Genomic DNA, 72089 nt, shown 5'->3' on the forward strand with positions numbered 1-72089 from the left:
AGCCCTCCACCATCATGTGAAAGACCGCATTGTCCATGCACTCAAGCAGTCAGTGAGTGGAAAGGTGCACCTCACAACTGATGCATGGACCAGTCGGTATGGCCAGGGCCGTTACGTAACATAGTAACATAGTAACATAGTTATTAAGGTTGAAGGGAGACTTTGAGTCCATCTAGTTCAACCCATATCCTATCCTAACTTGCCCTAACATGTTGATCCAGAGGAAGGCAAAAAAAACCCCATGTGGCAACAGTAAGCTTCACATTGGGGAAAAAAATTCCTTCCCGACTCCACATACGGCAATCAGACTAGCTCCCTGGATCAACGCAATATTAAGGAGACTAGTGTATATACCCTGTAATATTATACTTTTCAAGAAAGGCATCCAGTCCCTTCTTAAATTTTTGTAGTGAATCACTCATTACAACATCATATGGCAGAGAGTTCCATAGTCTCACTGCTCTTACAGTAAAGAATCCGCGTCTGTGAGTATGCTTAAACCTTCTTTCCTCCAGACATAGAGGATGCCCCCTTGTCCCCGTCACAGGTCTAAGAGTAAAAAGATCATTAGAAAGGTCTTTGTATTGTCCCCACATATATTTATACATTGTAATAAGATCACCCCTAAGCCTTCGATTCTCCAAACTAAATAACCCCAAGTGTAATAACCTGTCTTGGTATTGCAGACCCCCTAGTTCCCTAATAACCTTGGTCGCTCTTCTCTGCACCCGCTCCAGTTCAGCTATGTCTTTCTTATACACCGGAGACCAGAACTGTACACAGTATTCTAAGTGTGGTCGCACTAGTGACTTATATAGAGGTAAAATTATGTTCTCCTCATGAGCATCTATGCCTCTTTTAATGCATCCCATTATTTTATTTGCCTTTGCAGCAGCTACTTGACTCTGGCCACTAAATGTGAGTTTAGTGTCCATCAATGCGCACTGGGTTTATGTGGTGGATGCAGGGTCCACAGGGGACAGCGGTGGTGGGACAGTGCTGCCTAGCCCATGGTATAGGAAACAGTTGGCTGTAGGCGTTCGACCCTCCTCCTCCTCCAGAAGCGAAAGCTCGTCCACAGAGCACAGTCGTACGAGCACTCCATCTGCAGCTGCCACTGTTGCACACGAGGTGTCCCCCTATCGAGCAGCTAGTGGAAAGCGTCAGCAGGCTGTGTTGCAGATGATGTGTTTGGGCGACAGACACACTGCCGAGGTGCTGGCCGAGTACTTTCAGCGACAAACTGAGTCATGGCTGGGCAGTGTACATCTTGAGGCAGGCAAGGTAGTTAGTGATAACGGCCGTAATTTTGTGGCAGCCATAGCCCTTTCAAAACTCAGCCACATACCTTGCTTGGCTCACACCTTGAACCTGGTGGTGCAGTGCTTCCTCAATAATTATCCGGAGTTAACAGCCCTGCTCCAGAAGGTGCGAAGACTGTGCACGCACATCCGCCGGTCGCCTGTACACTCCATTCGTATGCAGAAGCTGCAGCGATTTCTCCACCTTCCCAACCACCGCCTCATTATCGACATTGCAACAAGGTGGAACTCCACCCTGCACATGGTTGAGCGGCTGTGCGAGCAGAGGCAGGCCATAATGCATTTGTGGGAGGATACACGGCCAGGCACTTTGAGGGCAGACATGAAGTTGACAGGTGTGCAGTGGTCGAAGCTGAAAGACCTCTGTAAAGTCCTTCAGTGTTTTGAGGAATGCACACGGCTGGTAAGCGCAGACGACGCCATCCTAAGCATGAGCATCCCACTTATGCGTCTGCTCATGCAAACTTTGACGCACCTTAAGGAGCAGGCGTCTGCAGCCAATGTTGACGAGGAGGAAGAGGTGGAGGGAATCCTTGATGACATTCAGCCATTGTCTGCTCAGGGGCCTCTCCTGGACGAGGTGGAGGAAGAAGAGGAGGAGGAGGATGATGATGGGGATGATTACTTAGGGGAGGAGGATGCATCTCATGGGGCAAGTGAAAATGTTGGCGTGGCAAGGTCTGGTACAGGGTTTGTGCGTGACTGGAGGGATGTGGATTTGCCAGAAAGTGCTCCTCCACCCAGCACTCGCAGTGCATCATTGACACCGGGAACATTGGCCCACATGTCAGATTATGCCTTGCAGATCCTAAAAAGGGACCCACGCATTGCCAAAGTCGATGACGACTACTGGTTGGCCAGCATCCTTGATCCACGCTATAAAGGCAAATTACAAAACAACATGCCACAGGAGAACCTTGACCTAATATTGGCTAATAAAGAAAGCAACTCTGGTTAACCGGTTGTTGAGGCATTTCCAGCACACAGCAGCGGTGATGGTTCTCACACGAGCCGTGCTGGCCGGGGGCAGCTTGGCGGAGGGGTTCGTGGTGCACACAGCAGAAGTGGCGTTGGAGACAGGGGTTTCATGACAATGTTGTGGACTGATTTTTCACGGACCGCTCACACAACTGGTAATACTGCATCGATGGAAAGTGACAGGAGACAGCAGTTGTCAACTATGGTTAACAACTACTTTTCCTCCCATACCGATGTTCTCTCGCACAGGTCATTCCCCTTTGACTATTAGGCCGCTAAACTGGACACCTGGCCTGAATTGGCACAATATGCCTTACAGGAGCTTGCTTGCCCAGCTGCAAGTGTGCTATCGGAAAGAGTCTTCAGTGCAGCTGGATCAATCCTGACAGAAAAAAGGACCTGTCTGTCAACCCAAAATGTGGATGACCTAACCTTCATTAAAGTGAACCATGCATGGGTTTTCAAGGATTTTGTCCCACCTTCCCTTGATGACACATAGGTTGCCTGAAAAATGGCTTGCTTTGGTCCTCCTCCTATTCCGCGAACTTGACCTATTTCGCCTTTTGCAGCAGCTGAATGACCCACATCTACATATGCCACTTTGTAAACCTCCCTAAGTGGGCGCCCCCCCCATGGCCGGGGTCACCACCTAGCGCACAAAACCGTGCGAGTGCCGTTGCCCTGGACAGGTGGGTAGGCCGACTCTTGGGCGCGGGCACTGGCATAGGGTCCCTCATAGTGCATTCAAGTGTCTCTGACAGGGGTGGTGCAGACACACTGCCGTACTATGAGGGGCCCAGTGCCAGTACCGACGCCCACGAGTGTGCCCCCCTTGCTTGGGCAGGGCCCCAGCATTTGCAATGTTTACCTGCTCCTCCGCTGTGTAGTCTGGGCTGTCAAATCCTTCACTGGGACTGCCACTACAAATTGATTGAACTGAAAGATGATGGTTAAGATGTAGCTATGCCCTGTCCTGCTGGCCGGGCTCTAGCTCCAGATGATCAGTGGCTTCCATTTCTTATGGACGTCGACTCACAATTACATGCAGTGGTGGTTTATCATCAGCTTTCACAGTTTTCCTACTCACAAACGTGTGACATTCCGGTGCACATTTCAAAATGTGCCGTCTCATGCCAATCAAATAGAATCGCCTACGGCCTGTGGCTTCTGTCTTTTGCACTCCAAAGTTACGTGACAGATCATGATAGCCAGTGAGCACCATGTTTACATCGCTCCCTGTGATAAAAATTGGATTGAGATGAGTAACAGTGATGGAATGAACGGAAGTGCAATACAGCAAGACTTTATTCACAAAAAATGTTTTCACTGTCTCAACACACAAATTAATTGAGGGTCAGCATCGCCTATGAGAATTGTGACGGAAGTTTTTCCCGTGAATAATAATTCCTAGATTTCTGCAATCAATAGCCTTTATGTCACTAATTGTATGCATCTCATTTCCTATTGCGGAGAGGCTGGACTGTATTACTGAGACATAAATATATATGAAGATTTAAAAATAACACCAAAGTATATAGTTGTGTACGCCTCAAATGCATTTCCTTTTTTCCACTTTTGAGATTGCTGTGTAATCCATACTGAGAACACGGAGATTTTACATGTTTAAACTATGCTATATATACCTGCTATCCAGTGATAAAGTACCCTTTCTCAACTTTGTACAATCTGGTCAAATCCATACTGGGCCTGAGAACATCTGAGTCTGCCTCCTGATCTATAGACATATATTTTTAATGTGTAAACTAGGCTACATATATATGTGTTATCCGGTGAAGCTGTACCCTTTGTCAACTTTCTACAATGTTGTTGAATCCATACTGGGCCTGGGAACGGCTGCCAAGCTGTTAAGCAAGCTACAGCACCTGTGGTTTGGACACGTAATTTTTTCAGGAATGACGGTTAGGCCTAACTCTGGAATTGCGGTTGACCTGAACTTACTGGGAAATCATCGTTCGCGGGGAATAATCTGAATCCCAGATCCCCATCACTAACGGAGTTCAGCAGGTTATCTGCACCTGTAAGCGACAAAAGCTGGTCCTTTCAGTGTAGCGTGCGTGCAGCCCCGGACATGTACTGGAATGCTAGACCTGTTATTGCTCGGTCTCACGTGCCACAGCCTCGTGTATCCCTCTAGTAAGCTTGACGCGTACCGCGGGGCCATGCCGGACTCTCGGTCGTTAACGGAATAAAGCTGAGAAATCGCTAGCACAACTACAAACGGACATACCACACCACACACAGAACCGACAAAGCTTGCAATCTGTCCATCTTTTCTGTAGCTTGTATGGTAGTGGTTTCCCGGGTGCAGTCCAATTAAGCCACAGGCTCCACTCCTGGTGGTGCTCATTTGGACATTCCTTTAAGGTTCAGCTTTGAAATCATACTGCCCCCGGAAACCAAAAACTTTGCCTTCAGGGACGCTGTTTGGAGGTTCGTGGGAATAACGCCGCCCGATCAGCAGTCGGCATATGGGTCGCCCTCCCAGGGCTGTGGGGTACTCGGTACCGGGCCGGTGTCAGTGGGATGTGTCACAGCAGCGGTGACCCGGACGGTGGCCCTGGGCGCCCATGTAAATGGCGTGGTAAAATGGTAAAGAGTTTATATAGATAGTTTGACGCCACCTGTGGTGTTCGGCAACATAGATGTTAGGCCGACGCTGCATGCAGATCCTCTGGGACTGATGGTGCTGTGCAGCAAAGATGTTGAAGCTCCCCACAGGTGGAGCTGGAGTCCCAGGGAAGTGTAGATGTAGTGATGGGGGAAAGGCACAGGCGGTGTAGGTGCTGGTACCCAGATGTAACGGTGCTGGAATAACTGTAGGACACGAGAGCGTGCAGTTCCAAAGCTTTACTCACAGTCTGCAGGTTACACAGATGCCTGCCTCCGTGCTGTGTCCTCCGGGTCAGGACCTCTGCCAACCTCCGGGACCAGAATGGAAAGCTCCCTTCCAACACTCCGCCAACATGTACCATCCTGAACGTCTCCTTTCTAGCGCTTGTGGGGGAAGCACTCTCAGGACCGTGGTTTACTGAAACGCCTCCTGTCTAACAGATGTTCCTCAGACTTTACTTGTATGGCAGACAGCTGTAGCCTTTTCCTTCTGCCTCGCACACGTCGATGCTGGGGCCTCCGAGCCTTAGTTGGGTACAGAGCATTTATTGCTGCTACTTCCCCCCGGTTTCTGCTGCAGGAACGTCAGTGTCCCTACAAACTCGGAGACCGGAATCCGGACCATGCGCTCCAGCTAGGAGTGAGTCTTAACTCTGCTCATCCTCCAGCTCCCCTTCTCACGTCCACACACTTCCCCTTCCCTGCACAGAGTGCCCTAACTTACCTCCTCCCGACCACAGAGAGCAGCTCCTCAGCAGTCAGGTTCAGAGGTCTCCCTGCTGGCCTGGAGTGGGAAATGTGTTGTGTGTTGGTTTCACTGCTAGAGAGATCCTTCGTTGCTCCCAAGCTTGACAACACACTCCCTAGGAGGAAGGCAATGCCACAGTGGCGACCGTACTCTTGGGGACGCCACAAGTGCACTGAGGCCCAGCCATTGCTGGATGATGCTGCTGGTACATTGACCCAGACCACTACATTCCCCTCGCACTCTACACAGCCAGAATCTGACCCAGAGGAAACTCAGGTTCCCCTTCCCGCATACTATACCACCTTACACGGTGACAAAGAGGAAGGTGCAGATGAAAGTGCAGGTTCCTTGAGCAGGTGGGGGGGCATACTCATGGGCGATGGCACTGGCACAGGGCACCGCATAGTACGCAAAAGTGTCTCTGCCGGTGGGAGGGCCTAAACAGCCAAGTGCAGTGAGATGGAAGATGGGGACGACAAGGAGTTCTGAGTAGTGCAGGGATTCCCTAGCAAGGAGACTTATGTAATTGTTTTCAATGTTGTGACAGCAATTTTTGAGGAGCACTATACTCTGGTGAATGATATATGGGGCCCACCATACACTGGAGCATTCCTAAGGTGGACATCAGACGCTGGAGCAGCATTTACAGGGCCCATTATGCACTGGAGCATTAGAAATGGGGCCCATTATATATGGAGCATTATTTGGGCCCATAAGACAGTGGAGCTTCATCCATTGGGACCAACATATACTGTAGCATTATGTGGAGCTCATCATATACGGTTTGAAACATTATATGGGAATAATGATTCCGTATGGAGAAATATATGGGCCTCATTACTCTGTATAGGGCACTAAGTGCTGGCCATAATACTGTATGGAGTTATATACTGTCCGTTTTGGAGGTATTGGAGAATTTAAAATGGATATCAGTCATGAGTAGAGTTGAGCGACTTTTGTTTTTTTAGGGTCGAGTTTCGTTTTGTGAAACCCGACTTTTCCAAAAGTCGGGTCGAGCAAGATCGGCCGATTATAGGGAAAAGTCGGGGTCGTCCCGAAACCCAATGTAAGTCAATGGGGAATAAAAGTCGGCAGTGAGAGGAGGACAGGAAACACACCTACAGTGCCCATTTGAATGCCAAAAGCATCAATTCTTCTTACTTAAGCTTGTCAACCTTAATTAACTTCATAATACAAGTTACGCACTGAAAAATGGGGGTTATTTGGCTAAAGTTGTGGGGGGGTAGGGCTGGCTCCAGGTTTTCATGTGCCCTGGGCGAAAGAGCGCACCTTTAACACATACCACAACTCATCATGCTCCGACACGGCAGAGAAATAGCGGTATAGTACAATGAAAAATACTTCACTTTTTACATCTCATGACGAGGCCCATCTATTTCTCCATACAGAATCATTGGTCCCATATAATGTTTGAAACAGTATATGATGAGCTCCACGTAATGCTACAGTATATGTTGGTCCCCATGGATGAAGCTCCACTGTCTTATGGGCCCAAATAATGCTCCAAACATAATGGGCCCCATTTCTAATGCTCTAGTGTATAATGGGCCCTGTAAATGCTGCTCCAGTGTCTGATGTCCACCTTTGGAATGTTCCAGTGTATGGTGGGCCCCATCTATCATTCTCCAGAGAATAGTGCTCCCCAAAAATTGCTGTCCCAACATTGAAAACAATCAAATAAGTCTCCTCGCTAGGGAATCCCTGTACTAGTCTGGACTCCTCGTCGTCCCCATCTTCCATCTCACTGCACAGTATTTCAACCTTGCAAGTGCTGTGATCCTGAGCAAGCAGGGGGGGCCCACTCGTTGGCGATGGCACTGGCACAGGGCCCCTGATAGTACGGTGGTGTGTCTGATGGCGGGTGGGCCGAACCTGCACTTTCATCTGCAGCTTCCTCTTTGTCACCGTGTAAGATGGAACTGTATATGGGAAGGGTAACCTGAGTTTCATCAGGGTCAGATTCAGGCCGTGTAGCGTGCGAGGGGAATGTAGTGGTCTGGGTCAATGTACCAGCAGATTCATCGAGCAGTGGCTGGGCATCAGTGCACTTGTGTCGCCCCCAGGAGTACGGTCGCCACAGTGGCATTACCTTCCTCCTAGGGAGTGTGATGTCATGCTTGGGAGCAACAAAGGATCTCTCTAGCAGGTTAACTGATTGGGCGGCGTTATTCCCACGAGTTATGACCCTCCAAACAGCGTTCATGAAGGCAAAGTGTTTGTTTTACGTGGGCAGTATGGTTGCAAAGCTGAACCTTAAAGGAATGTCCAGAAGGGCACCACCAGGAGTGGAGCCTACGGTTAAATTCGACTCCACCTGGGAAACCTCAACCATGCCAGCTACAGAAAAGATGCACACATTGCAAGCTTAATTCCGTTAACGAACGAGACTCCGTCATGCCCCGCGGTCCGAGTCCGGCTTACTAGAGGGACACGTGAGGCTCTGGCACATGAGATTGGCCAATAACTGGTGTGTCATGCCCTAACATGTCCGTGGCTGCATGTGCGCTACACTGAAAAGGCCAGCGTTTGTCGCTTACAGGTGCAGATAACCCGCTGAACAACGTTAGTGATGGGGATCACTGATTACAATTATTACCCGCGAACGATGATTTCCCAGTAAGTGCAGGTCAACCGCAGTTCCGGAATTAGGCCTAACCGTCATTCCTGAAAAAATGAAAAACTTACGTGTGCAAACCACAGGTGCTGTAGCTTGCTTAACAGCTCGCCAGCCGTTCTCACGCCCAGTATGGATTACACGTGATTGCACAAAGGTGAGAAAGGGTACCGCATCCCTGGATTACATGTATGGATAGCGTACACATTCAAAATATGTCTATACATCAGGAGGCAGGCTCAGACGGTGTTAGGCCCAGTATGGATTGCACGTGATTGCACAAAGGTGAGAAAGGGTACCGTATCCCCGGATAACATGTATGGATAGCGTACACATTCAAAATATATGTCTATACATCAGGAGGCAGGCTCAGACGGTGTTAGGCCCAGTATGGCTTGCACGTGATTGCACAAAGGTGAGAATGGGTACCGTATCCCCGGATAACATGTATGGATAGCGTACACATTCAAAATATATGTCTATACATCAGGAGGCAGGCTCAGACGGTGTTAGGCCCAGTATGGCTTGCACGTGATTGCACAAAGGTGAGAAAGGGTACCGTATCCCCGGATAACATGTATGGATAGCGTACACATTCAAAATATATGTCTATACATCAGGAGGCAGGCTCAGACGGTGTTAGGCCCAGTATGGATTGCACGTGATTGCACAAAGGTGAGAAAGGGTACCGTATCCCCGGATAACATGTATGGATAGCGTACACATTCAAAATATATGTCTATACATCAGGAGGCAGGCTCAGACGGTGTTAGGCCCAGTGTGGCTTGCACGTGATTGTACAAAGGTGAGAAAGGGTACCGTATCCCCGGATAACATGTATGGATAGCGTACACATTCAAAATATATGTCTATACATCAGGAGGCAGGCTCAGACGGTGTTAGGCCCAGTATGGCTTGCACGTGATTGCACAAAGGTGAGAAAGGGTACCGTATCCCCGGATAACATGTATGGATAGCGTACACATTCAAAATATATGTCTATACATCAGGAGGCAGGCTCAGACGGTGTTAGGCCCAGTATGGATTGCACGTGATTGTACAAAGGTGAGAAAGGGTACCGTATCCCCGGATAACATGTATGGATAGCGTACACATTCAAAATATATGTCTATACATCAGGAGGCAGGCTCAGACGGTGTTAGGCCCAGTATGGATTGCACGTGATTGCACAAAGGTGAGAAAGGGTACCGTATCCCCGGATAACATGTATGGATAGCGTACACATTCAAAATATATGTCTATACATCAGGAGGCAGGCTCAGACGGTGTTAGGCCCAGTATGGATTGCACGTGATTGCCCAAAGGTGAGAAAGGGTACCGTATCCCCGGATAACATGTATGGATAGCGTACACATTCAAAATATATGTCTATACATCAGGAGGCAGGCTCAGACGGTGTTAGGCCCAGTATGGATTGCACGTGATTGCACAAAGGTGAGAAAGGGTACCGTATCCCCGGATAACATGTATGGATAGCGTACACATTCAAAATATATGTCTATACATCAGGAGGCAGGCTCCGAAGGTGTTAGGCCCAGTATGGCTTGCACGTGATTGCACAAAGGTGAGAAAGGGTACTGTATCCCCGGATAACATGTATGGATAGCGTACACATTCAAAATATATGTCTATACATCAGGAGGCAGGCTCAGACGGTGTAAGGCACAGTATGGATTTGACGGCCCAGACTACACAGCGGAGGAGCAGGGAGAGGTAAAGATTGCAAATGCTGGGGCCCTGCTCAAGCAAGGGGGGCCCACTCATGGGCGTCGGTACTGGCACTGGGCCCCTCATAGTACGGCGGTGTGTCTGACGGCGGGTGTGCACCACCACCGTCAGAGACACTTGATTGCACTATGAGGGACCCTGTGCCAGTGCCCGCGCCCAAGAGTCGGCCTACCTACCTGTCCAGGGCAACGGCACTCTCACGGTGTCGTGCGCTAGGTGGTGACCCCGGCCATGGGAGTTTTAGAAAGTGGCTTATGTTGATGTTGGACATTCAGATGATGCAAAAGGCGAAATAGGTCAAGTCCCAGGAAGAGGTGGACCAAAGCAAGCCATTTTTCTGTCACCATATGTGTCATCAGGGGAAGGTGGGTCAAAATCCTTGGAAACCCATGCATGGTTCATTTTAATGAAGGTTAGATCATCCACATTTTGGGTTGACAGACGGGTCCTTTTTTCTGTCAGGATTGATCCAGCTGCACTGAAGACTCTTTCCGATAGCACACTTGCAGCTGGGCAAGCGAGCTCCTGTAAGGCATATTGTGCCAATTCAGGCCAAGTGTTCAGTTTAGCGGCCCAATAGTCAAAGGGGAATGACCTGTGTGGGAGAACATCGATATGGGAGGAAAAGTAGTTTGTAACCATAGTTGACAACTGCTGTCTCCTGTCACTTTCCATCGATGCAGTATTACCAGTTGTGTGAGCGGTACTTGAAAAATCAGTCCACAACATTGTCATGAAACCCCTGTCTCCAACGCCACTTCTGCTGTGTGCACCATGAACACCTCTGCCAAGCTGCCCCCGGCCCGTACGGCTCGTGTGAGAACCATCACCGCTGCTGTGTGATGGGAATGCCTCAAGCAACCGATTTACCAGAGTTGCTTGTTTATTAGCCAATATTAGGTCAAGGTTCTCCTGTGGCATGATGTTTTGTAATTTGCCTTTATAGCGTGGATCCAGGATGCTGACCAAGCAGTAGTCGTCATCGTTCATCATTTTGGCAATGCGGGGGTCCCTTTTTAGGATCTGCAAGGCATAATCTGACATGTGGGCCAATGTTCCCGGTGTCAATGATGCACTGCGAGTGCTGGTTGGAGGAGCACTTTCTGGCAAATCCACATCCCTCCAGTCACGCACAAACCCTGTACCAGACCTTGCCACGCCAACATTTTCACTTGCCCCACGAGATGCATCCTCCTCCTCTAAGTAATCATCCCCATCATCATCCTCCTCCTCCTCTTCTTCCTCCACCTCGTCCAGGAGAGGTCCCTGAGCAGACAATGGCTGAATGTCATCAAGGATTCCCTCCTCCTCTTCCTCCTCATCAACATTGGCTGCAGACGCCTGCTCCTTAAGGTGCGTCAAAGTTTGCATGAGCAGACGCATAAGTGGGATGCTCATGCTTAGGATGGCGTCGTCTGCGCTTACCAGCCGTGTGCATTCCTCAAAACACTAAAGGACTTTACAGAGGTCTTTCAGCTTCGACCACTGCACACCTGTCAACTCCATGTCTGCTCTCAAAGTGACTGGCCGTGTATCCTCCCACAAATGCATTATGGCCTGCCTCTGCTCGCACAGCCGCTCCATCATGTGCAGGGTGGAGTTCCACCTTGTTGCAATGTCGATAATGAGGCGGTGGTTGGGAAGGTGGAGCAATCGCTGCAGCTTCTGCATACAAACGGAGTATACAGGCGACCGGCGGATGTGCGCGCACAGTCTTCGCACCTTCTGGAGCAGGGCTGTTAACTCTGGATAATTTTTGAGGAAGCACTGCACCACCAGGTTCAAGGTGTGAGCCAAGCAAGGTATGTGGCTGAGTTTTGAAAGGGCTATGGCTGCCACAAAATTATGGCCGTTATCACTAACTACCTTGCCTGCCTCAAGATGTAAACTGCCAAGCCATGACTCAGTTTGTCGCTTCAAGTACTCGGCCAGCACCTCGGCGGTGTGTCTGTCGCCCAAACACATCATCTGCAACACAGCCCGCTGACGCTTTCCACTAGCTGCTCGATAGGGGGACACCTCGTGTGCAACAGTGGCAGCTGCAGATGGAGTGCTCGTACGACTGCGCTCTGTGGACGAGCTTTCGCTTCTGGAGGAGGAGGAGGAGGAGGGTCGAATGCCTACAGCCAACTGTTTCCTATACAGTGGGCTAGGCAGCACTGTCCCACCACCGCTATCCCCTGTGGACCCTGCATCCACCACATTAACCCAGTGCGCAGTGATGGACACGTAACGGCCCTGGCCATGCCGACTGGACCATGCATCAGTTGTGAGGTGCACCTTTCCACTCACTGACTGCTTGAGTGCATGGACAATGCGGTCTTTTACATGATGGTGGAGGGCTGGGATGGCTTTGCGAGAGAAGTGGCGACTGGGTAGGTCATAGCGTGGTACTGCATAGGTCATGAGTTCACGGAAAGCTGCGCTTTCCACCAACCGATAGGGCATCATCTCAAACGAGATTAGTTTGGCAATGTGGGCGTTCAAACCCAGTGTACGCGGATGAGAGGATGAGTACTTTCTTGACCTACTCATAGTGTCTGGGAGGGTGAGCTGGACTTGAGAGCTGCATATGGTGGAAGTAGCGGTGTACAGGGACTGAGAGGGGGTTGATGATGGTGATGGAGTTGGTGTTCTTTCTGATGGCCTAGAATCAGTCTTTCGTTGATATAACAGTGGGATTCCCTGACTGCTGTGGCCTTGCAACGACACCTCAACATTTGCTGCTGTGCTAACCGGTGGGCTTACAGTGGGGGAAACAATGTAGCGTTGCTGACTACCTTCTTTGTGATCAGTTGCACATGTGGCACTTGAGGTTTGGTGTTGTGTCCACGCTTGCAAGTGCATGGTGGTTAAATGTCTAAGCATGCAACTGGTATTCAAATTTTTCAGATTTTTCCCTCGGCTAAAGGTCTTTGCGCACTTCTTACAGATAACCTTGGCCTGATCATGAGGATTTTGTTCAAAAAAGTGCCACACTGCACTCCTCCTACTTTGGCAGACATTTTGCGGCCTAGCACGCTGTGATCTTTTGACCCTCTGGACAAGCTGTCCAGCAACTCTTTTGATTTTTGGAACCTGTCTTTGGAGTGCTCCGGGCCTGCCAGATAACAGCTGTTGCGATGTCGATGTCTGCTGTGGATGCTCCTCATCTGAGCTATTGGAAGCAGCACCCTCTTCCCCCAATGGATGCCAATCTGGGTCAACAACTGGGTCATCCATCACCTCCTCTTCAATGTCATGTGCACCTTCCTCTGTGTCACCGTGTATGGTGGTATAGTGTGCGGGAAGGGGCACCTGAGTCTCATCAGGGTCAGAATCTGGCTCTGTACACTGCGAGGACAATATAGTGCTCTGAGTGAATGTCCCAGCAGAATCATCTATCAGCGGCTGTGCATCAGTGCACTCCATGTCAGATTCATCTTGGCCTGGGTAATTCACCATTTCACTTGATAATCCAGGCATGGTATGTGAAAACAGCTCCATGAAGTAATCAGTAGTATGGCCTGCATCATCCTTCAATCTTGGTTGGGGTGAAAGACTCAAGGAAAGGTGTGGTTCATGAACATGAGCCTCCAATGACGACTCAGTGCTTTTATTTTTTACAACTTCAGAAGAGGAGACGATAGAGCTAGAGGCTGGGTCAGCAATGTAAGACAAAACTTTTTCCTGAAGCTCTGGCTTTAAAAGCGGTTTGCCAACTCCTAGAAAACTAAGCCTTCGAGGCCTTGTGGAACCAGACGATGACGCAGGCTCAACACCTCCTGCATTCGGTCCTATTTTGCTTTTGCCACTACCATCAGATCCACCACCAACACCATCATTACCAGCTGCCAACCCCCGCCCAATTCCACGGCCTCTTCCACCAGCCTTCCTCATTTTTGGTAGAAATGTAGACAAAATCCAACAAACTATATAGTAATGTAAAACAAGGTACAAGGTGTCTATAGGACAGGGGAGATTTTGAATTTCTGCACACACTAGTGGACACTGGACACTTTTGGATTGTGTGAGGCCCACTGAATATCAGAGCGCTATGTCACAGGCTCGATGGCACAGGTGTGAAAAAAGTGACTACAGGATCACAGAGATTTTGAATTTCTGCACACACTTGTGGACACTGGACACTTATGGATTGTGTGAGGCCCACTGAATATCAGAGCGCTATGTCACAGGCTCGATGGCACAGGTGTGAAAAAAGTGACTACAGGATAAGGGAGATTTTGAATTTCTGCACACACTAGTGGACACTGGACACTTTTGGATTGTGTGAGGCCCACTGAATATCAGAGCGCTATGTCACAGGCTCGATGGCACAGGTGTGAAAAAAGTGACTACAGGATCACAGAGATTTTGAATTTCTGCACACACTTGTGGACACTGGACACTTATGGATTGTGTGAGGCCCACTGAATATCAGAGCGCTATGTCACAGGCTCGATGGCACAGGTGTGAAAAAAGTGACTACAGGATAAGGGAGATTTTGAATTTCTGCACACACTAGTGGACACTGGACACTTTTGGATTGTGTGAGGCCCACTGAATATCAGAGCGCTATGTCACAGGCTCGATGGCACAAGTGTGAAAAAATTGACTACAGGATAAGGGAGATTTTGAATTTCTGCACACACTAGTGGACACTGGACACTTTTGGATTGTGTGAGGCCCACTGAATATCAGAGCGCTATGTCACAGGCTCGATGGCACAGGTGTGAAAAAAGTGACTACAGGATCACAGAGATTTTGAATTTCTGCACACACTTGTGGACACTGGACACTTATGGATTGTGTGAGGCCCACTGAATATCAGAGCGCTATGTCACAGGCTCGATGGCACAGGTGTGAAAAAAGTGACTACAGGATAAGGGAGATTTTGAATTTCTGCACACACTAGTGGACACTGGACACTTTTGGATTGTGTGAGGCCCACTGAATATCAGAGCGCTATGTCACAGGCTCGATGGCACAGGTGTGAAAAAATTGACTACAGGATAAGGGAGATTTTGAATTTCTGCACACACTAGTGGACACTGGACACTTTTGGATTGTGTGAGGCCCACTGAATATCAGAGCGCTATGTCACAGGCTCGATGGCACAGGTGTGAAAAAAGTGACTACAGGATCACAGAGATTTTGAATTTCTGCACACACTTGTGGACACTCGACACTTTTGGATTGTGTGAGGCCCACTGAATATCAGAGCGCTATGTCACAGGCTCGATGGCACAGGTATGAAAAAATTGACTACAGAATAAGGGAGATTTTGAATTTCTGCACACACTTGTGGACACTGGACACTTATGGATTGTGTGAGGCCCACTGAATATCAGAGCGCTATGTCACAGGCTCGATGGCACAGGTGTGAAAAAAGTGACTACAGGATAAGGGAGATTTTGAATTTCTGCACACACTAGTGGACACTGGACACTTTTGGATTGTGTGAGGCCCACTGAATATCAGAGCGCTATGTCACAGGCTCGATGGCACAGGTGTGAAAAACGTGACTACAGGATCACAGAGATTTTGAATTTCTGCACACACTAGTGGACACTGGACACTTTTGGATTGTGTGAGGCCCACTGAATATCAGAGCGCTATGTCACAGGCTCGATGGCACAGGTGTGAAAAAAGTGACTACAGGATCACAGAGATTTTGAATTTCTGCACACACTTGTGGACACTGGACACTTTTGGATTGTGTGAGGCCCACTGAATATCAGAGCGCTATGTCACAGGCTCGATGGCACAGGTGTGAAAAAAGTGACTACAGGATCACAGAGATTTTGAATTTCTGCACACACTTGTGGACACTGGACACTTATGGATTGTGTGAGGCCCACTGAATATCAGAGCGCTATGTCACAGGCTCGATGGCACAGGTGTGAAAAAAGTGACTACAGGATAAGGGAGATTTTGAATTTCTGCACACACTAGTGGACACTGGACACTTTTGGATTGTGTGAGGCCCACTGAATATCAGAGCGCTATGTCACAGGCTCGATGGCACAGGTGTGAAAAAAGTGACTTCAGGATCACAGAGATTTTGAATTTCTGCACACACTAGTGGACACTGGACACTTTTGGATTGTGTGAGGCCCACTGAATATCACAGCGCTATGTCACAGGCTCGATGGCACAGGTGTGAAAAAAGTGACTACAGGATAAGGGAGATTTTGAATTTCAGCACACACTTGTGGACACTGGACACTTTTGGATTGTGTGAGGCCCACTGAATATCAGAGCACTATGTCACAGGCAGAAATTGGCTAGTGTATCACAAACTACAAGGTGTATGTAGAATTGGGCAGAATAGGAATCTCCCTAGAGTGTAGGTCTGTAAGAACGGAACAAGTCCTCCACTTATCCTTCCACAGTGACACACAGATAGCTTCATTGTGGCCGTGATAACAGCCGTTACACGGTACTGAGAGGAGCGTGCACGTACACGGCTGTCCGGTGTACGTAAAATTGTCAAGCTCCGTGTTTTTTAAGTATACGGACTGACACACGCTGTCTCTCTATAGTTTTGAATGTGATCAAACAGCAAATATATTTAACTGTTTGAAAGCTAGACAAAACTAGTAGGTGCAGGTCTGTAAGAACGGAACATGTCCTCGACTTATTCTCAGAGAGTGACACACAGATAGCTTCACTGTAGCCGTGATAACAGCCGTTACACGGTACTGAGAGGAGCGTGCACGTACACGGCTGTCCGGTGTACGCAAAATTGTCAAGCTCCGTGTTTTTTAAGTATACGGACTGACACACGCTGTCTCTCTATAGTTTTGAATGTGATCAAACAGCAAATATATTTAACTGTTTGAAAGCTAGACAAAACTAGTAGGTGCAGGTCTGTAAGAACGGAACATGTCCTCGACTTATACTCACAGAGTGACACAGATAGCTTTACTGTGGCTGTGATAACAGCCGTTACACGGTACTTTGTGAGGAGCGTACACCGCTGTATGGTGTGAAAAGATGCACGCTCAGTACCTCAGCAGGACAAAAAAAAAATTGGGATTGCTTTTAAAAAAGCAGTTTGCAGAGCAGTGGGTAAACAGCAATGCAGATGTCAGGAAGCCTTAGAAGGCAGCCTAACAACCAACACCGCTGATCCACCACAATATAGCCTCCCCTTGCACTGCACACACAGTGACTGGTGTGTTGTACAGGCAAAATCGCTAGCAGCAGAAGCAGTTTTTTTTTCTTCTTCCCTGCCTAACGCTCTCCCTACAGAATCAGCAGCAGCAACCTCTTCCTATGCTAAGATCGGCAGAAGTAAGATGGCGGTCGGCGTGCACGCCCTTTTATAACCCCTGTGACGCCCACCAAAGCAAGCCAATCACTTGCATGCCCTTCTGAAAGATGGTGGTGACCCCTGCCTATGTCATCACGTTGCCCACAGTGTCCGTGGATCCTGATTGGCTGAAAAAGAGCGCAAAACAAACTTTTGAAACGCGACTTTGGCGCGTAAGTCGCCGACCTCGTGGCCGACCTCATCCTAGGGTCGGGTTTCGATTCATGAAACCCGACTTTGCCAAAAGTCGGCGACTTTTGAAATTTTTCAACCCGTTTTTCTCAACTCTAGTCATGAGATGTAAGAAGTGAAGTATTTTTCATTGTACTATACTGCTATTTCTCTGCCGTATCGGAGCATCATGAGTTGTGGTATGTGTTAAAGGGGCGCTCTTTGGCCCTGGGCCCACGAAAACGTGGAGCCAGCCCTCCCTCCCCACAACTGTAGCCAAATAACCCCCAGTTTTCAGTGCGTAACTAGTATTATGAAGTTAATTAAGGTTGACAAGCTTCAGTAACAAGAATGTATGCTTTTGGCATTCAAATGGGCACTGTTGGTGTGTTTCCTGTCCTCCTCTCACTGCCGACTTTAATTCTCCATTGACTTACATTGGGTTTCGTGTTTCGTGACGACCGCGACTTTTCCCTATAGTCGGCCGATTTTGCTCGACCCGGCTTTTGGAAAAGTTGGGTTTCATGAAACGAAACTCGACCCTAAAAAACCAAAAGTCGCTCAACACTACTGATGACAAAAAACCAATGTGTGTGCATGACATTTCTGAATTCTGTTGCTGGTACTGTAAAAAGCAGCTGAAAATTAGCATAAAAAAGCGAATCAAAAATGCAGATATCATTATTTGCAGCATTTTGCTGAAGAAAAGTCATGGACAGCAACTCAACTTTATTAGCATGCACAAAGAGACACAAGTTAGCACAAAAAAGCACCAAAAAACAACGCAATGAAAAATGCACCAAAAATGCACCTAAACCTTTGTTTGTGTGCCCAGTGTGAACATATCCTTAACACTAGAACTACTGATGGAGTCATTTTGACTCCTTTCATTTTTTATTTCTCTTCTGTGACTACATTTTTCAGAATTCCGGCTTGAAACTCGGTGACTTTTCCTCAAATATGATGTGAAAAAAGATTTTGTGAGAATAAATAATTTTGGTGAAAAATTTGCGCGTTTTTTTCAAAATTTACCAAGAACTAATGAAGGGAGTCATTTTGACTCCCTACTATATTTTGAGGTCCTTTTGTCACTAAATGTTGCTATAAAGTTTTGTGCATAATTTTTTCACTCTGTCTTATTTACCCTGATGTTCATATAGATGTAGTTCAATTTACATGTCAACTTTTCACATTTTCCTTGTGTTTTACCTGCTTGTATTACTGTGTAATACTGAACAAAATAGCTTGTTTACTCTAGGCTCTTATCTTATCAGATTTGATGAGAAATCTACTCGATCGGAGAGACTGCAAACGGACAAGTTTGCTCTATTTTCTACTGTGTGGGACAGGTTTATTGAAAATTGTATTGCGTGTTACAAACCTGGCCCATACATAACGGTGGATGAGCAACTTTTCCCAAGCAAAACTAGGTGTCCATTCACGCAGTACATGCCTTCCAAACCAGATAAATATGGCCACAAATATTGGCTAGCTGTTGATAAGGAGAGCAAATATCTGGCAAATGGCTTCCCTTATCTAGGCAAAAGATGACACACGCCGTGCTGAGGACCGTTTAGCTGACCATGTGGTAATGAAGTTATTGGACCCGTTTTTGAAAAAAGGTCGCAATGTTACAACCGATAATTATTTTACTTCAGTAAAATTAGCTAAACAGCTAAAAAGCAAAGGAACAACCATCGTGGGAACACTGAACAAGATAAGGCGATAAGTGCCTAAAGAAATAAAATCCATGAAAGAGGAATTGTACAACACTAAAGTGTTTAGAAATTAAGACAATTTTACACTTACAGTATATCAAGGAAAGCCCAACAAAAATGTTGTCATTTTGAGTTCCGTCCATCCAGATGTTGTTGTTGCATCTGATTCCGCTAAAAAAACTCCAGAAACGGTAAAGTTTTACAATGAAACAAAATATGGAGTAGATGTAGTGGATCAGATGGCACGAAAATATACCACACGAACATGCACAAGGAGATGGCCTGTTCATGCATTTGAAAATGCCTTAGACTTTGCGGGTATAAATGCATGGATAATATTCAAGGAGATTACCCACCAAAAAATGTCACGCAAGGCATTTTTGCAAACGCTTGTGAGAGAGTTGAGTGGTCCTTATGTCACAGATAGGGAAAAGGGTTCCACGTCCCAAGTTTCTACATGCTCAGAAGTGATGGTTCAAACAAAATTTTGCCAGATCAAAGAAAAGTGCAAGAAAAATAGATCTGTCGGCAATTGTAAGACTTGTGGTAAGTCTTTGTGTGGGCAATGTACTGCCATAAATCAAAGGCAATGCCTAAAATGCGAAACACCAAATGTTTAGAAGGTGAATTCTGCGCCATATTTTCATTTTTATGCTCCTCCACCTACATTTTCTCTGCTTTTTGTTCTTCAGTTGTTGTTTATATGTGTGCACTTGAATAAAAAAAAATGTTTGAAAAACGTCTATTATAATTATTGTTATTTTCTGTAGAAAAATAAGAAAAGCAGAAAAAAAACAATCAAAAGCATTACTGTTGGATCTCACAATAATAATACATTACAAAAAATATAATTATTAATAAATAACTACAAATGAAACTCTAAAAATAAACGAAAACAAGGAAGGAGTCAAAATGACTCCTTTCAGTAGTTCTAGGTGGGGTCACGAGTCCAGTAGTCCTAGTGTTAACAGCAAACTGGTGTCAATAACTTCAATAAGGCGCACGGTGCAGATTTGCTTGTAGAAATTTCTGCACAGTTTCAGCCTCTTCATTTTTGATGAGGATTTGATGCGGATTTGTATGCGGATTTGTAAGCTAAATAAAGATATATTATTTTTAAAAAATCATTTCCTTGTTCAACCTCTTCTTTTTCATTCTCCATTGAAGACCATAATATCATTACATACCATGTTCAAATATGTTTACACACACAAAACAAATAAAAGTGACTATTATATATATGTAATACTAAGGTTTAGTAATGAACAGGTGTCAGCCAGATACCCTCATTAATAAAACGGTACATAAAGAGTTAATCAAAGACACACACAAAATCTGCGTGAAATGCAATATCTGTTTATTTTTCGACAATTTTAAGAAAAAATTGCCTGGTCTCCTGTATAATTTTCATAACCAGCAGAGGGAGAGCTGATGTTAATATTCTGGGAAAGAGTCAACAGCCATAAAGGTTTCCAGGCTATTAATATCAACTCACAGATATTTGCTTAGCCTTTACTGGTTATTTTACAGGGGAACCCCAGAAAAAAATTGACATGGGGTCTCCCTATAAAATCAAACCAGCAAAGGCTAGGCAGACAGCTGCTGGCTGATATTAACCCCTTTACCCCAAGGGTGGTTTGCACGTTCATGACCAGGCCAATGTTTACAATTCTGACCACTGTCCCTTTATGAGGTAATAACTCTGAAATTCTTCCATGGATCCCGGTGATTCTGACATTGTTTTCTCGTTACATATTGTACTTCATGATAGTGGTAAAATTTCATTGATATAACTTGCGTTTATTTGTGAAAAAAACAGAAATTTGGTGAAAATTTTGAAAATGTAGCAATTTTCCAACTTTGAATTTTTATGCTCTTAAATCACAGAGATATGGCACACAAAAAACTTAATAAGTAACATTTCACATATGTTTACTTTACATCAGCACAATTTTGGAAGCAAAATTTTTTCGTTAGGAAGTTATAAGGGTTAAAAGTTGACCAGCGATTTCTCATTTTTGCAACACCATTTTATTTTTACAGCCCACATCACATTTGAAGTCACTTTGAGGAGTCTATATGATAGAAAATACCCAAAAGTGACATCATTCTAAAAACTGCACCCCTCAAGGTGCTCAAAACCACATTCAAGAAGTTTATTAACCCTTCAGGTGCTTCACAGGAATTTTTTGAATGTTTTAAAAAAAATGAACATTTATCTTTTTTCACAAAAAAATTAATACAGGTCCAATTTTTTTTATTTTACCAAGGGTAACAGGAGAAATTGGACTGCAAAACTTATTGTGCAATTTGTCCTGAGTACGCTGATACCTGATATGTGGGGGGACCACTGTTTCGTCGCATGGCAGAGCTCAGACGGGAAGGAGCGCTGTTTGACTTTTTCAATGCAAAATTGGCTGGAATTCAGATCGGACGCCATGTCACATTTGGAGAGCCCCTGATGTGCCTAAACAGTGGAAACCCCCCACAAGTGACTCCATTTTGGAAACTAGACCCCCCAAGGAACTTATCTAGATGTGTGGTGAGAACTTTGAACCCCCAAGGGCTTCACAGAAGTTTTTTCCACAATTTTTATTTTTGCAAGGGTAACAGGACCCCAAAAGTTATTGTGCAATTTGTCCTGAGTATGCTGATACCCCACATGTGGGGTAAACCACTATTTGGGCGCATGCAAGAGCTCGGAAGGGAAGCAGCGCCATTTGACTTTTTTGGCTGGAATTGGGATCGGATATCATGCCGCGTTTGGAAAGCCCCTGATGTGCCTAAACAGTGGAAACCCCCCACAAATGACACTATTTTGGAAACTAGACCCCCCAGGGAACTTATCTGGGTGTGTGGTGAGCACTTTGAACCCCCAAGGGCTTCACAGAAGTTTATAACGCCCGGGCGTAAAAATAAAAAAATCATATTTTTTTCACAAACATGATCTTTCAGCCCCCAATTGTTTTATTTTCCCAAGGCTAACAGGAGAAATTTGAACCCAAAAGTTGTTTTGCAATTTGTGCTGAGTAGGCTGATACCCCATATGTGGGGGTAAAACATTGCTTGGGCGCATGGCAACGCTTGGAAGGGAAGGAGCACCATTTGACTTTTTCAACACAGATGTGGCTGGAATTGAGATCAGACGCCATGCTGCGTTTGGAGAGCACCTGATGTGCCCAAACAGTAGAAACCCCCCAATTCTAACTCCAACCCTAACCCCAACACATCCCTAACCCTAATCTCAGCCCTAACCCTAGCCCTAACCCTAAGTCTAACCCTAGCCCTAACCCTAATGGGAAAATGGAAATAAATACTTTGTTTTTTATTTTAATATTTTTCCCTAACTAAGGGGGTGATAATGGGGGGGTTTGATTTTCTATTTATGGTGGGTTTTTATGTTTGGCAGCTGTCATATGCTAAAAGACGCTTTTTATTGTAAAAATAGTTTTTGCATCACCACATTTTGAAAGCTTTAATTTTTCCATATTTTGACCCACCTAGTCATGTGAGGTCTTATTTTTTGCGGGAGGAGTTGACGTTTTTATTGGTACCATTTATGGGTACATGACATTTTTTCATCGCTTTTTATTCCAATTTTTGGGACGCAGAATTAACAAAAACCGGCATTTCAAGAATTTCTTTTGGGGGGGTGCGATTACACTGCTCTGCATGCGGTAAAATTGATAAAGCAGTTTTATTCTTCAGGTCAGTATAGTTACAGGGATACCTCATTTATGTCTTTTTTTATGTTTTGGTGCTTTTATGCAATGAAAACAATTTTATATAAAAAATAATTATTTTTGAATTGTTTTATTCTGCGAGCTATAACTTTTTTATTTTTTTGCTGATGAAGCTGAGTCATGGCTCGTTTTCTGCTGGATAAGATGACGTTTTCAGCGGTACCATGGTTATTTATATCCGTTTTTTTGATCGCGCGTTATTGCACTTTTTGTTCAGCGGTATGATAATAAATAATTATTTTTTGCTTTGTTTTTCATTTTTACTTTTTAAGGGGTTCGTTAAAGGGGTTAACAAATGGGACAGTTTTATAGGGCGGGTCGCTACGGACGTGGCGATACTAAATATGTGTACGTTTATTGTTTTGTTTTTTTTTATTTCCAAAAAATGAATTTATTAGGGAATATATTTTTTTTAATTTATTTAGCGAGTTTTTATAAATTATTTATACACTTTTTTTAACTTTATTATATTGTCCCAGGGGGGACATCACTGTCATGTGTCAGATCACTGATCTGACACATCACACAGTGCTGTGACAGATCAGCGATCTGACACAGGAGCTGCACAAGGCTTCCTCATGCCTGCGCTCTGCAGTCAATGAGGAAGCCGCCTCCCTGCAGGCCCCCGCCGCCATATGGGATCTGTGGACCTGCAGGGAAGGAGGCCCCCACAGCAGTGCCACACATCGCGCTGCTGTGGGGGTCTCAGGGAAGCACGGATGGAGCTCCTCCCTGCCGATGCTTCCGTAAACCCCTGGTACACTGCGATCGTGTTTGATCGCAGTGTGCCAGGGGTTAATGTGCCAGGGGCGGTCCGTGACCGCCCCTGACACATAGTGCCGGGTGTAAGCTGTGATAATCAACTGACACCCGGCCACGATCAGCAGCGCTCCCCCCGTGAGCGACGCTGATCGCTATGACGTACTATCCTGTCCATGGGCATAGGGGCCCGGGTCCAATGGACGGGATAGTACCTCAGATGTCAGGAAGTGATTAATAGCCTGGGAAGCGGCCATGTATATTGGCATCGCCCCAGGCTAGAAACATCAGCTCTCAGCTGTCCCAGAAATGGCGCATCTTATAGATGCCTCAATTCTGAAACTTAGCCTCGCTCTTCCCACTTGCCCAGTGGCAAGTAGGGTAATATTTGAGGGGTTAATGTCGTCTTTTTATTGTCCGGTGACATCAAGCCCAGGGATTAGTAATGGAGAAGCGTCTATAAGACACCTATCCATTACTAAACCTATAGTTATATGGTAAATAAAGACACAGCCAGAATAAAGTCCTTTATTTGAAATAATCACACAGACTCCTTTAATAATCTTAATTAAACCATACTTGCTGCATCGCCTAATCGCCGACTCCTTCTTCTTGTGCAAGAAAAATAAAATAATAAATCAACATATAATACTCCCTGTCCGCCGAGTGTCCCACGATGATCTCACATGTAGAAGTCACATCGGGAGAGGTGTCCACTCTACCTGGCCTCAGGTGATACACTGACAGGAGGTAATATCTCCCATGGTGTATCACTGCACTGCCGTGAGAGTTCACTGGAGTTCATGCGCTCTCACGGCAGTACCACTGTTTGAGAACTTTCCCACACAGCGGTGCTGTATATGACAGCACAAGAGCTGATCAGCTGATACCCTGCTGGAGGGATAATCTCCTGTCAGTGTATCGCCGGCGACCGGGTAGAGCGGTCACATCTCCCGATGTGACTGTTCTACACGTGAGATCACCGTGGGACAATCTGGAATACCTTGGACTACAGCGGACAGGGCGTGTATGTTGGTTTATTATTTTACGTTATTTCTCGGAGACGAGAGAGTAGGGGATTTGGTGCGCGGTGAGTGCAAGTTTTTTTATTTTTATGTGAATATGTATGTATTATGTATGAATATTGTCATGGTCACGTGTGTCTGGACGCAGCGAGTACCGCAAGGCGAACCCATATGACACACGTGACCCTGGATACACCGCCTCCAGTTGGGCGAATTTAAATAATATGACGTGCAGCTGGATACACCGCCTCCAACTGAGGAATTTAGGTATTACACGTATTTATACAATAGTCTGGAAACCCCGCCTCCAGTAAGGCGAATTTAAATAATAAAGGGGAACATTAACAATGGTGGGCCCTGCGATAGGGAATAGGGACGTGGAGGCCTCCTGCACTCCCCTGAGCCAGAGTCCCTACACTCCTAACGTTCCCTATGCCGGTTCCGCACTGGGCGACGCACAGGAACCTTAAAACCCTGACTCGGCCTGACCCTAAACCCTCACTAGGGAATTGGTCGGTGCGGAAACTAATCCCACCACTGCACTAAACACACACAAGGGAAAATGACAATACAGGGGGAACACCACTTAGCTTTGCTCTGTTGCGTTTGCTCCTAGCAACAGAGCCCACCACCTGTGTGCATCTTCTCCTCCACCCGGATCCATCACCATAACCGGATCCATCACCATAGTGCAGCCTTGGAGCAGAGTACACCACCAGTTGCAGCTGCCCAGTAACCAGAGTCCCAAAGATGAGTCAAGCTTCTGCCAAAAAGTCCAGCATGCTTGAGTCCAGTTTTCAGCAACCAAGTCCAGCATGCTGAGTGCAACTCTCACCATCGTCGCCACTCCACCAAGCCATGCAAGCACCTCCTGCTGACACCATAAACTGCGACTCCACCACGCCATGCCAGCCCTCCATGCAGACTCCATAGCTGACTCAACCCCTCTAGCTGGGCTGCCCAGGACTCTCATTCAGCTCCTTCTTTCACCCAGGCTTCCTTGAGAATGACTAACTCACAATATCACCAACAGTGCTCAAACACACCTGACACTCTTTTATAGAGCCTCACACCTGATTTGTAATTAAGTGCACATTAAACCAAAGAAACTAAAGTGCACTACCGCTCACTAGAGATGAGCGACTTTGCCTTTTTTTCGGGTCGAGTTGGGTTTCGCGAAACCCGACATTCGCAAAAGTCGGGTCTAACGAAATCGGCCGACTATAGGGAAAAGTCGGGGGTCCGACTGAAACACGAAACCCAATGTAAGTCAATGGGGAAGAAAAGTCGGCAGTGAGAGGAGGACAGGAAACACACTTACAGTGCCCATTTGAACGCCAAAAGCATAAATTCTTATTACTGAAGCTTGTCACCCTTTATTTACTTCATAATACTAGTTACGCACTGAAAAATGGGGGTTATTTGGCTAAAGTTGTGTGGGGGTAGGGCTGGCTCCAGGCTTTCATGTGCCCTGGGCGAAAGAGCGCCCCTTTAACACATACCACAACTCATGCTGCTCCGATACGGCAGAGAAATAGTGGTATAATACAAAGAAAAATACTTCACTTTTTACATCTCATGGCGAGGCCCATCTATTTCTCCATACAGAATCATTGGTCCCATATAATGTTTGAAACAGTATATGATGAGCTCCACGTAATGCTACAGTATATGTTGGTCCCCATGGATGAAGCTCCACTGTGTTACGGGCCCAAATAATGCTACATACATAATGGGCCCCATTTCTAATGCTCTAGTGTATAATGGGCCCTGTAAATGCTGCTCCAGTGTCTGATGTCCACCTTTGGAATGTTCCAGTGTATGGTGGGCCCCATCTATCATTCTCCAGAGTATAGTGCTCCCCAAAAATTGCTGTCCCAACATTGAAAACAATGAAATAAGTCTCCTCGCTAGGGAATCCCTGTACTAGTCTGGACTCCTCGTCGTCCCCATCTTCCATCTCACTGCACAGTATTTCAACCTTGCAAGTGCTGTGATCCTGAGCAAGCAGGGGGGCCCACTCGTTGGCGACGGCACTGGCACAGGGCCACCGATAGTACGGTGGTGTGTCTGACGGCGGGTGGGCCGAACCTGCACTTTCATCTGCAGCTTCCTCTTTGTCACCGTGTAAGATGGAACAGTATATGGGAAGGGTAACCTGAGTTTCATCAGGGTCAGATTCAGGCCCTGTAGAGTGCGAGGGGAATGTAGTGGTCTGGGTTAATGTACCAGCAGATTCATCGAGCAGTGGCTGGGCATCAGTGCACTTGTGTCGCCCCCAGGAGTACGGTCGCCACAGTGGCATTACCTTCCTCCTAGGGAGTGTGATGTCATGCTTGGGAGCAACGAAGGATCTCTCTAGCAGGTTAACTGATTGGGCGGCGTTATTCCCACGAGTCACGACCCTCCAAACAGCGTTCATGAAGGCAATGTGTTTGTTTTACGTGGGCAGTATGGTTGCAAAGCTGAACCTTAAAGGAATATCCAGAAGGGCACCACCAGGAGTGGAGCCTGCGGCGTAATTTGACTCAACACGGGCAACCTCAACCATCCAGCAACAAAAAAGATCCACACATTGAAGCTTAATTCCGTTAACGAACGAGACTCCGTCATGCGCCGCGGTCCGAGTCCGGCTTACTAGAGGGATACGCGAAGCTCTGGCACGTGAGATTGGCCAATAACTGGTGTGTCATGCCCGTGGCTGCATGTGCGCTACACTGAAAGGACCAGCGTTTGTCTTACAGGTGCAGATAACCCACTGAACACCGTTAGTGATGGAGATCTGGGATTACAATTATTACCCGCGAACGATGATTTCCCAGTAAGTGCAGGTCAACCGCAGTTCCGGAATTAGGCCTAACCGTCATTCCTGAAAAAATGAAAAACTTACGTGTGCAAACCACAGGTGCTGTAGCTTGCTTAACAGCTCGCCAGCCGTTCTCAGGCCCAGTATGGATTACACGTGATTGCACAAAGGTGAGAAAGGGTACCGTATCACCGGATAACATGTATGGATAGCATAGTGTACACATTCAAAATATATGTCTATAGATCAGGAGGCAGGCTCAGACGGTGTCAGGCCCAGTATAGATTTGACGGCCCAGACTACACAGCGGAGGAGCAGGGAGAGGTAAAGATTGCAAATGCTGGGGCCCTGCCCAAGCAAGGGGGGCCCACTCGTGGGCATCAGTACTGGCACTGGGCCCCTCATAGTACGGCGGTGTGTCTGACGGCGGGTGTGCACCACCACCGTCAGAGACACTTGATTGCACTATGAGGGACCCTGTGCCAGTGCCCGCGCCCAAGAGTCGGTCTACCCACCTGTCCAGGGCAACGGCACTCGCACGGTTTCGTGCGCTAGGTGGTGACCCTGGCCATGGGGGGGGAGGCAGCACAGTTAGGGAGTTTTAGAAAGTGGCATATGTTGATGTTGGACATTCAGCTGATGCAAAAGGCGAAATTGTTCAAGTCCCAGGAAGAGGAGGACCAAAGCAAGCCATTTTTATGTCAACCTATGTGTCATCAGGGGAAGGTGGGACAAAATCCTTGGAAACCCATGCATGGTTCATTTTAATGAAGGTTAGATCATCCACATTTTGGGTCGACAGACGGGTCCTTTTTTCTGTCAGGATTGATCCAGCAGCACTGAAGACTCTTTCCGATAGCACACTTGCAGCTGGGCAAGCGAGCTCCTGTAGCGCATATTGTGCCAATTCAGGCCAGGTGTCCAGTTTAGCGGCCCAATAGTCAAAGGGGAATGACCTGTGAGGGAGAACATCGACATGGGAGGAAAAGTAGTTTGTAACCATAGTTGACAAGTGCTGTCTCCTGTCACTTTCCATCGATGCAGTGTTACCAGTCGTGTGAGCGGGACTTGAAAAATCAGTCCACAACATGGTCATGAAACCCCTGTCTCCAGCGCCACTTCTGATGTGTGCACCACGAACACCTCTTCCAAGCTGCCCCTGGCCCCTACGGCTCGTGTGAGAACCATCACCGCTGCTGTGTGCAGGGAATACCTCAACCAACCGGTTTACCAGAGTAGCTTGTTTGTTAGCCAATATTAGGTCAAGGTTCTCCTGTGGCATGATGTTTTGTAATTTGCCTTTATAGCGTGGATCCAGGATGCTGGCCAACCAGTAGTCGTCACCGTTCATCATTTTGGCAATGCGGGGGTCCCCTTTTAGGATCTGCAAGGCATAATCTGACATGTGGGCCAATGTTCCCGGTGTCAATGATGCAGTGCAACTGCTTGATGGAGGAGCACTTTCTGGCAAATCCACATCCCTCCAGTCACGCACAAACCCTGTACCAGACCTTGCCACGCCAACATTTTCTCTGGACACACGAGAAGCATCCTCCTCCCCTAAATAATCATCCCCATCATCACCCTCCTCCCCCTCTTCCTCTTCTTCCTCCACCTCGTCCAGGAGAGGTCCCGGAGCAGACAATGGCTGACTGTCATCAAGGATTTCCTCCTCCTCTTCCTCTTCGTCAACCTCGGCTGCAGATGCCTGCTCCTTAATGTGCGTCAAAGTTTGCATGAGCAGACGCATAAGTGGGATGCTCATGCTTATGATGGCGTCGTCTGCGCTTACCAGCCATGTGCATTCCTCAAAACACTGAAGGACTTTACAGAGGTCTTTCAGCTTTGACCACTGCACACCTGTCAACTCCATGAATGCCCTCAAAGTGCCTGTCCGGGTATCCTCCCACAAATGCATTACGGCCTGCCTCTGTTCGCACAGCTGCTCAACCATGTGCAGGGTGGAGTTCCACCTTGTTGCAACGTCGATAATTAGCCGGTGCTTGGGAAGGTGTAGCAATCGCTGCAGCTTCTGCATACGACTGGAGTGTACGGGCGACCGGCGGATGTGCGAGCACAGTTTTCGAACCTTCTGGAGCAGGCCTGTTAACTCTGGATAATTATTGAGGAAGCACTGCACCACCAGGTTCAAGGTGTGAGCCAAGCAAGATATGTGTCTGAGTTTTGAAAGGGCTATGGCAGCCACAAAATTACGGCCGTTATCGCTGACTACCTTGCCTGCCTCAAGATGTAGACTGCCCAGCCATGACTCAGTTTGTTGCTGAAAGTAGTCGGCCAGTACCTCCGCGGTTTGTCTGTCGCCCAAACACATCATCTTCAACACAGCCTGCTGACGCTTTCCACTAGCTGATCGATAGGGGGACACCTCGTGTGCAACACTGGCAGCTGCGGATGGAGTGCTGCTGCGACTGCGCTCTGGGGACGAGCTTTCTCTTCTAGAGGAGTAGGAGGAGGAGGGTCGAACGCCTACAGCCAACTGTTTCCTATACCGTGGGCTAGGCAGCACAGTCCCACCACCGCTGTCCCCTGTGGACCCTGTATCCACCACATTAACCCAGTGCGCAGTGATGGACACGTAACGGCCCTGGCCATGCTTACTGGACCATGCATCATTTGTGACGTGCACCTTTCCACTCACTGATTGCTTGAGTGCATGGACAATGCGGTCCTTCACATGAAGGTGGAGGGCTGGCATGGCTTTGCGAGAAAAGAAGTGGCGACTGGGTAGTTCATAGCGTGGTACTGCGTAGGCCATGAGTTCGAGGAAAGCTTCGCTTTCCACCAACCGATAGGGCATCATTTCTAACGAGATTAGTTTGGCAATGTGGGCGTTCAAACCCAGTGTACGCGGTTGAGAGGATGAGTACTTTCTTGTCCTACTCATAGTCTCTGGCAGGGTGAGCTGGACTTGAGAGATGCCTATGGTGGAACTAGCGGTGGACAGGGCAGACTGAGAGAGGGTTGATGATGGTGATGGAGTTGGTGTTCTTTCTGATGGCCTAGATTCAGTCTTTCGTTAATATAACATTCTGATTCCCTGACAGCTTTGGCCTTGCAGCGACACCTCAACATTTGCTGCTTTGCTAACCGGTGGGATTACAGTGGGAGAAACAATGCAGCGTTGCTGACTACCTTCTTCAGGAGCATTTGCACATGTGGTACTTGAGGTTTGGTATTCCGTCCACGCTTGCAAGTGCATGGTGGTTAAATGTCTAAGCATGCAACTGGTATTTAAATTTTTCTGATTTTTCCCTCGGCTAAAGGTCTTTGCGCACTTCTTACAGATAACCTTGGCCTGATCATTAGGATTTTGTTCAAAAAAGTGCCACACTGCACTCTTCCTACTATGGAAGACATTTTGCGGCCTTGCACGCTGTGCTATTTTGACCGTCTGGCCAAGCAGTCCAGCAACTTTTTGGCTTTTTGTAACCCATTTTTGGACTGCTCCGTGCCTGCCAGATAACAGCTGTTGCTATGTCGATGCCTGCTGAGGATGCTCCTCCTCCTCTTCGGAATAATTGGCAGCGGCACCCTCTTCCCCCAATGGATGCCAATCTGGGTCAACAACTGGGTCATCCATCACCTCCTCTTCAATGTCATGTGCACCTTCCTCTGTGTCACCGTTTACGGTGGTATAGTATGCGGGAAGGGGCACCTGAGTTTCATCAGGGTCAGAATCAGGCTCAGTACACTGCGAGAACAATGTCGTGCTCTGAGTGAATGTACCAGCAGAATCATCTATCAGTGGCTGTGCATCAGTGCACTGCATGTCAGATTCATCTTGGCCTGGGTAATTCACCATTTCACTTGATAACCCAGGCATGGTATGTGAAAACAGCTCCATGGAGTAATCTGTTGTGTGGCCTGCCGCATCCTTCAATTTTGGTTGGGGTGAAGGACACAAAGAAAGGTGTGGTTCATGACCATGAGCCTCCAAAGATGACTCAGTGCTTTTATTTTTTACAAGTTCAGAAGAGGAGGCGATAGAGCTGGAGGCCGAGTCAGCAATGTAGGCCAAAACTTGTTCCTGAAGCTCCGGCTTTAAAAGCGGTTTACCTACTCCCAGAAAAGGGAGCCTTCGAGGCCTTGTGGAGCCAGACGATGATGCGGACTTAACACCTCCTGCATTAGGTGTTATTTTGCTTTTGCCACTACCAGCAGATCCAACACCAACACCATCATTAACAGCTGGCAACCCCCGCCCACTAACAAGGCCTCTTACACCACACTTCCTCATTTTTTTGAAACATGTACCCACAATTCCACCAACGATATGGAACTGTAAAACAAGGTACAAGGTGTATATAGGACAGGGGAGAATTTAAATCTCCTACCACTTCTGGACACTGATGTATTGTGTCAGGCCAGTGTATATCACACCGCTGTATGACAGGCTGATTTTGGCTGGTGTGTAAAATGTGGTATATGACGGGAGAAATGGAATGTCCTTACACACTTCTGGACACTGATGTATTGTGTGAGGCCCAATGTATATCACACTGCTGTATGACAGACTGAATCAGGCTGGTGTGAAAAATGTGACATAGGACGGCAGAAAAGGATTGTCCTTACACACTTCTGGACACTGCTGTATTGTGTGAGGCCCAATGTATATCACACCGCTGTATGACAGACTGAATTAGGCTGGTGTGAAAAATGTGACATAGGACGGCAGAAATGGATTGTCCTTACACACTTCTGGACACTGATGTATTGTGTGAGGCCCAATGTATATCACACCGCTGTATGACAGGCTGAATTTGGCTGGTGTGAAAAATGTGACATAGGACGGCAGAAATGGATTGTCCTTACACAATTCTGGACACTGATGTATTGTGTGAGGCCCAAAGTATATCACACTGCTGTATGACAGGCTGAATTTGGCTGGTGTGAAAAATGTGACATACGACGGCAGAAATGGATTGTCCTTACACACTTCTGGACACTGATGTATTGTGTCAGGCCAGTGTATATCACACCACTGTATGACAGGCTGAATTTGGCTGGTGTGTAAAATGTGATATATGACGGGAGAAATGGAATGTCCTTACACACTTCTGGACACTGATGTATTGTGTGAGGCCCAATGTATATCACACGGCTGTATGACAGACTGAATTAGGCTGGTGTGAAAAATGTGACATAGGACGACAGAGATGGATTGTCCTTACACACTTCTGGACACTGATGTATTGTGTGAGGCCCAATGTATATCACACCGCTGTATGACAGGCTGAATTTGACTGGTGTGAAAAATGTGACATAGGACGGCAGAAATGGATTGTAATTACACAATTCTGGACACTGATGTATTGTGTGAGGCCCAAAGTATATCACACTGCTGTATGATAGGCTGAATTTGGCTGGTGTGAAAAATGTGAAATAGGACGGCAGAAATGGATTGTCCTTACACACTTCTGGACACTGATGTATTGTGTCAGGCCAGTGTATATCACACCGCTGTATGACAGGCTGAATTTGGCTGGTGTGTAAAATGTGATATATGACGGGAGAAATGAAATGTCCTTACACACTTCTGGACACTGATGTATTGTGTGAGGCCCAATGTATATCACACCGCTGTATGACAGTCTGAATTAGGCTGGTGTGTAAAATGTGATATATGACGGGAGAAATGGAATGTCCTTACACACTTCTGGACACTGATGTATTGTGTCAGGCCAGTGTATATCACACCGCTGTATGACAGGCTGAATTTGGCTGGTGTGTAAAATGTGATATATGACGGGAGAAATGGAATGTCCTTACACACTTCTGGACACTGATGTATTGTGTCAGGCCAGTGTATATCACACCGCTGTATGACAGGCTGAATTTGGCTGGTGTGTAAAATGTGATATATGACGGGAGAAATGGAATGTCCTTAAACACTTCTGGACACTGATGTATTGTGTCAGGCCAGTGTATATCACACCGCTGTATGACAGGCTGAATTTGGCTGGTGTGTAAAATGTGATATATGACGGGAGAAATGGAATGTCCTTACACACTTCTGGACACTGATGTATTGTGTCAGGCCAGTGTATATCACACCGCTGTATGACAGGCTGAATTTGGCTGGTGTATAAAATGTTATATATGACAGGAGAAATGGAATGTCATTACACACTTCTGGACACTGATGTATTGTGTCAGGCCAATGTATATCACACCGCTGTATGACAGGCTGAATTTGGCTGGTGTGTAAAATGTGATATATGAAGGGAGAAATGGAATGTCCTTACACACTTCTGGACACTGATGTATTGTGTGAGGCCCAATGTATATTACACCGCTGTATGACAGACTGAATTAGGCTGGTGTGAAAAATGTGACATAGGACGGCAGAAATGGATTGTCCTTACACACTTCTGGACACTGATGTATTGTGTGAGGCCCAATGTATATCACACCGCTGTATGACAGGCTGAATTTGGCTGGTGTGAAAAATGTGACATAGGACGGCAGAAATGGATTGTCCTTACACAATTCTGGACACTGATGTATTGTGTGAGGCCCAAAGTATATCACACTGCTGTATGACAGGCTGAATTTGGCTGGTGTGAAAAATGTGACATACGACGGCAGAAATGGATTGTCCTTACACACTTCTGGACACTGATGTATTGTGTCAGGCCAGTGTATATCACACCACTGTATGACAGGCTGAATTTGGCTGGTGTGTAAAATGTGATATATGACGGGAGAAATGGAATGTCCTTACACACTTCTGGACACTGATGTATTGTGTGAGGCCCAATGTATATCACACGGCTGTATGACAGACTGAATTAGGCTGGTGTGAAAAATGTGACATAGGATGGCAGAAATGGATTGTCCTTACACACTTCTGGACACTGATGTATTGTGTCAGGCCAGTGTATATCACACCGCTGTATGACAGGCTGAATTTGGCTGGTATGTAAAATGTGATATATGACGGGAGAAATGGAATGTCCTTAAACACTTCTGGACACTGATGTATTGTGTCAGGCCAGTGTATATCACACCGCTGTATGACAGGCTGAATTTGGCTGGTGTGTAAAATGTGATATATGACGGGAGAAATGGAATGACCTTACACACTTCTGGACCCTGATGTATTGTGTCAGGCCAGTGTATATCACACCGCTGTATGACAGGCTGAATTTGGCTGGTGTGTAAAATGTGATATATGACGGGAGAAATGGAATGTCCTTAAACACTTCTGGACACTGATGTATTGTGTCAGGCCAGTGTATATCACACCGCTGTATGACAGGCTGAGTTTGGCTGGTGTGTAAAATGTGATATATGACGGGAGAAATGGAATGTCCTTACACACTTCTGGACCCTGATGTATTGTGTCAGGCCAGTGTATATCACACCGCTGTATGACAGGCTGAATTTGGCTGGTGTATAAAATGTGACATATGACGGGAGAAATGGAATGTCATTACACACTTCTGGACACTGATGTATTGTGTCAGGCCAAAGTATATCACACCCATGTATGACAGGCTGAATTTGGCTGGTGTGTAAAATGTGATATATGAAGGGAGAAATGGAATGTCCTTACACACTTCTGGACACTGATGTATTGTGTGAGGCCCAATGTATATCACACCGCTGTATGACAGACTGAATTAGGCTGGTGTGAAAAATGTGACAAAGGACGGCAGAAATGGATTGTCCTTACACACTTCGGGACACTGATGTATTGTGTGAGGCCCAATGTATATCACACCGCTGTATGACAGGCTGAATTTGGCTGGTGTGAAAAATGTGACATAGGACGGCAGAAATGGATTGTCCTTACATAATTCTGGACACTGATGTATTGTGTGAGGCCCAAAGTATATCACACTGCTGTATGACAGGCTGAATTTGGCTGGTGTGAAAAATGTGACATACGACGGCAGAAATGGATTGTCCTTACACACTTCTGGACACTGATGTATTGTGTCAGGCCAGTGTATATCACACCACTGTATGACAGGCTGAATTTGGCTGGTGTGTAAAATGTGATATATGACGGGAGAAATGGAATGTCCTTACACACTTCTGGACACTAATGTATTGTGTGAGGCCCAATGTATATCACACGGCTGTATGACAGACTGAATTAGGCTGGTGTGAAAAATGTGACATAGGACGGCAGAAATGGATTGTCCTTACACACTTCTGGACACTGATGTATTGTGTGAGGCCCAATGTATATCACACCGCTGTGTGACAGGCTGAATTTGACTGGTGTGAAAAATGTGACAAAGGACAGCAGAAATGGATTGTCCTTACACAATTCTGGACACTGATGTATTGTGTGATCCCCAAAGTATATCACACTGCTGTATGGTAGGCTGAATTTGGCTGGTGTGAAAAATGTGACATAGGACGGCAGAAATGGATTGTCCTTACACACTTCTGAACACTGATGTACTGTGTCAGGCCAGTGTATATCACACTGCTGTATGACAGGCTGAATTTGGCTGGTGTGTAAAATGTGATATATGATGGGAGAAATGGAATGTCCTTAAACACTTCTGGACACTGATGTATTGTGTGAGGCCCAATGTATATCACACCGCTGTATGACAGACTGAATTAGGCTGGTGTGTAAAATGTGATATATGACGGGAGAAATGGAATGTCCTTAAACACTTCTGGACACTGATGTATTGTGTCAGGCCAGTGTATATCACACCGCTGTATGACAGGCTGAATTTGGCTGGTGTGTAAAATGTGATATATGACGGGAGAAATGGAATGTCCTTACACACTTCTGGACACTGATGTATTGTGTGAGGCCCAATGTATATCACACCGCTGTATGACAGACTGAATTAGGCTGGTGTGAAAAATGTGACATAGGACGGCAGAAATGGATTGTCCTTACACACTTCTGGACACTGATGTATTGTGTGAGGCCCAATGTATATCACACCGCTGTATGACAGGCTGAATTTGGCTGGTGTGAAAAATGTGACATAGGACGGCAGAAATGGATTGTCCTTACACAATTCTGGACACTGATGTATTGTGTGAGGCCCAAAGTATATCACACTGCTGTATGACAGGCTGAATTTGGCTGGTGTGAAAAATGTGACATACGACGGCAGAAATGGATTGTCCTTACACACTTCTGGACACTGATGTATTGTGTCAGGCCAGTGTATATCACACCACTGTATGACAGGCTGAATTTGGCTGGTGTGTAAAATGTGATATATGACGGGAGAAATGGAATGTCCTTACACACTTCTGGACACTGATGTATTGTGTGAGGCCCAATGTATATCACACGGCTGTATGACAGACTGAATTAGGCTGGTGTGAAAAATGTGACATAGGACGGCAGAAATGGATTGTCCTTACACACTTCTGGACACTGATGTATTGTGTCAGGCCAGTGTATATCACACCGCTGTATGACAGGCTGAATTTGTCTGGTGTGTAAAATGTGATATATGACGGGAGAAATGGAATGTCCTTAAACACTTCTGGACACTGATGTATTGTGTCAGGCCAGTGTATATCACACCGCTGTATGACAGGCTGAATTTGGCTGGTGTGTAAAATGTGATATATGACGGGAGAAATGGAATGTCCTTACACACTTCTGGACCCTGATGTATTGTGTCAGGCCAGTGTATATCACACCGCTGTATGACAGGCTGAATTTGGCTGGTGTGTAAAATGTGATATATGACGGGAGAAATGGAATGTCCTTAAACACTTCTGGACACTGATGTATTGTGTCAGGCCAGTGTATATCACACCGCTGTATGACAGGCTGAGTTTGGCTGGTGTGTAAAATGTGATATATGACGGGAGAAATGGAATGTCCTTACACACTTCTGGACCCTGATGTATTGTGTCAGGCCAGTGTATATCACACCGCTGTATGACAGGCTGAATTTGGCTGGTGTATAAAATGTGATATATGACGGGAGAAATGGAATGTCATTACACACTTCTGGACACTGATATATTGTGTCAGGCCAAAGTATATCACACCCATGTATGACAGGCTGAATTTGGCTGGTGTGTAAAATGTGATATATGAAGGGAGAAATGGAATGTCCTTACACACTTCTGGACACTGATGTATTGTGTGAGGCCCAATGTATATCACACCGCTGTATGACAGGCTGAATTTGGCTGGTGTGAAAAATGTGACATAGGACGGCAGAAATGGATTGTCCTTACATAATTCTGGACACTGATGTATTGTGTGAGGCCCAAAGTATATCACACTGCTGTATGACAGGCTGAATTTGGCTGGTGTGAAAAATGTGACATACGACGGCAGAAATGGATTGTCCTTACACACTTCTGGACACTGATGTATTGTGTCAGGCCAGTGTATATCACACCACTGTATGACAGGCTGAATTTGGTTGGTGTGTAAAATGTGATATATGACGGGAGAAATGGAATGTCCTTACACACTTCTGGACACTAATGTATTGTGTGAGGCCCAATGTATATCACACGGCTGTATGACAGACTGAATTAGGCTGGTGTGAAAAATGTGACATAGGACGGCAGAAATGGATTGTCCTTACACACTTCTGGACACTGATGTATTGTGTGAGGCCCAATGTATATCACACCGCTGTGTGACAGGCTGAATTTGACTGGTGTGAAAAATGTGACAAAGGACGGCAGAAATGGATTGTCCTTACACAATTCTGGACACTGATGTATTGTGTGATCCCCAAAGTATATCACACTGCTGTATGGTAGGCTGAATTTGGCTGGTGTGAAAAATGTGACATAGGACGGCAGAAATGGATTGTCCTTACACACTTCTGAACACTGATGTACTGTGTCAGGCCAGTGTATATCACACTGCTGTATGACAGGCTGAGTTTGGCTGGTGTGTAAAATGTGATATATGACGGGAGAAATGGAATGTCCTTAAACACTTCTGGACCCTGATGTATTGTGTGAGGCCCAATGTATATCACACCGCTGTATGACAGACTGAATTAGGCTGGTGTGTAAAATGTGATATATGACGGGAGAAATGGAATGTCCTTAAACACTTCTGGACACTGATGTATTGTGTCAGGCCAGTGTATATCACACCGCTGTATGACAGGCTGAATTTGGCTGGTGTGTAAAATGTGATATATGACGGGAGAAATGGAATGTCCTTACACACTTCTGGACACTGATGTATTGTGTGAGGCCCAATGTATATCACACCGCTGTATGACAGACTGAATTAGGCTGGTGTGAAAAATGTGACATAGGACGGCAGAAATGGATTGTCCTTACACACTTCTGGACACTGATGTATTGTGTGAGGCCCAATGTATATCACACCGCTGTATGACAGGCTGAATTTGGCTGGTGTGAAAAATGTGACATAGGACGGCAGAAATGGATTGTCCTTACACAATTCTGGACACTGATGTATTGTGTGAGGCCCAAAGTATATCACACTGCTGTATGACAGGCTGAATTTGGCTGGTGTGAAAAATGTGACATACGACGGCAGAAATGGATTGTCCTTACACACTTCTGGACACTGATGTATTGTGTCAGGCCAGTGTATATCACACCGCTGTATGACAGGCTGAATTTGGCTGGTGTGTAAAATGTGATATATGACGGAAGAAATGGAATGTCCTTAAACAATTCTGGACACTGATGTATTGTGTCAGGCCAGTGTATATCACACCGCTGTATGACAGGCTGAATTTGGCAGGTGTGTAAAATGTGATATATGACGGGAGAAATGGAATGTCCTTACACACTTCTGGACCCTGATGTATTGTGTCAGGCCAGTGTATATCACACCGCTGTATGACAGGCTGAATTTGGCTGGTGTGTAAAATGTGATATATGACGGGAGAAATGGAATGTCCTTAAACACTTCTGGACACTGATGTATTGTGTCAGGCCAGTGTATATCACACCGCTGTATGACAGGCTGAATTTGGCTGGTGTGTAAAATGTGATATATGACGGGAGAAATGGAATGTCCTTACACACTTCTGGACCCTGATGTATTGTGTCAGGCCAGTGTATATCACACCACTGTATGACAGGCTGAATTTGGCTGGTGTATAAAATGTGATATATGACGGGAGAAATGGAATGTCATTACACACTTCTGGACACTGATGTATTGTGTCAGGCCAATGTATATCACACCGATGTATGACAGGCTGAATTTGGCTGGTGTGTAAAATGTGATATATGAAGGGAGAAATGGAATGTCCTTACACACTTCTGGACACTGATGTATTGTGTGAGGCCCAATGTATACCACACCGCTGTATGACAGACTGAATTAGGCTGGTGTGAAAAATGTGACATAGGACGGCAGAAATGGATTGTCCTTACACACTTCTGGACACTGATGTATTGTGTGAGGCCCAATGTATATCACACCGCTGTATGACAGGCTGAATTTGGCTGGTGTGAAAAATGTTACATAGGACGGCAGAAATGGATTATCCTTACACAATTCTGGACACTGATGTATTGTTTGAGGCCCAAAGTATATCACACTGCTGTATGACAGGCTGAATTTGGCTGGTGTGAAAAATGGGACATACGACGGCAGAAATGGATTGTCCTTACACACTTCTGGACACTGATGTATTGTGTCAGGCCAGTGTATATCACACCACTGTATGACAGGCTGAATTTGGCTGGTGTGTAAAATGTGAAATATGATGGGAGAAATGGAATGTCCTTACACACTTCTGGACACTAATGTATTGTGTGAGGCCCAATGTATATCACACGGCTGTATGACAGACTGAATTAGGCTGGTGTGAAAAATGTGACATAGGACGGCAGAAATGGATTGTCCTTACACACTTCTGGACACTGATGTATTGTGTGAGGCCCAATGTATATCACACCGCTGTGTGACAGGCTGAATTTGACTGGTGTGAAAAATGTGACAAAGGACGGCAGAAATGGATTGTCCTTACACAATTCTGGACACTGATGTATTGTGTGATCCCCAAAGTATATCACACTGCTGTATGATAGGCTGAATTTGGCTGGTGTGAAAAATGTGACATAGGAAGGCAGAAATGGATTGTCCTTACACACTTCTGAACACTGATGTACTGTGTCAGGCCAGTGTATATCACACTGCTGTATGACAGGCTGAATTTGGCTGGTGTGTAAAATGTGATATATGACGGGACAAATGGAATGTCCTTACACACTTCTGGACACTGATGTATTGTGTGAGGCCCAATGTATATCACACCGCTGTATGACAGACTGAATTATGCTGGTGTGTAAAATGTGATATATGACGGGAGAAATGGAATGTCCTTAAACACTTCTGGACACTGATGTATTGTGTCAGGCCAGTGTATATCACACCGCTGTTTGACAGGCTGAATTTGGCTGGTGTGTAAAATGTGATATTAGACGGGAGAAATGGAATGTCCTTACACACTTCTGGACCCTGATGTATTGTGTCAGGCCAGTGTATATCACACTGTATACATCATACAGCGGTATGACAGGCTGAATTTGGCTGGTGTGTAAAATGTGATATATGACGGGAGAAATGGAATGTCCTTAAACACTTCTGGACACTGATGTATTGTGTCAGGCCAGTGTATATCACACCGCTGTATGACAGGCTGAATTTGGCTGGTGTGTAAAATGTGATATATGACGGGAGAAATGGAATGTCCTTACACACTTCTGGACACTGATGTATTGTGTCAGGCCAGAGTATATCACACCGCTGTATGACAGGCTGAATTTGTCTGGTGTATAAAATGTGATATATGACAGGAGAAATGGAATGTCATTACACACTTCTGGACACTGATGTATTGTGTCAGGCCAATGTATATCACACCGCTGTATGACAGGCTGAATTTGGCTGGTGTGTAAAATGTGATATATGAAGGGAGAAATGGAATGTCCTTACACACTTCTGGACACTGATGTATTGTGTGAGGCCCAATGTATATCACACGGCTGTATGACAGACTGAATTAGGCTGGTGTGAAAAATGTGACATAGGACGGCAGAAATGGATTGTCCTTACACACTTCTGGACACTGATGTATTGTGTCAGGCCAGTGTATATCACAATACTGTATGACAGGCTGAATTTGGCTGGTGTGTAAAATGTGATATATGATGGGAGAAATGGAATGTCCTTACACACTTCTGGACACTAATGTATTGTGTGAGGCCCAATGTATATCACACGGCTGTATGACAGACTGAATTAGGCTGGTGTGAAAAATGTGACATAGGACGGCAGAAATGGATTGTCCTTACACACTTCTGGACACTGATGTATTGTGTGAGGCCCAATGTATATCATACCGCTGTGTGACAGGCTGAATTTGACTGGTGTGAAAAATGTGACAAAGGACGGCAGAAATGGATTGTCCTTACACAATTCTGGACACTGATGTATTGTGTGATCCCCAAAGCATATCACACTGCTGTATGATAGGCTGAATTTGGCTGGTGTGAAAAATGTGACATAGGATGGCAGAAATGGATTGTCCTTACACACTTCTGAACACTGATGTACTGTGTCAGGCCAGTGTATATCACACTGCTGTATGACAGGCTGAATTTGGCTGGTGTGTAAAATGTGATATATGACGGGAGAAATGGAATGTCTTTACACACTTCTGGACACTGATGTATTGTGTGAGGCCCAATGTATATCACACCGCTGTATGACAGACTGAATTAGGCTGGTGTGTAAAATGTGATATATGACGGGAGAAATGGAATGTCCTTAAACACTTCTGGACACTGATGTATTGTGTCAGGCCAGTGTATATCACATCGCTGTATGACAGGCTGAATTTGGCTGGTGTGTAAAATGTGATATATGACGGGAGAAATGGAATGTCCTTACATACTTCTGGACACTGATGTATTGTGTCAGGCCAGTATATATCACACCGCTGTATGACAGGCTGAATTTGGCTGGTGTGTAAAATGCGATATATGACGGGAGAAATGGAATGTCCTTAAACACTTCTGGACACTGATGTATTGTGTCAGGCCAGTGTATATCACACCGCTGTATGACAGGCTGAATTTGGCTGGTGTGTAAAATGTGATATATGACGGGAGAAATGGAATGTCATTACACACTTCTGGACACTGATGTATTGTGTCAGGCCAGTGTATATCACACCGCTGTATGACAGGCTGAATTTGTCTGGTGTATAAAATGTGATATATGACAGGAGAAATGGAATGTCATTACACACTTTTGGAAACTGATGTATTGTGTCAGGCCAATGTATATCACACCGCTGTATGACAGGCTGAATTTGGCTGGTGTGTAAAATGCGATATATGACGGGAGAAATGGAATGTCCTTACAAACTTCTGGACACTGATGTATTGTGTCAGGCCCGTGTATATCACACCGCTGTATGACAGGCTGAATTTGGCTGGTGTGTAAAATGTGATATATGACGGGAGAAATGGAATGTCCTTAAACACTTCTGGACACTGATATATTGTGTCAGGCCACTGTATATCACACCGCTGTATGACAGGCTGAATTTGGCTGGTGTGTAAAATGTGATATATGAAGGGAGAAATGGAATGTCCTTACACACTTCTGGACACTGATGTATTGTGTGAGGCCCAATGTATATCACACCGCTGTATGACAGACTGAATTAGGCTGGTGTGAAAAATGTGACATAGGACGGCAGAAATGGATTGTCCTTACACACTTCTGGACACTGATGTATTGTGTAAGGCCCAATGTATATCACACCGCTGTATGACAGGCTGAATTTGGCTGGTGTGAAAAATGTGACATAGGACGGCAGAAATGGATTGTCCTTACACAATTCTGGACACTGATGTATTGTGTGAGGCCCAAAGTATATCACACTGCTGTATGACCGGCTGAATTTGGCTGGTGTGAAAAATGTGACATACGACGGCAGAAATGGATTGTCCTTACACACTTCTGGACACTGATGTATTGTGTCAGGCCAGTGTATATCAAACCACTGTATGACAGGCTGAATTTGGCTGGTGTGTAAAATGTGATATATGACGGGAGAAATGGAATGTCCTTACACACTTCTGGACACTGATGTATTGTGTGAGGCCGAATGTATATCACACGGCTGAATGACAGACTGAATTAGGCTGGTGTGAAAAATGTGACATAGGACGGCAGAAATGGATTGTCCTTACACACTTCTGGACACTGATGTACTGTGTCAGGCCAGTGTATATCACACCGCTGTATGACAGGCTGAATTTGGCTGGTGTATAAAATGTGATATATGATGGGAAAAATGGAATGTCATTACACACTTCTGGACACTGATGTATTGTGTCAGGCCAATGCATATCACACCGCTGTATGACAGGCTGAATTTGGCTGGTGGGTAAAATGTGATATATGAAGGAAGAAATGGAATGTCCTTACACACTTCTGGACACTGATGTATTGAGTGAGGCCCAATATATATCACACCGCTGTATGACAGACTGAATTAGGCTGGTGTGAAAAATGTGACATAGGACGGCAGAAATGGATTGTCCTTACATACTTCTGGACACTGATGTATTGTGTGAGGCCCAATGTATATCACACCGCTGTGTGACAGGCTGAACTTGACTGGTGTGAAAAATGTGACATAGGACTGCAGAAATGGATTGTCCTTACACAATTCTGGACACTGATGTATTGTGTGAGGCCCAAAGTATATCACACTGCTGTATGATAGGCTGAATTTGGCTGGTGTGTAAAATGTGATATATGACGGGAGAAATGGAATGTCCTTACACACTTCTGGACACTGAAGTATTGTGTGAGGCCCAATGTATATCACACCGCTGTATGACAGACTGAATTAGGCTGGTGTGTAAAATGTGATATATGACGGGAGAACTGGAATGTCCTTACACACTTCTGGACACTGATGTATTGTGTCAGGCCAGTGTATATCACACCACTGTATGACAGGCTGAATTTGGCTGGTGTGTAAAATGTGATATATGACGGGAGAAATGGAATGTCCTTACACATTTCTGGACACTGATGTATTGTGTGAGGCCCAATGTATATCACACGGCTGTATGACAGACTGAATTGGGCTGGTGTGAAAAATGTGATTTATGACGGGAGAAATGGATTGTCCTTACACACTTCTGGACACTGATGTATTGTGTGAGGCCCAATGTATATCACACCGCTGTATGACAGACTGAATTAGGCTGGTGTGAAAAATGTGACATAAGACGGCAGAAATGGATTGTCCTTACACACTTCTGGACACTGATGTATTGTGTGAGGCCAGATGTATATCACACCGCTGTATGACAGGCTGAATTTGGCTGGTGTGAAAAATGTGACATAGGACGGCAGAAATGTATTGTCCTTACACAATTCTGGACACTGATGTATTGTGTGAGGCCCAAAGTATATCACACTGCTGTATGACAGGCTGAATTTGGCTGGTGTGAAAAATGTGACATACGACGGCAGAAATGGATTGTCCTTACACACTTCTGGACACTGATGTATTGTGTCAGGTCAGTGTATATCACACCACTGTATGACAGGCTGAATTTGGCTGGTGTGTAAAATGTGATATATGACGGGAGAAATGGAATGTCCTTACACACTTCTGGACACTGATGTATTGTGTGAGGCCCAATGTATATCACATGGCTGTATGACAGACTGAATTAGTCTGGTGTGAAAAATGTGACATAGGACGGCAGAAATGGATTGTCCTTACACACTTCTGGACACTGATGTATTGTGTGAGGCCCAATGTATATCACACCGCTGTATGACAGGCTGAATTTGGCTGGTGTGAAAAATGTGACATAGGACGGCAGAAATGGATTGCCCTTACACAATTCTGGACACTGATGTATTGTGTGAGGCCCAAAGTATATCACACTGCTGTATGACAGGCTGAATTTTGCTGGTGTGAAAAATGTGACATACGACGGCAGAAATGGATTGTCCTTACACACTTCTGGACACTGATGTATTGTGTCAGGCCAGTGTATATCACACCACTGTATGACAGTCTGAATTTGGCTGGTGTGTAAAATGTGATATATGATGGGAGAAATGGAATGTCCTTACACACTTCTGGACACTGATGTATTCTGTGAGACCCAATGTATATCACACGGCTGTATGACAGACTGAATTAGGCTGGTGTGAAAAATGTGACATAGGACGGCAGAAATGGATTGTCCTTACACACTTCTGGACACTGATGTATTGTGTCAGGCCAGTGTATATCACACCGCTGTATGACAGGCTGAATTTGGCTGGTGTGTAAAATGTGATATATGACGGGAGAAATGGAATGTCCTTAAACACTTCTGGACACTGATGTATTGTGTCAGGCCAGTGTATATCACACTGCTGTATGACAGGCTGAATTTGGCTGCTGTGTAAAATGTGATATATGACGGGAGAAATGGAATGTCCTTACACATTTCTGGACCCTGATGTATTGTGTCAGGCCAGTGTATATCACACCGCTGTATGACAGGCTGAATTTGGCTGGTGTGTAAAATGTGATATATGACGGGAGAAATGGAATGTCCTTAAACACTTCTGGACACTGATGTATTGTGTCAGGCCAGTGTATATCACACCGCTGTATGACAGGTTGAATTTGGCTGCTGTGTAAAATGTGATATATGACGGGAGAAATGGAATGTCCATACACACTTCTGGACCCTGATGTATTGTGTCAGGCCAGTGTATATCACACCACTGTATGACAGGCTGAATTTGGCTGGTATATAAAATGTGATATATGACAGGAGAAATGGAATGTCATTACACACTTCTGGACACTGATGTATTGTGTCAGGCCAATGTATATCACACCGCTGTATGACAGGCTGAATTTGGCTGGTGTGTAAAATGTGATATATGAAGGGAGAAATGGATTGTCCTTACACACTTCTGGACACTGATGTATTGTGTGAGGCCCAATGTATATCACACCGCTGTATGACAGACTGAATTAGGCTGGTGTGAAAAATGTGACATAAGACGGCAGAAATGGATTGTCCTTACACACTTCTGGACACTGATGTATTGTGTGAGGCCAGATGTATATCACACCGCTGTATGACAGGCTGAATTTGGCTGGTGTGAAAAATGTGACATAGGACGGCAGAAATGTATTGTCCTTACACAATTCTGGACACTGATGTATTGTGTGAGGCCCAAAGTATATCACACTGCTGTATGACAGGCTGAATTTGGCTGGTGTGAAAAATGTGACATACGACGGCAGAAATGGATTGTCCTTACACACTTCTGGACACTGATGTATTGTGTCAGGTCAGTGTATATCACACCACTGTATGACAGGCTGAATTTGGCTGGTGTGTAAAATGTGATATATGACGGGAGAAATGGAATGTCCTTACACACTTCTGGACACTGATGTATTGTGTGAGGCCCAATGTATATCACATGGCTGTATGACAGACTGAATTAGGCTGGTGTGAAAAATGTGACATAGGACGGCAGAAATGGATTGTCCTTACACACTTCTGGACACTGATGTATTGTGTCAGGCCAGTGTATATCACACCGCTGTATGACAGGCTGAATTTGGCTGGTGTGTAAAATGTGATATATGACGGGAGAAATGGAATGTCATTCCACAATTCTGGACACTGATGTATTGTGTCAAGCCAGTGTATATCACACCGCTGTATGACAGGTTGAATTTGGCTGGTGTGTAAAATGTGATATATGACGGGAGAAATGGAATGTCCTTACACACTTCTGGACACTGATGTATTGTGTCAGGCCAGTGTATATCACACCGCTGTATGACAGGCTGAATTTGGCAGGTGTGTAAAATGTGATATATGAAGGGAGAAATGGAATGTCCTTACACACTTCTGGACACTGATGTATTGTGTGAGGTCCAATGTATATCACACCGCTGTATGACAGACTGAATTAGGCTGGTGTGAAAAATGTGACATAGGACGGCAGAAATGGATTGTCCTTACACACTTCTGGACACTGATGTATTGTGTGAGGCCCAATGTATATCACACCGCTGTATGACAGGCTGAATTTGGCTGGTGTGAAAAATGTGACATAGGACGGCAGAAATGGATTGTCCTTACACAATTCTGGACACTGATGTATTGTGTGAGGCCCAAAGTATATCACACTGCTGTATGACAGGCTGAAATTGACTGGTGTGAAAAATGTGACATACGACGGCAGAAATGGATTGTCCTTACACACTTCTGGACACTGATGTATTGTGTCAGGCCAGTGTATATCACACCACTGTATGACAGGCTGAATTTGGCTGGTGTGTAAAATGTGATATATGACGGGAGAAATGGAATGTCCTTACACACTTCTGGACACTGATGTATTGTGTGAGGCCCAATGTATATCACACGGCTTTATGACAGACTGAATTAGGCTGGTGTGAAAAATGTGACATAGGACGGCAGAAATGGATTGTCCTTACACACTTCTGGACACTGATGTATTGTGTGAGACCCAATGTATATCACACCGCTGTGTGACAGGCTGAATTTGACTGGTGTGAAAAATGTGACATAGGATGGCAGAAATGGATTGTCCTTACACAATTCTGGACACTGATGTATTGTGTGAGGCCCAAAGTATATCACACTGCTGTATGACAGACTGAATTAGGCTGGTGTGAAAAATGTGACATAGGATGGCAGAAATGGATTGTCCTTACACAATTCTGGACACTGATGTATTGTGTGAGGCCCAAAGTATATCACACTGCCGTATGACAGGCTGAATTTGGCTGGTGTGAAAAATGTGACATACGACGGCAGAAATGGATTGTCCTTACACACTTCTGGACACTGATGTATTGTGTCAGGCCAGTGTATATCACACCACTGTATGATAGGCTGAATTTGGCTGGTGTGTAAAATGTGATATATGACGGGAGAAATGGAATGTCCTTACACACTTCTGGACACTGATGTATTGTGTGAGGCCCAATGTATATCACACGGCTGTATGACAGACTGAATTAGGCTGGTGTGAAAAATGTGACATAGGACGGCAGAAATGGATTGTCCTTACACACTTCTGGACACTGATGTATTGTGTCAGGCCAGTGTATATCACACCGCTGTATGACAGGCTGAATTTGGCTGGTGTGTAAAAAGTGATATATGACGGGAGAAATGGAATGTCCTTACACACTTCTGGACACTGATGTATTGTGTCAGGCCAGTGGATATCACACCGCTGTATGACAGGTTGAATTTGGCTGGTGTGTAAAATGTGATATATGACGGGAGAAATGGAAGATCCTTACACACTTCTGGACACTGATGTATTGTGTCAGGCCAGTGTATATCACACCGCTGTATGACAGGCTGAATTTGGCAGGTGTGTAAAATGTGATATATGAAGGGAGAAATGGAATGTCCTTACACACTTCTGGACACTGATGTATTGTGTGAGGCCCAATGTGTATCACACCGCTGTATGACAGACTGAATTAGGCTGGTGTGAAAAATGTGACATAGGACGGCAGAAATGGATTGTCCTTACACACTTCTGGACACTGATGTATTGTGTGAGGCCCAATGTATATCACACCGCTGTATGACAGGCTGAATTTGGCTGGTGTGAAAAATGTGACATAGGACGGCAGAAATGGATTGTCCTTACACAATTCTGGACACTGATGTATTGTGTGAGGCCCAAAGTATATCACACTGCTGTATGACAGGCTGAATTTGACTGGTGTGAAAAATGTGACATACGACGGCAGAAATGGATTGTCCTTACACACTTCTGGACACTGATGTATTGTGTCAGGCCAGTGTATATCACACCACTGTATGACAGGCTGAATTTGGCTGGTGTTTAAAATGTGATATATGACGGGAGAAATGGAATGTCCTTACACACTTCTGGACACTGATGTATTGTGTGAGGCCCAATGTATATCACACCGCTGTATGACAGACTGAATTAGGCTGGTGTGTAAAATGTGATATATGACGGGAGAAATGGAATGTCCTTAAACACTTCTGGACACTGATGTATTGTGTCAGGCCAGTGTATATCACACCGCTGTATGACAGGCTGAATTTGGCTGGTGTGTAAAATGTGATATATGACGGGAGAAATGGAATGTCCTTACACACTTCTGGACACTGATGTATTGTGTGAGGCCCAATGTATATCACACCGCTGTATGACAGACTGAATTAGGCTGGTGTGTAAAATGTGATATATGACGGGAGAAATGGAATGTCCTTAAACACTTCTGGACACTGATGTATTGTGTCAGGCCAGTGTATATCACACCGCTGTATGACAGGCTGAATTTGGCTGGTGTGTAAAATGTGATATATGACGGGAGAAATGGAATGTCCTTACACACTTCTGGACACTGATGTATTGTGTCAGGCCAGTGTATATCACACCGCTGTATGACAGGCTGAATTTGGCTGGTGTGTAAAATGTGATATATGATGGGAGAAATGGAATGTCCTTAAACACTTCTGGACACTGATGTATTGTGTCAGGCCAGTGTATATCACACCGCTGTATGACAGGCTGAATTTGGCTGGTGTGTAAAATGTGATATGTGACGGGAGAAATGGAATGTCCTTACACACTTCTGGACACTGATGTATTGTGTGAGGCCCAATGTATATCACACTGCTGTATGACAGACTGAATTAGGCTGGTGTGTAAAATGTGATATATGACGGGAGAAATGGAATGTCCTTACACACTTCTGGACACTGATGTATTGTGTCAGGCCAGTGTATATCACACCGCTGTATGACAGGCTGAATTTGGCTGGTGTGTAAAATGTGATATATGACGGGAGAAATGGAATGTCCTTACACACTTCTGGACACTGATGTATTGTGTCAGGCCAGTGTATATCACACCGCTGTATGACAGGCTGAATTTGGCTGGTGTGTAAAATGTGATATATGACGGGAGAAATGGAATGTCCTTAAACACTTCTGGACACTGATGTATTGTGTCAGGCCAGTGTATATCACACCGCTGTATGACAGGCTGAATTTGGCTGGTGTGTAAAATGTGATATATGACGGGAGAAATGGAATGTCCTTACACACTTCTAGACACTGATGTATTGTGTCAGGCCAGTGTATATCACACCGCTGTATGACAGGCTGAATTTGTCTGGTGTATAAAATGTGATATATGACAGGAGAAATGGAATGTCATTACACACTTCTGGACACTGATGTATTGTGTCAGGCCAATGTATATCACACCGCTGTATGACAGGCTGAATTTGGCTGGTGTGTAAAATGTGATATATGAAGGGAGAAATGGAATATCCTTACACACTTCTGGACACTGATGTATTGTGTGAGGCCCAATGTATATCACACCGCTGTATGACAGACTGAATTAGGCTGGTGTGAAAAATGTGACATAGGACGGCAGAAATGGATTGTCCTTACACACTTCTGGACACTGATGTATTGTGTGAGGCCCAATGTATATCACACCGCTGTATGACAGGCTGAATTTGGCTGGTGTGGAAAATGTGACTTAGGACGGCAGAAATGGATTGTCCTTACACAATTCTGGACACTGATGTATTGTGTGAGGCTCAAAGTATATCACACTGCTGTATGACAGGCTGAATTAGGCTGGTGTGAAAAATGTGACATACGACGGCAGAAATGGATTGTCCTTACACACTTCTGGACACTGATGTATTGTGCCAGGCCAGTGTATATCACACCACTGTATGACAGGCTGAATTTGGCTGGTGTGTAAAATGTGATATATGACGGGAGAAATGGAATGTCCTTACACACTTCTGGACACTGATGTATTGTGTGAGGCCCAATGTATATCACACGGCTGTATGACAGACTGAATTAGGCTGGTGTGAAAAATGTGACATAGGACGGCAGAAATGGATTGTCCTTACAAACTTCTGGACACTGATGTATTGTTTCAGGCCAGTGTATATCACACCGCTGTATGACAGGCTGAATTTGGCTGGTGTGTAAAATGTGATATATGACGGGAGAAATGGAATGTCCTTAAACACTTCTGGACACTGATGTATTGTGTCAGGCCAGTGTATATCACACCGCTGTATGACAGGCTGAATTTGGCTGGTGTATAAAATGTGATATATGACGAGAGAAATGGAATGTCATTACACACTTCTGGACAGTGATGTATTGTGTCAGGCAATGTATATCACACCGCTATATGACAGGCTGAATTTGGCTGGTGTGAAAAATGTGACATACGACGGCAGAAATGGATTGTCCTTACACACTTCTGGACACTGATGTATTGTGTCAGGCCAGTGTATATCACACCACTGTATGACAGGCTGAATTTGGCTGGTGTGTAAAATGTGATATATGACGGGAGAAATGGAATGTCCTTACACACTTCTGGACACTGATGTATTGTGTGAGGCCCAATGTATATCACACGGCTGTATGACAGACTGAATTAGGCTGGTGTGAAAAATGTGACATAGGACGCCAGAAATGGATTGTCCTTACACACTTCTGGACCCTGATGTATTGTGTCAGGCCAGTGTATATCACACCGCTGTATGACAGGATGAATTTGGCTGGTGTGTAAAATGTGATATATGACGGGAGAAATGGAATGTCCTTAAACACTTCTGGACACTGATGTATTGTGTCAGGCCAGTGTATATCACACCGCTGTATGACAGGCTGAATTTGGCTGGTGTGTAAAATGTGATATATGACAGGAGAAATGGAATGTCATTACACACTTCTGGACCCTGATGTATTGTGTCAGGCCAGTGTATATCACACCGGTGTATGACAGGCTGAATTTGGCTGGTGTATAAAATGTGATATATGACGGGAGAAATGGAATGTCATTACACACTTCTGGACACTGATGTATTGTGTCAGGCAATGTATATCACACCGCTGTATGACAGGCTGAATTTGGCTGGTGTGTAAAATGTGATATATGAAGGGAGAAATGGAATGTCCTTACACACTTCTGGACACTGATGTATTGTGTGAGGCCCAATGTATATCACACCGCTGTATGACAGACTGAATTAGGCTGGTGTGAAAAATGTGACATAGGACGGCAGAAATGGATTGTCCTTACACACTTCTGGACACTGATGTATTGTGTAAGGCCCAATGTATATCACACCGCTGTATGACAGGCTGAATTTGGCTGGTGTGAAAAATGTGACATAGGATGGCAGAAATGGATTGTTCTTACACAATTCTGGACACTGATGTATTCTGTGAGGCCCAAAGTATATCACACTGCTGTATGACAGGCTGAATTTGGCTGGTGTGAAAAATGTGACATACGACGGCAGAAATGGATTGTCCTTACACACTTCTGGACACTGATGTATTGTGTCAGGCCAGTGTATATCACACCACTGTATGACAGGCTGAATTTGGCTGGTGTGTAAAATGTGATATATGACGGGAGAAATGGAATGTCCTTACACACTTCTGGACACTGATGTATTGTGTGAGGCCCAATGTATATCACACGACTGAATGACAGACTGAATTAGGCTGGTGTGAAAAATGTGACATAGGACGGCAGAAATGGATTGTCCTTACACACTTCTGTACACTGATGTATTGTGTCAGGCCAGTGTATATCACACCGCTGTATGACAGGCTGAATTTGGCTGGTGTATAAAATGTGATATATGACGGGAGAAATGGAATGTCATTACACACTTCTGGACACTGATGTATTGTGTCAGGCCAATGTATATCACACCGCTGTATGACAGGCTGAATTTGGCTGGTGTGTAAAATGTGATATATGACGGAAGAAATGGAATGTCATTACACACTTCTGGACACTGATGTATTGTGTGAGGCCCAATGTATATCACACCGCTGTATGACAGACTGAATTAGGCTGGTGTGAAAAATGTGACATAGGACGGCAGAAATGGATTGTCCTTACACACTTCTGGACACTGATGTATTGTGTGAGGCCCAATGTATATCACACCGCTGTGTGACAGGCTGAACTTGACTGGTGTGAAAAATGTGACATAGGATGGCAGAAATGGATTGTCCTTACACAATTCTGGACACTGATGTATTGTGTGAGGCCCAAAGTATATCACACTGCTGTATGATAGGCTGAATTTGGCTGGTGTGTAAAATGTGATATATGACGGGAGAAATGGAATGTCCTTGCACACTTCTGGACACTGATGTATTGTGTCAGGTCAGTGTATATCACACCACTGTATGACAGGCTGAATTTGGCTGGTGTGTAAAATGTGATATATGACGGGAGAAATGGAATGTCCTTACACACTTCTGGACACTGATGTATTGTGTGAGGCCCAATGTATATCACATGGCTGTATGACAGACTGAATTAGGCTGGTGTGAAAAATGTGACATAGGACGGCAGAAATGGATTGTCCTTACACACTTCTGGACACTGATGTATTGTGTCAGGCCAGTGTATATCACACCGCTGTATGACAGGCTGAATTTGGCTGGTGTGTAAAATGTGATATATGACGGGAGAAACGGAATGTCATTCCACAATTCTGGACACTGATGTATTGTGTCAAGCCAGTGTATATCACACCGCTGTATGACAGGTTGAATTTGGCTGGTGTGTAAAATGTGATATATGACGGGAGAAATGGAATGTCCTTACACACTTCTGGACACTGATGTATTGTGTCAGGCCAGTGTATATCACACCGCTGTATGACAGGCTGAATTTGGCAGGTGTGTAAAATGTGATATATGAAGGGAGAAATGGAATGTCCTTACACACTTCTGGACACTGATGTATTGTGTGAGGTCCAATGTATATCACACCGCTGTATGACAGACTGAATTAGGCTGGTGTGAAAAATGTGACATAGGACGGCAGAAATGGATTGTCCTTACACACTTCTGGACACTGATGTATTGTGTGAGGCCCAATGTATATCACACCGCTGTATGACAGGCTGAATTTGGCTGGTGTGAAAAATGTGACATAGGACGGCAGAAATGGATTGTCCTTACACAATTCTGGACACTGATGTATTGTGTGAGGCCCAAAGTATATCACACTGCTGTATGACAGGCTGAAATTGACTGGTGTGAAAAATGTGACATACGACGGCAGAAATGGATTGTCCTTACACACTTCTGGACACTGATGTATTGTGTCAGGCCAGTGTATATCACACCACTGTATGACAGGCTGAATTTGGCTGGTGTGTAAAATGTGATATATGACGGGAGAAATGGAATGTCCTTACACACTTCTGGACACTGATGTATTGTGTGAGGCCCAATGTATATCACACGGCTTTATGACAGACTGAATTAGGCTGGTGTGAAAAATGTGACATAGGACGGCAGAAATGGATTGTCCTTACACACTTCTGGACACTGATGTATTGTGTGAGACCCAATGTATATCACACCGCTGTGTGACAGGCTGAATTTGACTGGTGTGAAAAATGTGACATAGGATGGCAGAAATGGATTGTCCTTACACAATTCTGGACACTGATGTATTGTGTGAGGCCCAAAGTATATCACACTGCTGTATGACAGACTGAATTAGGCTGGTGTGAAAAATGTGACATAGGATGGCAGAAATGGATTGTCCTTACACAATTCTGGACACTGATGTATTGTGTGAGGCCCAAAGTATATCACACTGCCGTATGACAGGCTGAATTTGGCTGGTGTGAAAAATGTGACATACGACGGCAGAAATGGATTGTCCTTACACACTTCTGGACACTGATGTATTGTGTCAGGCCAGTGTATATCACACCACTGTATGATAGGCTGAATTTGGCTGGTGTGTAAAATGTGATATATGACGGGAGAAATGGAATGTCCTTACACACTTCTGGACACTGATGTATTGTGTGAGGCCCAATGTATATCACACGGCTGTATGACAGACTGAATTAGGCTGGTGTGAAAAATGTGACATAGGACGGCAGAAATGGATTGTCCTTACACACTTCTGGACACTGATGTATTGTGTCAGGCCAGTGTATATCACACCGCTGTATGACAGGCTGAATTTGGCTGGTGTGTAAAAAGTGATATATGACGGGAGAAATGGAATGTCCTTACACACTTCTGGACACTGATGTATTGTGTCAGGGCAGTGGATATCACACCGCTGTATGACAGGTTGAATTTGGCTGGTGTGTAAAATGTGATATATGACGGGAGAAATGGAAGATCCTTACACACTTCTGGACACTGATGTATTGTGTCAGGCCAGTGTATATCACACCGCTGTATGACAGGTTGAATTTGGCAGGTGTGTAAAATGTGATATATGAAGGGAGAAATGGAATGTCCTTACACACTTCTGGACACTGATGTATTGTGTGAGGCCCAATGTATATCACACCGCTGTATGACAGACTGAATTAGGCTGGTGTGAAAAATGTGACATAGGACGGCAGAAATGGATTGTCCTTACACACTTCTGGACACTGATGTATTGTGTGAGGCCCAATGTATATCACACCGCTGTATGACAGGCTGAATTTGGCTGGTGTGAAAAATGTGACATAGGACGGCAGAAATGGATTGTCCTTACACAATTCTGGACACTGATGTATTGTGTGAGGCCCAAAGTATATCACACTGCTGTATGACAGGCTGAATTTGACTGGTGTGAAAAATGTGACATACGACGGCAGAAATGGATTGTCCTTACACACTTCTGGACACTGATGTATTGTGTCAGGCCAGTGTATATCACACCACTGTATGACAGGCTGAATTTGGCTGGTGTTTAAAATGTGATATATGACGGGAGAAATGGAATGTCCTTACACACTTCTGGACACTGATGTATTGTGTGAAGCCCAATGTATATCACACCGCTGTATGACAGACTGAATTAGGCTGGTGTGTAAAATGTGATATATGACGGGAGAAATGGAATGTCCTTAAACACTTCTGGACACTGATGTATTGTGTCAGGCCAGTGTATATCACACCGCTGTATGACAGGCTGAATTTGGCTGGTGTGTAAAATGTGATATATGACGGGAGAAATGGAATGTCCTTACACACTTCTGGACACTGATGTATTGTGTGAGGCCCAATGTATATCACACCGCTGTATGACAGACTGAATTAGGCTGGTGTGTAAAATGTGATATATGACGGGAGAAATGGAATGTCCTTAAACACTTCTGGACACTGATGTATTGTGTCAGGCCAGTGTATATCACACCGCTGTATGACAGGCTGAATTTGGCTGGTGTGTAAAATGTGATATATGACGGGAGAAATGGAATGTCCTTACACACTTCTGGACACTGATGTATTGTGTCAGGCCAGTGTATATCACACCGCTGTATGACAGGCTGAATTTGGCTGGTGTGTAAAATGTGATATATGATGGGAGAAATGGAATGTCCTTAAACACTTCTGGACACTGATGTATTGTGTCAGGCCAGTGTATATCACACCGCTGTATGACAGGCTGAATTTGGCTGGTGTGTAAAATGTGATATGTGACGGGAGAAATGGAATGTCCTTACACACTTCTGGACACTGATGTATTGTGTGAGGCCCAATGTATATCACACTGCTGTATGACAGACTGAATTAGGCTGGTGTGTAAAATGTGATATATGACGGGAGAAATGGAATGTCCTTACACACTTCTGGACACTGATGTATTGTGTCAGGCCAGTGTATATCACACCGCTGTATGACAGGCTGAATTTGGCTGGTGTGTAAAATGTGATATATGACGGGAGAAATGGAATGTCCTTACACACTTCTGGACACTGATGTATTGTGTCAGGCCAGTGTATATCACACCGCTGTATGACAGGCTGAATTTGGCTGGTGTGTAAAATGTGATATATGACGGGAGAAATGGAATGTCCTTAAACACTTCTGGACACTGATGTATTGTGTCAGGCCAGTGTATATCACACCGCTGTATGACAGGCTGAATTTGGCTGGTGTGTAAAATGTGATATATGACGGGAGAAATGGAATGTCCTTACACACTTCTAGACACTGATGTATTGTGTCAGGCCAGTGTATATCACACCGCTGTATGACAGGCTGAATTTGTCTGGTGTATAAAATGTGATATATGACAGGAGAAATGGAATGTCATTACACACTTCTGGACACTGATGTATTGTGTCAGGCCAATGTATATCACACCGCTGTATGACAGGCTGAATTTGGCTGGTGTGTAAAATGTGATATATGAAGGGAGAAATGGAATATCCTTACACACTTCTGGACACTGATGTATTGTGTGAGGCCCAATGTATATCACACCGCTGTATGACAGACTGAATTAGGCTGGTGTGAAAAATGTGACATAGGACGGCAGAAATGGATTGTCCTTACACACTTCTGGACACTGATGTATTGTGTGAGGCCCAATGTATATCACACCGCTGTATGACAGGCTGAATTTGGCTGGTGTGGAAAATGTGACTTAGGACGGCAGAAATGGATTGTCCTTACACAATTCTGGACACTGATGTATTGTGTGAGGCTCAAAGTATATCACACTGCTGTATGACAGGCTGAATTAGGCTGGTGTGAAAAATGTGACATACGACGGCAGAAATGGATTGTCCTTACACACTTCTGGACACTGATGTATTGTGCCAGGCCAGTGTATATCACACCACTGTATGACAGGCTGAATTTGGCTGGTGTGTAAAATGTGATATATGACGGGAGAAATGGAATGTCCTTACACACTTCTGGACACTGATGTATTGTGTGAGGCCCAATGTATATCACACGGCTGTATGACAGACTGAATTAGGCTGGTGTGAAAAATGTGACATAGGACGGCAGAAATGGATTGTCCTTACAAACTTCTGGACACTGATGTATTGTTTCAGGCCAGTGTATATCACACCGCTGTATGACAGGCTGAATTTGGCTGGTGTGTAAAATGTGATATATGACGGGAGAAATGGAATGTCCTTAAACACTTCTGGACACTGATGTATTGTGTCAGGCCAGTGTATATCACACCGCTGTATGACAGGCTGAATTTGGCTGGTGTGTAAAATGTGATATATGAAGGGAGAAATGGAATGTCCTTACACACTTCTGGACCCTGATGTATTGTGTCAGGCCAGTGTATATCACACCGCTGTATGACAGGCTGAATTTGGCTGGTGTATAAAATGTGATATATGACGAGAGAAATGGAATGTCATTACACACTTCTGGACAGTGATGTATTGTGTCAGGCAATGTATATCACACCGCTATATGACAGGCTGAATTTGGCTGGTGTGAAAAATGTGACATACGACGGCAGAAATGGATTGTCCTTACACACTTCTGGACACTGATGTATTGTGTCAGGCCAGTGTATATCACACCACTGTATGACAGGCTGAATTTGGCTGGTGTGTAAAATGTGATATATGACGGGAGAAATGGAATGTCCTTACACACTTCTGGACACTGATGTATTGTGTGAGGCCCAATGTATATCACACGGCTGTATGACAGACTGAATTAGGCTGGTGTGAAAAATGTGACATAGGACGCCAGAAATGGATTGTCCTTACACACTTCTGGACCCTGATGTATTGTGTCAGGCCAGTGTATATCACACCGCTGTATGACAGGATGAATTTGGCTGGTGTGTAAAATGTGATATATGACGGGAGAAATGGAATGTCCTTAAACACTTCTGGACACTGATGTATTGTGTCAGGCCAGTGTATATCACACCGCTGTATGACAGGCTGAATTTGGCTGGTGTGTAAAATGTGATATATGACAGGAGAAATGGAATGTCATTACACACTTCTGGACCCTGATGTATTGTGTCAGGCCAGTGTATATCACACCGGTGTATGACAGGCTGAATTTGGCTGGTGTATAAAATGTGATATATGACGGGAGAAATGGAATGTCATTACACACTTCTGGACACTGATGTATTGTGTCAGGCAATGTATATCACACCGCTGTATGACAGGCTGAATTTGGCTGGTGTGTAAAATGTGATATATGAAGGGAGAAATGGAATGTCCTTACACACTTCTGGACACTGATGTATTGTGTGAGGCCCAATGTATATCACACCGCTGTATGACAGACTGAATTAGGCTGGTGTGAAAAATGTGACATAGGACGGCAGAAATGGATTGTCCTTACACACTTCTGGACACTGATGTATTGTGTAAGGCCCAATGTATATCACACCGCTGTATGACAGGCTGAATTTGGCTGGTGTGAAAAATGTGACATAGGATGGCAGAAATGGATTGTTCTTACACAATTCTGGACACTGATGTATTCTGTGAGGCCCAAAGTATATCACACTGCTGTATGACAGGCTGAATTTGGCTGGTGTGAAAAATGTGACATACGACGGCAGAAATGGATTGTCCTTACACACTTCTGGACACTGATGTATTGTGTCAGGCCAGTGTATATCACACCACTGTATGACAGGCTGAATTTGGCTGGTGTGTAAAATGTGATATATGACGGGAGAAATGGAATGTCCTTACACACTTCTGGACACTGATGTATTGTGTGAGGCCCAATGTATATCACACGACTGAATGACAGACTGAATTAGGCTGGTGTGAAAAATGTGACATAGGACGGCAGAAATGGATTGTCCTTACACACTTCTGTACACTGATGTATTGTGTCAGGCCAGTGTATATCACACCGCTGTATGACAGGCTGAATTTGGCTGGTGTATAAAATGTGATATATGACGGGAGAAATGGAATGTCATTACACACTTCTGGACACTGATGTATTGTGTCAGGCCAATGTATATCACACCGCTGTATGACAGGCTGAATTTGGCTGGTGTGTAAAATGTGATATATGACGGAAGAAATGGAATGTCATTACACACTTCTGGACACTGATGTATTGTGTGAGGCCCAATGTATATCACACCGCTGTATGACAGACTGAATTAGGCTGGTGTGAAAAATGTGACATAGGACGGCAGAAATGGATTGTCCTTACACACTTCTGGACACTGATGTATTGTGTGAGGCCCAATGTATATCACACCGCTGTGTGACAGGCTGAACTTGACTGGTGTGAAAAATGTGACATAGGATGGCAGAAATGGATTGTCCTTACACAATTCTGGACACTGATGTATTGTGTGAGGCCCAAAGTATATCACACTGCTGTATGATAGGCTGAATTTGGCTGGTGTGTAAAATGTGATATATGACGGGAGAAATGGAATGTCCTTGCACACTTCTGGACACTGATGTATTGTGTGAGGCCCAATGTATATCACACCGCTGTATGACAGACTGAATTAGGCTGGTGTGAAAAATGTGACATAGGACGGCAGAAATGGATTGTCCTTACACACTTCTGGACACTGATGTATTGTGTCAGGCCAGTGTATATCACACCTCTGTATGACAGGCTGAATTTGGCTGGTGTGTAAAATGTGATATATGACGGGAGAAATGGAATGTCCTTAAACACTTCTGGACACTGATGTATTGTGTCAGGCCAGTGTATATCACACCGCTGTATGACAGGCTGAATTTGGCTGGTGTGTAAAATGTGATATATGACGGGAGAAATGGAATGTCCTTACACACTTCTGGACACTGATGTATTGTGTCAGGCCAGTGTATATCACACCGCTGTATGACAGGCTGAATTTGGCTGGTGTGTAAAATGTGATATGTGACAGGAGAAATGGAATGTCCTTACACACTTCTGGACACTGATGTATTGTGTGAGGCCCAATGTATATCACACCGCTGTATGACAGACTGAATTAGGCTGGTGTGTAAAATGTGATATATGACGGGAGAAATGGAATGTCCTTACACACTTCTGGACACTGATGTATTGTGTCAGGCCAGTGTATATCACACCGCTGTATGACAGGCTGAATTTGGCTGGTGTGTAAAATGTGATATATGACGGGAGAAATGGAATGTCCTTACACACTTCTGGACACTGATGTATTGTGTCAGGCCAGTGTATATCACACCGCTGTATGACAGGCTGAATTTGGCTGGTGTGTAAAATGTGATATATGACGGGAGAAATGGAATGTCCTTAAACACTTCTGGACACTGATGTATTGTGTCAGGCCAGTGTATATCACACCGCTGTATGACAGGCTGAATTTGGCTGGTGTGTAAAATGTGATATATGACGGGAGAAATGGAATGTCCATACACACTTCTAGACACTGATGTATTGTGTCAGGCCACTGTATATCACACCGCTGTATGACAGGCTGAATTTGTCTGGTGTATAAAATGTGATATATGACAGGAGAAATGGAATGTCATTACACACTTCTGGACACTGATGTATTGTGTCAGGCCTATGTATATCACACCGCTGTATGACAGGCTGAATTTGGCTGGTGTGTAAAATGTGATATATGAAGGGAGAAATGGAATATCCTTACACACTTCTGGACACTGATGTATTGTGTCAGGCCAGTGTATATCACACCGCTGTATGACAGGTTGAATTTGGCTGGTGTGTAAAATGTGATATATGACGGGAGAAATGGAATGTCCTTACACACTTCTGGACACTGATGTATTGTGTCAGGCCAGTGTATATCACACCGCTGTATGACAGGCTGAATTTGGCAGGTGTGTAAAATGTGATATATGAAGGGAGAAATGGAATGTCCTTACACACTTCTGGACACTGATGTATTGTGTGAGGCCCAATGTATATCACACCGCTGTATGACAGACTGAATTAGGCTGGTGTGAAAAATGTGACATAGGACGGCAGAAATGAAGTGTCCTTACACACTTCTGGACACTGATGTATTGTGTGAGGCCCAATGTATATCACACCGCTGTATGACAGGCTGAATTTGGCTGGTGTGAAAAATGTGACATAGGACGGCAGAAATGGATTGTCCTTACACAATTCTGGACACTGATGTATTGTGTGAGGCCCAAAGTATATCACACTGCTGTATGACAGGCTGAAATTGACTGGTGTGAAAAATGTGACATACGACGGCAGAAATGGATTGTCCTTACACACTTCTGGACACTGATGTATTGTGTCAGGCCAGTGTATATCACACCACTGTATGACAGGCTGAATTTGGCTGGTGTGTAAAATGTGATATATGACGGGAGAAATGGAATGTCCTTACACACTTCTGGTCACTGATGTATTGTGTGAGGCCCAATGTATATCACACGGTTGTATGACAGACTGAATTAGGCTGGTGTGAAAAATGTGACATAGGACGGCAGAAATGGATTGTCCTTACACACTTCTGGACACTGATGTATTGTGTGAGGCCCAATGTATATCACACCGCTGTGTGACAGACTGAATTTGACTGGTGTGAAAAATGTGACATAGGACGGCAGAAATGGAATGTCCTTACACAATTCTGGACACTGATGTATTGTGTGAGGCCCAAAGTATATCACACTGCTGTATGATAGGCTGAATTTGGCTGGTGTGAAAAATGTGACATAGGACGGCAGAAATGGATTGTCCTTACACACTTCTGGACACTGATGTATTGTGTCAGGCCAGTGTATATCACACTGCTGTATGACAGGCTGAATTTGGCTGGTGTGTAAAATGTGATATATGACGGGAGAAATGGAATGTCCTTACACACTTCTGGACACTGATGTATTGTGTGAGGCCCAATGTATATCACACCGCTGTATGACAGACTGAATTAGGCTGGTGTGTAAAATGTGATATATAACGGGAGAAATGGAATGTCCTTAAACACTTCTGGACACTGATGTATTGTGTCAGGCCAGTGTATATCACACCGCTGTATGACAGGCTGAATTTGGCTGGTGTGTAAAATGTGATATATGACGGGAGAAATGGAATGTCCTTACACACTTCTGGACACTGATGTATTGTGTGAGGCCCAATGTATATCACACCGCTGTATGACAGACTCAATTAGGCTGGTGTGTAAAATGTGATATATGACGGGAGAAATGGAATGTCCTTAAACACTTCTGGACACTGATGTATTGTGTCAGGCCAGTGTATATCACACCGCTGTATGACAGGCTGAATTTGGCTGGTGTGTAAAATGTGATATATGATGGGAGAAATGGAATGTCCTTACACACTTCTGGACACTGATATATTGTGTCAGGCCAGTGTATATCACACCGCTGTATGACAGGCTGAATTTTGCTGGTGTGTAAAATGTGATATATGACGGGAGAAATGGAATGTCCTTAAACACTTCTGGACACTGATGTATTGTGTCAGGCCAGTGTATATCACACCGCTGTATGACAGGCTGAATTTGGCTGGTGTGTAAAATGTGATATGTGACGGGAGAAAGGGAATGTCCTTACACACTTCTGGACACAGATGTATTGTGTGAGGCCCAATGTATATCACACCGCTGTATGACAGACTGAATTAGGCTGGTGTGTAAAATGTGATATATGACGGGAGAAAAGGAATGTCCTTACACACTTCTGGACACTGATGTATTGTGTCAGGCCAGCGTATATCACACCGCTGTATGACAGGCTGAATTTGGCTGGTGTGTAAAATGTGATATATGACGGGAGAAATGGAATGTCCTTACACACTTCTGGACACTGATGTATTGTGTCAGGCCAGTGTATATCACACCGCTGTATGACAGGCTGAATTTGGCTGGTGTGTAAAATGTGATATATGACGGGAGAAATGGAATGTCCTTAAACACTTCTGGACACTGATGTATTGTGTCAGGCCAGTGTATATCACACAGCTGTATGACAGGCTGAATTTGGCTGGTGTGTAAAATGTGATATATGAAGGGAGAAATGGAATATCCTTACACACTTCTGGACACTGATGTATTGTGTGAGGCCCAATGTATATCACACCGCTGTATGACAGACTGAATTAGGCTGGTGTGAAAAATGTGACATAGGACGGCAGAAATGGATTGTCCTTACACACTTCTGGACACTGATGTATTGTGTGAGGCCCAATGTATATCACACCGCTGTATGACAGGCTGAATTTGGCTGGCGTGAAAAATGTGACATAGGACGGCAGAAATGGATTGTCCTTACACAATTCTGGACACTGATGTATTGTGTGAGGCTCAAAGTATATCACACTGCTGTATGACAGGCTGAATTAGGCTGGTGTGAAAAATGTGACATACGATGGCAGAAATGGATTGTCCTTACACACTTCTGGACACTGATGTATTGTGTCAGGCCAGTGTATATCACACCACTGTATGACAGGCTGAATTTGGCTGGTGTGTAAAATGTGATATATGACGGGAGAAATGGAATGTCCTTACACACTTCTGGACACTGATGTATTGTGTGAGGCCCAATGTATATCACACGGCTGTATGACAGACTGAATTAGGCTGGTGTGAAAAATGTGACATAGGACGGCAGAAATGGATTGTCCTTACACACTTCTGGACCCTGATGTATTGTGTCAGGCCAGTGTATATCACACCGCTGTATGACAGGCTGAATTTGGCTGGTGTGTAAAATGTGATATATGACGGGAGAAATGGAATGTCCTTAAACACTTCTGGACACTGATGTATTGTGTCAGGCCAGTGTATATCACACCGCTGTATGACAGGCTGAATTTGGCTGGTGTGTAAAATGTGATATATGACAGGAGAAATGGAATGTCCTTACACACTTCTGGACCCTGATGTATTGTGTCAGGCCAGTGTATATCACACCGCTGTATGACAGGCTGAATTTGGCTGGTGTATAAAATGTGATATATGACGGGAGAAATTTAATGTCATTACACACTTCTGGACACTGATGTATTTTGTCAGGCAATGTATATCACACCGCTGTATGACAGGCTGAATTTGGCTGGTGTGTAAAATGTGATATATGAAGGGAGAAATGGAATGTCCTTACACACTTCTGGACACTGATGTATTGTGTGAGGCCCAATGTATATCACACCGCTGTATGACAGACTGAATTAGGCTGGTGTGAAAAATGTGACATAGGACGGCAGAAATGGATTGTCCTTACATACTTCTGGACACTGATGTATTGTGTAAGGCCCAATGTATATCACACCGCTGTATGACAGGCTGAATTTGGCTGGTGTGAAAAATGTGACATAAGACGGCAGAAATGGATTGTTCTTACACAATTCTGGACACTGATGTATTGTGTGAGGCCCAAAGTATATCACACTGCTGTATGACAGGCTGAATTTGGCTGGTGTGAAAAATGTGACATACGACGGCAGAAATGGATTGTCCTTACACACTTCTGGACACTGATGTATTGTGTGAGGCCCAATGTATATCACACCGCTGTATGACAGACTGAATTAGGCTGGTGTGTAAAATGTGATATATAACGGGAGAAATGGAATGTCCTTAACCACTTCTGGACACTGATGTATTGTGTCAGGCCAGTGTATATCACACCGCTGTATGACAGGCTGAATTTGGCTGGTGTGTAAAATGTGATATATGACGGGAGAAATGGAATGTCCTTACACACTTCTGGACACTGATGTATTGTGTGAGGCCCAATGTATATCACACCGCTGTATGACAGACTGAATTAGGCTGGTGTGTAAAATGTGATATATGACGGGAGAAATGGAATGTCCTTAAACACTTCTGGACACTGATGTATTGTGTCAGGCCAATGTATATCACACCGCTGTATGACAGGCTGAATTTGGCTGGTGTGTAAAATGTGATATATGACGGGAGAAAGGGACTGTCCTTACACACTTCTGGACACTGATGTATTGTGTCAGGCCAGTGTATATCACACCACTGTATGACAGGCTGAATTTGGCTGGTGTGTAAAATGTGATATATGACGGGAGAAATGGAATGTCCTTACACACTTCTGGACACTGATGTATTGTGTGAGGCCCAATGTATATCACACGGCTGTATGACAGACTGAATTAGGCTGGTGTGAAAAATGTGATATATGACGGGAGAAAAGGAATGTCCTTACACACTTCTGGACACTGATGTATTGTGTCAGGCCAGCGTATATCACACCGCTGTATGACAGGCTGAATTTGGCTGGTGTGTAAAATGTGATATATGACGGGAGAAATGGAATGTCCTTACACACTTCTGGACACTGATGTATTGTGTCAGGCCAGTGTATATCACACCGCTGTATGACAGGCTGAATTTGGCTGGTGTGTAAAATGTGATATATGACGGGAGAAATGGAATGTCCTTAAACACTTCTGGACACTGATGTATTGTGTCAGGCCAGTGTATATCACACAGCTGTATGACAGGCTGAATTTGGCTGGTGTGTAAAATGTGATATATGAAGGGAGAAATGGAATATCCTTACACACTTCTGGACACTGATGTATTGTGTGAGGCCCAATGTATATCACACCGCTGTATGACAGACTGAATTAGGCTGGTGTGAAAAATGTGACATAGGACGGCAGAAATGGATTGTCCTTACACACTTCTGGACACTGATGTATTGTGTGAGGCCCAATGTATATCACACCGCTGTATGACAGGCTGAATTTGGCTGGCGTGAAAAATGTGACATAGGACGGCAGAAATGGATTGTCCTTACACAATTCTGGACACTGATGTATTGTGTGAGGCTCAAAGTATATCACACTGCTGTATGACAGGCTGAATTAGGCTGGTGTGAAAAATGTGACATACGATGGCAGAAATGGATTGTCCTTACACACTTCTGGACACTGATGTATTGTGTCAGGCCAGTGTATATCACACCACTGTATGACAGGCTGAATTTGGCTGGTGTGTAAAATGTGATATATGACGGGAGAAATGGAATGTCCTTACACACTTCTGGACACTGATGTATTGTGTGAGGCCCAATGTATATCACACGGCTGTATGACAGACTGAATTAGGCTGGTGTGAAAAATGTGACATAGGACGGCAGAAATGGATTGTCCTTACACACTTCTGGACCCTGATGTATTGTGTCAGGCCAGTGTATATCACACCGCTGTATGACAGGCTGAATTTGGCTGGTGTGTAAAATGTGATATATGACGGGAGAAATGGAATGTCCTTAAACACTTCTGGACACTGATGTATTGTGTCAGGCCAGTGTATATCACACCGCTGTATGACAGGCTGAATTTGGCTGGTGTGTAAAATGTGATATATGACAGGAGAAATGGAATGTCCTTACACACTTCTGGACCCTGATGTATTGTGTCAGGCCAGTGTATATCACACCGCTGTATGACAGGCTGAATTTGGCTGGTGTATAAAATGTGATATATGACGGGAGAAATTTAATGTCATTACACACTTCTGGACACTGATGTATTTTGTCAGGCAATGTATATCACACCGCTGTATGACAGGCTGAATTTGGCTGGTGTGTAAAATGTGATATATGAAGGGAGAAATGGAATGTCCTTACACACTTCTGGACACTGATGTATTGTGTGAGGCCCAATGTATATCACACCGCTGTATGACAGACTGAATTAGGCTGGTGTGAAAAATGTGACATAGGACGGCAGAAATGGATTGTCCTTACATACTTCTGGACACTGATGTATTGTGTAAGGCCCAATGTATATCACACCGCTGTATGACAGGCTGAATTTGGCTGGTGTGAAAAATGTGACATAAGACGGCAGAAATGGATTGTTCTTACACAATTCTGGACACTGATGTATTGTGTGAGGCCCAAAGTATATCACACTGCTGTATGACAGGCTGAATTTGGCTGGTGTGAAAAATGTGACATACGACGGCAGAAATGGATTGTCCTTACACACTTCTGGACACTGATGTATTGTGTGAGGCCCAATGTATATCACACCGCTGTATGACAGACTGAATTAGGCTGGTGTGTAAAATGTGATATATAACGGGAGAAATGGAATGTCCTTAACCACTTCTGGACACTGATGTATTGTGTCAGGCCAGTGTATATCACACCGCTGTATGACAGGCTGAATTTGGCTGGTGTGTAAAATGTGATATATGACGGGAGAAATGGAATGTCCTTACACACTTCTGGACACTGATGTATTGTGTGAGGCCCAATGTATATCACACCGCTGTATGACAGACTGAATTAGGCTGGTGTGTAAAATGTGATATATGACGGGAGAAATGGAATGTCCTTAAACACTTCTGGACACTGATGTATTGTGTCAGGCCAATGTATATCACACCGCTGTATGACAGGCTGAATTTGGCTGGTGTGTAAAATGTGATATATGACGGGAGAAAGGGACTGTCCTTACACACTTCTGGACACTGATGTATTGTGTCAGGCCAGTGTATATCACACCACTGTATGACAGGCTGAATTTGGCTGGTGTGTAAAATGTGATATATGACGGGAGAAATGGAATGTCCTTACACACTTCTGGACACTGATGTATTGTGTGAGGCCCAATGTATATCACACGGCTGTATGACAGACTGAATTAGGCTGGTGTGAAAAATGTGACATAGGACGGCAGAAATGGATTGTCCTTACACACTTCTGGACACTGATGTATTGTGTGAGGCCCAATGTATATCACACCGCTGTGTGACAGGCTGAATTTGACTGGTGTGAAAAATGTGACATAGGACGGCAGAAATGGATTGTCCTTACACAATTCTGGACACTGATGTATTGTGTGAGGCCCAAAGTATATCACACTGCTGTATGATAGGCTGAATTTGGCTGGTGTGAAAAATGTGACATAGGACGGCAGAAATGGATTGTCCTTACACACTTCTGGACACTGATGTATTGTGTCAGGCCAGTGTATATCACACCGCTGTATGACAGGCTGAATTTGGCTGGTGTGTAAAATGTGATATATGACGGGAGAAATGGAATGTCCTTAAACACTTCTGGACACTGATGTATTGTGTCAGGCCAGTGTATATCACACCGCTGTATGACAGGCTGAATTTGGCTGGTGTGTAAAATGTGATATATGACGGGAGAAATGGAATGTCCTTACACACTTCTGGACACTGATGTATTGTGTGAGACCCAATGTATATCACACGGCTGTATGACAGACTGAATTAGGCTGGTGTGAAAAATGTGACATAGGACGGCAGAAATGGATTGTCCTTACACACTTCTGGACCCTGATGTATTGTGTCAGGCCAGTGTATATCACACCGCTGTATGACAGGCTGAATTTGGCTGGTGTGTAAAATGTGATATATGACAGGAGAAATGGAATGTCCTTACACACTTCTGGACCCTGATGTATTGTGTCAGGCCAGTGTATATCACACCGCTGTATGACAGGCTGAATTTGGCTGGTGTATAAAATGTGATATATGACGGGAGAAATTTAATGTCATTACACACTTCTGGACACTGATGTATTGTGTCAGGCAATGTATATCACACCGCTGTATGACAGGCTGAATTTGGCTGGTGTGTAAAATGTGATATATGAAGGGAGAAATGGAATGTCCTTACACACTTCTGGACACTGATGTATTGTGTGAGGCCCAATGTATATCACACCGCTGTATGACAGACTGAATTAGGCTGGTGTGAAAAATGTGACATAGGACGGCAGAAATGGATTGTCCTTACACACTTCTGGACACTGATGTATTGTGTAAGGCCCAATGTATATCACACCGCTGTATGACAGGCTGAATTTGGCTGGTGTGAAAAATGTGACATAGGACGGCAGAAATGGATTGTTCTTACACAATTCTGGACACTGATGTATTGTGTGAGGCCCAAAGTATATCACACTGCTGTATGACAGGCTGAATTTGGCTGGTGTGAAAAATGTGACATACGACGGCAGAAATGGATTGTCCTTACACACTTCTGGACACTGATGTATTGTGTCAGGCCAGTGTATATCACACCACTGTATGACAGGCTGAATTTGGCTGGTGTGTAAAATGTGATATATGACGGGAGAAATGGAATGTCCTTACACACTTCTGGACACTGATGTATTGTGTGAGGCCCAATGTATATCACACGGCTGAATGACAGACTGAATTAGACTGGTGTGAAAAATGTGACATAGGACGGCAGAAATGGATTGTCCTTACACACTTCTGGACACTGATGTATTGTGTCAGGCCAGTGTATATCACACCGCTGTATGACAGGCTGAATTTGGCTGGTGTATAAATTGTGATATATGACGGGAGAAATGGAATGTCATTACACACTTCTGGACACTGATGTATTGTGTCAGGCCAATGTATATCACACCGCTGTATGACAGGCTGAATTTGGCTGGTGTGTAAAATGTGATATATGACGGAAGAAATGGAATGTCCTTACACACTTCTGGACACTGATGTATTGTGTGAGGCCCAATGTATATCACACCGCTGTATGACAGACTGAATTAGGCTGGTGTGAAAAATGTGACATAGGACGGCAGAAATGGATTGTCCTTACACACTTCTGGACACTGATGTATTGTGTGAGGCCCAATGTATATCACACCGCTGTGTGACAGGCTGAACTTGACTGGTGTGAAAAATGTGACATAGGACGGCAGAAATGGATTGTCCTTACACAATTCTGGACACTGATGTATTGTGTGAGGCCCAAAGTATATCACACTGCTGTATGATAGGCTGAATTTGGCTGGTGTGTAAAATGTGATATATGACGGGAGAAATGGAATGTCCTTGCACACTTCTGGACACTGATGTATTGTGTGAGGCCCAATGTATATCACACCGCTGTATGACAGACTGAATTAGGCTGGTGTGTAAAATGTGATATATGACGGGAGAAATGGAATGTCCTTACACACTTCTGGACACTGATGTATTGTGTCATTCCAGTGTATATCACACCACTGTATTACAGGCTGAATTTGGCTGGTGTGTAAAATGTGATATATGACGGGAGAAATGGAATGTCCTTACACACTTCTGGACACTGATGTATTGTGTCAGGTCAGTGTATATCACACCACTGTATGACAGGCTCAATTTGGCTGGTGTGTAAAATGTGATATATGACGGGAGAAATGGAATGTCCTTACACACTTCTGGACACTGATGTATTGTGTGAGGCCCAATGTATATCACATGGCTGTATGACAGACTGAATTAGGCTGGTGTGAAAAATGTGATATATGACGGGAGAAATGGATTGTCCTTACACACTTCTGGACACTGATGTATTGTGTGAGGCCCAATGTATATCACACCGCTGTGTGACAGGCTGAATTTGACTGGTGTGAAAAATGTGACATAGGACGGCAGAAATAGATTGTCCTTACACACTTCTGGACACTGATGTATTGTGTCAGGCCAGTGTATATCACACCGCTGTATGACAGGCTGAATTTGGCTGGTGTGTAAAATGTGATATATGACGGGAGAAATGGAATGTCCTTACACACTTCTGGACACTGATGTATTGTGTCAGGCCCGTGTATATCACACCGCTGTATGACAGGCTGAATTTGGCTGGTGTGTAAAATGTGATATATGACGGGAGAAATGGAATGTCTTTAAA

Source organism: Dendrobates tinctorius, unplaced genomic scaffold (assembly GCF_039654945.1).
Source record: "Dendrobates tinctorius isolate UK_male_01 unplaced genomic scaffold, ASM3965494v1 ptg000175l, whole genome shotgun sequence".
NCBI lineage: Eukaryota > Metazoa > Chordata > Amphibia > Anura > Dendrobatidae > Dendrobates > Dendrobates tinctorius.